Consider the following 72,089-nt stretch of genomic DNA (forward strand, 5'->3'; position numbering starts at 1 on the left):
GAAGACAGATCCCAAAAAGAAATTCAAAAGTGTCATTAATGTCATAGCAGATGGACCAGTGTATCAGCCACCCGTGGAAAAAGCAAAAATATCCGTTCTGGATAAAACATCCCTCAATTGCCCCTTTTGCAGAAACAGGTCCAGGAATCTCTCCACATACAAATGCGTTGACAATTAAAGGATGGGAGATGAAATGAAGCGAGTAATGGTAGACATGGGCAGTTCTTGCAATGTCATCACCATAGGTGCATTCGCCAAACTAAAGGTTGATCCGATCCAAATAGAAACAACCATTGTTGACATCATGGGAGTGACAGGTCACACTATTCGGACCAAGGACCAGGTAACTTTGGAATGCAAGCTGGCGGATGATGATCAAGCGTGGATTGGTGATCTGGAGTTCTCTATTATGAATGGACAATCAGCTTATAACATCATTCTTGGGCGGCCGTTCATCTCAAAGGTTGCAGCCCTAATTTCCATCCGTCGTATGGCAATGTACATTTCCACCAGCAAAGGAGGAATAATGATTAGCGGGAACCAAAAGGCGGTTCAAGAGACCTACTCGGCGTCGCTATCGATCCGCCCAAATTCAAAGATGACGAAGGTGAGGAAGATGAACTTGTCACTACAGCTTTGGGCGACACAGAAACGCTCCTTATTGCTGATGGAAAGCGGGTGCGGATCGCCAAAGGATTAAAACCTGAGATCAAGGAGGATGTTACGAAAGTTCTCATTGAGTCTGAAAGCCTATTTGCATAGGAGAATGAGATCCCCACAGGAGTAAGCCCAAATGTGATTACTCATAAAGTTAAACATCATTGAGGATGCGGTTCTAGTTGCTCAGAAAAGACGGAACCATAGGCCTAAAAATCAGTATTTTTACGTATTCTTATATGTGCATTAAACTGTTATAATATCCTATATTTTATAATTTATTCTTTCTCGCCATACTTCTTATATTCATTTGCCTAGCTTTTATTCCTGATATACGCCCAGTGGCTGGCGAATGAAAAGTTCCACTGACGGATCAATTACCTCAAAGATAGGACAATTGATCCCCATCATGGGCGGATCCCCTTTCCACAAAGATAAGAAGCACAGACCCTCAGGAGCTTTCAAATGAGCTCAACTCTCTCCTCAAAGACAGGAAACAATTGATCGTCGTCAGAGACAGAGTTAAAACATTTCTCAGACGTGAGAACTTTACACTCTCAAATACTCTTCCCAAAGAAGAGTCTCAAGACCTGGCGGCGGATCGATTCACCTCAAAGATAGGAAGCAAATCGATCGCCTAAGGCAGCTTAACTTCCTCACCAGGAATAAAAGCTTTTAACCTTCACAAGGGTTCACACATTGGGGTACGGCTGGCCACCTACCCTAAACAATCGGAGAAATCCTAAACCAGATTCTAAAAAGTTACTTGCTAAAAGATATAATGCATTAGTAAAAATAGTTCTGGAAAGAAAAGGGTTCATCTCTAAATAATGAAGCCTCGTCTTCATCCAAGATAATGAAGCCTCGTCTTCATCCAAATAATGAAGCCTCGTCTTCATCCAAGTAATGAAGCCTCATCTTCATCTCCAAATAATGAAGCCTCGTCTTCATCCAAGTAATGAAGCCTCATCTTCATCTCCAAGTAATGAAGCCTCGTCTTCATCTCCAAACAATGAAGCCTCGTCTTCATCAAAGTAATGAATTCACGTCTTCATCATAGAAATAACGAAGTCTCACCTTCACAAATGCAAAGTAAAAACACTTTGGAAAATGAGTAAAGGCTAAAAAGGCAAGTGCCTAGAGTGCCAAAACCCTCCACAAAATGCACAAAAGTCCATAAATGGCTGATCATTCTTACTGATCCCTAAGGTCGGGTCATTCTCCTCAATATAGCAGAACTGAAGAAAAAAAAGTCCCTAAGGCGAATCATAATCCTATGCGGTAGGAACAAATGGTCCCATAAAGGGCGGGTTATTCCATTTCTAAAAGAAATATAACTCTCAAAAAGCCCCTAGAGGCTAACAATGGATACAGCTGACCACCTATTCACGAAGAAGAAAAAACCCCTAAAAGTGCATCATATCCATATATGATCCCATCTAGGGCGGGTCCACTTTCCTCCAAGATGGAAAAATAAAACACCATTTAGACAGCCCTAAAGAGCTTTTTATACCTTTAGGGAGGGCTTCTGATAACAACCCAAATTATTCTTGAATAAGGAATAAGGGAAAATTAATAGAAATAATGGTAAACCATTATTCCTTCTAAAAGAGATATTTATGCATGATTAATGTGGAATTAATGATAATTAATGCAGGGGCGAATATGCAAATAATGAGGAAAAGGAAGGAGTCTCTAGCATTATGTCACGCCACGTGGATCATGGCGAGATACGCCATAACAAGATATGCCCGATGAGAGCGAGTAGCGAAGACCCGCCATAGCTCTCAAGGAGAGCGTACATACGCCTTGACGGATCAAAGAATACGAAAAGGCGCCTTTATTACCATCCATGAATGGGAATAAATACAATTAAATGGCAATTAATAGCCATTAAAGGGGAATAAAGACTTGACTGTTCGAATACCTCAACTCTGAGGGTTTCAATGCTAAATACTGGGATTAATGGAGAATTGATAGCAATTAAAGACGAGTAATGACACGACTCTTCACCTGCTTCCCCATTAATGCTGAAGGTTACAAAAACCTATATAAATACCCCAGCTTCTTAGGATCAAAGGTACACTTACTGATTCTCTACTTTTGTGCTTACAGTTTATTCTCAGAAATATTACTGACTTTGGCATCGGAGTGTCCCCGACCGATCCCAACGGCGCCTCACATGGAAGTGCTCCGATCAAGGATTTTTCCACAAGTTATCACTTACCCTTCTTGTTGTCTCCAAAACTTACACTTCCTCCTCGTTTACGCACAAACGTGATGAACTGAGTTTCATCACCAGTCATATGCCTCGAGCATGCGCTATCAATGTACCACATCTTTGACTTCTCAGCACACCTCAGGCTCACCTGCAATATAGCTAGTTGCTTTTAGGTACCCAATTCTTTTTGGGTCCTTTCTTGTTAGGTTCAACAGGTAAAGCATCATATTTCATTTTATGATGACACACTTGGACAGTGTGTCCATTCTTTCCACAGAAGTCACAGCTGACCTTCCGTTTAGGATGTCTCACTGACTGGTCAGCACCCCAGTGCTGAGCGTGCCAACACACCTTTGTGGTGTGTCCTTTCTTCCCACAGAAGTCACATTGGACATTCCGCTGAGGATTCCATCTCTGCTGACTAGTACTTTGGTACTCAGTGTTCAGAGGATTATTTCTTTTATTCGGAACCTTAAGTTGGTTCTGAATTGATGTGACGTCCTTCCTCAGTTTCTTAGAAACTGATTGGACCTCAGTGACAAACTTTTGCATAATTTCTACATTACTATGCAAAATTGAAGTGTCCTGGAGAATATATCGAAGGTCACTCAGTTTGACCTCCTCAACCTCGTCACATCGCCTGCTGAGTGCTCTAACCTTTTTATTACACTTTTTGACAAGTGTATAAAGGTCACTCAGGGCATTAACCATTTCATTTCTGAGCAAGGGTAGTGATATTACCTCAGTTGAGTGTTCCTCATCGTCAGATGCAATGGAGGGTTCAGCATGCTCAGAAACACAAGGCTCAGCAAGCTCATCTGCCATGAAGCAGATCTTTGCTGACTCAGTGGCATCAGCTTCAGATGACGATGAATCATCACTATCACTCCAGGTTGCCGCCATTGCCTTCTTTACGTTCTTCCTTTCTTTCCTCAGCGTGGGACAGCTTGACTTGATATGGCCAGTTTGATGACATTCAAAGCATGTAATGGGCTTTGAGCTGTCCTTCTTGTACTTGCTGTCGCTGGAGTCAGCTTTGTACTTATCAAACTTCTTGTAAGGCTTCTTAGAATATTTGTCATTCTTTTTGAACAGCCTTTTCATCTTTCTAGTGAACATAGCCATTTCTTCATCGGCTGTTGAGCTCCCATCAGTGGAGTCAGCTTTCATGATAAGAGACTTTTGCTTCTTGTCTTCAGACTTTTCCTTCACCTCGAAATTCTTCATTGAGATCTCATGGGTCAGCAGTGAGCCAATGAGTTCATCATACTTGTAGGTGGTTAAGTCTTGAGCTTCCTCAACAGCAGTTTTCTTTGCTTGCCAGCTTTTAGGAAGACTCCTAAGAATCTTCTTGACTTGCTCTTCCTCAGTGAAGATCTTTCCAAGTCTCTTGAGCTCGTTGATGATGTTTGTGAACCTTGCGTTCATGTCAGAGATTCCTTCATCATCATTCATTTCGAACAGCTCGTACAACCTCATGTGCTGGTTGACTTTGGATTCCTTCACCTTGTTGGTTCCTTCATAGGTAACCTCGAGCTTCTTCCAGATCTCCTGCGCTGACTCACAACCTGAAATCTTGTTGTATTCTGCAGCATCTAACGCACAGTGAAGCATGTTTATAGCCGAAGCATGATTTTGTAGCTTCTTGAGATCATCCTCTGTCCATCTAGTCTCAGATTTGACAACCGTTTGGCCATCAATAGTTTCAACAGGAACAAATGGGCCTTGGACTATAGATAGCCATGCGCTCATGTTTGTTGCCTGAATGAAATTTTTCATTCTATTCTTCCAAAAGGTATAGTTAGACCCGAAGAATAGAGGAGGCCGAGTTATGGACAGAACCTCAGGCAGAATCTGAGTTGTCAGATTTCCTGGGAGAAACCGAGTGCTGTTCTCAGCCATAGTGGGGATCAGCTCAAGGTAGTTAAACCTTGCACAGTGAGCTTTTAAGCTCTGATACCACTTGTTGGTCCCTTATAACGTGACAAGTTAGTTCGAAAGGGGGGGGGATAGGAACTATTTAAAAAATTGTCCGTTAAGCTGACTTCTTTTTCTATGAAAAGGATTACACAGCGTCACTAAGTAGATTCAAGACACAAGCTTAGTCAACTTGTGACTAAGTCTGCTTCTTTACTTGAGTCAGAAAATAGCACTTAGAGTCTATTCCTGAACTCAGCTTCTTAGTAAACTTAACTCAGCGTGAGTTCTTTACTTAGTCAGTTTTCACAACAAGCAATATATATTAAAGGAGTTTAAGGGTTAGAAAGATATTACTCAGCAGACTTATCCTGGTTCGGCCTTTCCGCCTACGTCCAGTCCCCGGAACTCGTTCCGAGCTTTTTGAATTCTCTACTGAGCTCTTTAAAGGTAGAGCACGGAACCTTTTACAAATAGAAGCTGAGTATAACAAGAGTACCTTCCTCTATACCTCTACTCACTCATATATCTACGCTGAGTACTATAACCGAGTACTCAGCCTCTCCTTTCTATTCTTCTAGAAATGATAAATTGTTTGTCCTAAACAACGATTGCTAAGACACTTTAGATGATTAGAAATCACTCTAGACTTTTACACAATAATATGGAAATTGGTGTAAGGTATTTGCTTTGCTTTTCTCACAGAATCTTCGAGTATGAATTTGGTCAGCGTTTCGACAACTTAAAGTTCTGTATAGATTGAAGCAAATGGATGGCCTTTATATAGTGACACTTGAGGCACCTGGTCATTTTGAATTTCGAAATAACCGTTGGAGGGACACGGCTTCCTGTCGTTGTCACTCTGGGCGTGCTCAGCGTCGTTGGCTAATAGGATTCTTGCATCTTCTGTCTTCGTCAGTCTTCGGCAGAATGTTTCGTCATTTAAGGAAAAGTCCACGAGACAGCTTTATGCGCCTTCTGAACTTTTCCCAAAGTAGAAATACTTTGTCTAGAAGTTGAACATTGCCTGCCGTTGTCCAGACTGCTTTGTCGTCCAACTCAGCAGCTTCTTCTTGAAGCTTTTGCCACGAAGGCTTCTCGATCCTTCTCTTGCTGAGTTATCGTTTTAGTTGATACGGCTTCGTTTTGAACTCTTTGGCCGAATGGTATTGATGTGTTGACTTGGGCTTGACTTCCACTTTATGGGCCTTTGGGCTTTTTAATCTCAATGTCTTATACATAATTAAACTCAACATTGAACAAACACATTAGTGTAATAAATCAAAGCTTTTTAAATTTAATGTGATAGAATATTTTTTATCATTACTTAAATAATTTTGTCAAATCAACATCATGTGGAAAGGTGTTTCAATAGAGAATGCCCTCGGTTCAAGGGTAGTAAACCCCGCCCCCACCCCCAAAATAATTTAGTGATTCTCCACCTCCGTTGGTTTGGGTCTCCGTGGATTTCGTGGAGTCTCTGACCTGTTGCCACCCCTTATCATAATATGGTGATGATACTATATATCACTAGCATGATAGAGAGTGTCGACTGGTGGTCACAGATTGACCCAAAGTGCGATTTCACCCTTTTTTCAATGTTCAACACCTAAACAATATTTGATTCATATTGGAAACAAAAGTTAAGTAATCCATTTATAACAATGTAGAATCAATTAAACACATAATTTATCTTCCAATGCATTTCAAACATTGATTCGTCAATCTTCCAAAAACCTCAATTCACATGTAACTTAGCTGAAACCTTAACATGTATATGGATTGAGGTACTTATTAAATTAAGGGCTATCATAATCAAGTTGAATTAAGTGAACTAATTTAAGTTATGGTCTTAAGACATATTAATAGGGTACATGCTTAACTATGTGTAGATATTTAATTTCAATATTTTAATTACATGATGGACAAATTAGTAATTCCAACAAATAAGTTTACCTATTAATATAGTTATGGTCCCTATGACAATGAACAAATGCTATTTTATGTCCAGTCTCTTTATCAAATGTATGAGGTATAAGTTGCTTTTTACTACATGTTTGCACCAAAAATAAAGTTTTCTTGATGTACTCTTGGTTTACACTTTTGATGGGAGAAACATTTTTCGGGGGAACGTTTTAGAAAACATTTTTCTAATAAAGACTTTTTAGGAAACTTTTTTTATGTTCTCTCAGTGCACCATCTTTACTTCTTGATGAACTTCACTTCCACTAGTTTATCTTCCCTAGTGCATCGTTCACTTAGTTCCTAGAGTGAACCTTAGTTTCCCTAAGTGAAACATTTTTCTAAGGAAGACTTTTTTACGAAACTTATTCTTAGAAGAACTTTATAGGAATTTTTTATGTTATCCTAATGCACCATCTTTCCTTATCAATTCACTTCATTTCCACCGGTTTATCTTCCATGGTGCACCATTCTCTTAGACTTTCTTGGACTGCGCCTTAGGGGGGATTTTTTTTCTTTTTGAGGAAGATTTCTTAGGAAACTTTTACTCATAAGAAATTTTAGAGAATTTTTTTTTGATGTTTTCATGGTAAAACATATTTCCTTCTCAATGCACTCCACTTCCACTGATTTATCTTCCATGGTCCATAATTCAACTTGCCTTTCTTGGAGTGAACCTCAATTTCCTAAAAGGAAACCATAGGAAGACTTGAGGAAAACCATGGGAAGATCTAAGGGAGACCTAAGGGAAACCACGAGCATGGATTTTTCTGACCTCGATGATGTATGAATTGTTAATCTTGAGTTATAGGTTGATCCGGTGAAAGCCCATCTAAAAGCGATGAGTTAAAGTTCCAAGGAAATGAACGATAAAGGAACCTAGAGAAATTATTTGGAACGCCGATCGCCCTTAAGCTAAGGTCGATCAACCTTATGATAAGGTACGCCACCCATCCACTAAAATATCAAACTTTTGACCATTGACCTGATGAAAAAGAGACATGTCATTACCTACTAAGTTCGACTGACCTTAATTTGCATCATATAAAAGGTTGATCGACCTTTAACCCTAGAAATTAGGGTTGAGCCATACTCAACTGGAGCTTGTCAACCGACCATGGTGTTCATGAATCCCAAGCCAACATCAAATTCAACGCATCGGTGAGATAGCTAATTGCGGCTCCGAGTTTGTCATTGAATTTAATTTTATTGTTATTACATTTCAATTAATATGTATTGATGTGTTTTTCTCAATTCAATTGATTTAACTATATGTTAATATAAGATTAATTCAATTTGTAATCAATTTCTTTATTTACTTTGAACATATGTACTTAAACTCACATTTATATCAATAAATACTCATTTTTACCAAATCTCGTGTCAATTTCGTATTTGTAATTTCCTTTATTTACATGTCTTTTACTTATTTGCACTAGTTTAAACAGAATTAAATTATCTAGCAAAATTTTTATAACGCCGGTAGAGACCCAAGAGTGAATTTTTCAATTTGCGTCCCTCACCAATTGCTTCATTCAGATTTCAAGTTTTGGCACGCAAATTCACAAACTTAACCTATTTTTGAGAAGTATCTTATCTGGCACGCCTCCACCCTAACCATACATGACAAGGTTGAAAATTATCATTATTTGAAGAATATCACTAACAATTAGATAATAAGGCGGTTAATTTATAAAATAAATAAATATAAGAAAAAAAATAACTCTTTGCCCTTTGACTTTGACTGCCATGTGACTTTTTTTAACACCGTTAGTCAGTTTGGACTGTGTTTGCTAACAGAATCAACCATAAGGTACATGTATTTTATTTGAAAACCACATAGTCAGTTTAAACCACATAGTTTATATTTGAAAATGGCCCAAACCACATACTTTATTTTTGTACTTTGCTTTTTTTTTTTTTTTGTAGAGAAACGATGATCATCCTCTTTGCACAATTGACGAATGGTTATTTGGAAGCACAATTGATTATTGATTGAAAAGAAGATGTGATGAATTATAATTGTAATAAGTACTTTTGATGTTAAAAAAGAAGAAGCGATGCTCTCATCTAGCGACTAGGTCGCGATTCCACCGATCTACTGCCTGGGTTCATTTCCGCTGCCTGGATGTTTTAATCTGTTTTAATTTGCCGCCGTTATTCTGATTCTTCTGATCTGCTTGTTTTAATTTGCCACCGTTGGGTCTCTCCTATTGGAGTGTTTTAGGTCTTCTCCCTTGAGAAGTCGTTCACCTTATATCCCTGCTAATTTCCACCGGAATCGCTGTTACACTCCGTCAATTCCTCAACATCTCATCTATTCCCAAATCTACCACCCTACTCAATCCATAAATCATAATCATCCCCTAATCTTGACCTTTCACGAATTGTAAATCCAGAAAATCCCTAATCGATGTTCTTCCCAAATCACAATTTCAGAATTCCAAAAAGCCATCACTCGAAATCATAATCATCCCCTAATCACGACCTTTCACGATTTGTAAATTCAGGATATCTCTAATCACTACTCTCCCCAAATCACAATCCCAGAATTCAAAAAAAAAAAAATAAATAAAAACGAGCGTTCGACGCCGATATCAAATACCAGATCACAGACCATTTGAATTCGTTCTCAAATAACTAATCAGAGGTTATTGATTAATTTAGGGTTCTTCGCAATGGACAAAGGGAAGGGGATCCTAGATGCATATGCCCGACTTCGATTGAATGACGATGACGATCAGGGCCTTATATTATCAGTAAAAGATGCACTAGTGGACCTCTCAAAGCCATCCTTATTTGTGATCGGTCAGTTCTTGACAGCAAAATCTACTCACTTTGATAGTATGAAGTGTACCCTAGCCGCTATTTGGCATCCAGTTAAAGAGGTAACTATTACTGAAACCGACAGGGAAGGACGGTATCTATTCCAGTTCTATCATGAATTGGATATCTCTCGGGTATTGAACGATGGCCCATGGACATTCAATCAGAATGTTCTGATCATCAAAAGGCTGGAGATAATAGAACATGCTCTTCAGGTAGACCTCTCCAACTTACTTATATGGGTTCAAATTTCAGATCTTCCAGTAGGGTTCCAAACAGAAAATGTTTGCAAACTTTTGGGGAACTACATAGTTCAGTTTGTGGAAACTGATACCAAAAATTTCTCCGGACTTCGTCGTAACTATCTCCGAGTTAAAGTGGCCATTGATGTAAGGAAACCTATCAAGAGAGGACAGAAGCTAAAAAGAAGTGGAGGAGAGTGGTTTTGGGTCAATTTCAGATACGAACGGTTACCTAGTTTCTACTTTTACTACGGTATTATCGGACACTCTGATAAATTTTGTGTGCTTTTATTCGATGATCCAAATCCCTCTACAGAAAGACAATATGGTAGTTTTTTAAGGGCAGCTCTTCGACGAAACACTTACCAACCAGAGAGAGAATGGCTAAGGGATAATTCTGAGGAGGAGGGAGGGGTGCGTAATGTAGATGAGCAAGGGACTGATTCTTTAATTATGACAGGGTCGGCGACTCAAAAATTGACAGGGAACAGTTCAGGTTTCACTCATGACCCAAAAAGGCCAAGAATAGAGGAAGGGGAAATGGAGGTGGACAACTCAGAACTTTCAAAAAACGATATTGGGGTGAGACCTGGGGCTCAGGTCCACCCACAACAATGAGTATCCTTAGCTGGAATTGTCGTGGGTTGGGCAACTGATGCGTGCGGTCTAGTGTAGTGGTTTCCTAAGGACGAAATGTATATATTGTGAGTGCGGATTCTAAATCTATGGATGTGATCTTTATAAATTACTCTTAACTCTACTAGACGCTACGACTACTTAGGGGCAAGTGTACCCCGTCGTATCAAGTAATAATCCGGTTAAGACCGGGTATCGAATCCACGGGATTTATAACTGCAAGTATTAGACGACTCGGTTTTATACGTTATCTAAGCGGTGAATACTTTGAGTTGGTGTGTGACACAACTACACACTACTCCTAACCTATTGGTGACACAGGTTTATGTAATGGAAAACTCCACGGAGTGATATGGGCGACGATAAGTTATAAATATAAAAGGCAATGACTCCGAATATATTCGATCGACAATTTACTCTTGCAAAGACGACTACGTGTAGTTCGACCAACCCGTGAAGTACTTAGACTACGTGGTTCCTAGTCAAGGCGTGTCTAATGCTGGAGATCAGAAACTAGGGCCCGTAAGTTCCGTGGTGTGTCAATTCCTACGGTTTACGGAGCGTCGCTTCCGGTAGGGCAACACCTATATGAATCCCTAAAGATAGCCCGAATGGCGTCGGAAATCGCGTTCCCCTACACAATAGTCAATTACGAGTATCAAAACAAGTAATAAACATCAACACGTATATAGAAACGGAAATTGCAAATCATATATTATAAATGTGGAAAGCATAAATGAAGAATACAACCAAGCCTAGTACATAGGAAGAGTGCAAGCTAATTAGCAAGCGAAGAGGGAAGAATCGGCCCTCGGAACTAGCCAACCGGACTCAAGGCCGTCTCTTAGGACTTGGAGGTGGAACTCTCGAGCTTGGTGATGAATGATGGAGCGGAACGTTGATGGAACGTCGGAATAACCGAACAAGCTCTCGAGGTGGGAGAGTTTTATTGCTTGAATTGGAGCTTTTACGTCGTGCGTAGTTGAAGTACGCCCCGCGTAAAAGAGTTGACTCAAGGAGACAGTGCAGTCTGACTTTCAGGATTAGCCCAATTATTGCCGACATGTGTCATACGCCCCGCATAGGGTGGCATACGCCCCGCGTATGCTGAGTCAATTCCACATGGCTCCTTTCGGATAAGGCAATTATTGCTGACACATGTTTCACGCCCCGCGTAAAGGATTATACGCCCCGCGTATTTGAGTAGATTTTTGCTCATTGCTCGTACCTGAAATACAAATCTTGCGAGCCGAGTTAGCTTGACGTTTTTTATTTCCTAAACTAATCAAAAGCATGGAAAATTAACTAAAAGTACAAGATTTATTTTTATTTCTTTATTTTATCAAAACACTTTATTTTTGTAATTAAACTTATTTATTTTATCCAAAATCAACCCGTAAATCACGCTAAAAGATAGGGGTAAAATACCCCTATCAAACCTCCTCGGACTTTAAAGTTTTACTTGTCCTCAAGTAAAAGAAATCGAAAGACAAGGGATTGAGAAATTTAAGAAACAAACCGAAGGTTGGTTTTGCCAAGTGCGTGATTTCAAAGTTATGGTTTTGTGCAAAGGTTTCGGTAAGTACCTACGCAAACAATTGAGTACGAAACTTGTTTGAAACCTCTATGATCAAGATTTAATAGGCAATATTAACGGGGGTTGATTATCTTTTGAGAACCCGATAGTACCTCACCAAGGGATTTCGCTCTTACGCTCAATTTTAGGTGGGTCGGTGTTTTAGCACTCTTCTTTGCACTTACTCGAGATCATGTTGAATTTGCATTTTCATCCGGGTTTTTCCTCCTAAAATATGGTTAAGCAACATTAAAAATGAACCCGGAGGGGGGTTGTAATGTGGGTGGCTTCTTTAGTGGTTAGTTTAAAGAAACTCGAGTTCAAAAATACCGTTTTGTGATTGCACCGTTTCATTGTTTAGTTCGGCCTTGGCGAATTTTACAAAATATACTTCAAAATTGCTCGGGTGGAGCTTGAGAATGCCTTTTTATTTTTATTGTATCCTTTGTTTTGATAGAGGCACAAAAACAATATTTTGAGAACTTATGGTGCTCATTTGCTAAGGCCGTGACTTATTTCGGGTAATTTGGGTGCAACTTGATTATGTCGGTAATTGAACAAGAGGAAAAAGGGTTAAATGTTAAAAGGGTATATAAAAAAAGAGTTGGTTAATAGGCTCGAAGGGGTTTCCTAATGTTCAATGAAAACGAGAAAAATAAATTAAGGAAAATTAGCCTACGTGGGTTCGGTTTATCATCTATTGCCTTTTTACCAAAAATAAGTGTACTTAACCCGGTATTGGATGCAAATTATATGAGTCAAGTGAAGTCAAAGCTCTCAAAAAATTGTGACAGAATTAGAGTTCTCGTACGAACTCTTTTAGGCTCAAAAATACCTCACAAAGATTTGGGTTTAAATTGTGTACTATCAAGTCTTCGCTAAATTCTCAACTATCCCGTTTCTATTGCCTTTTTAAAGTTTATTATGGAGATAACATTTGGGTTAAGCCTCAATGCCTTAGTTTAGTACTAACCTAAGCTTTGCACAAATTCCCTAATTTCAAAACCAAGACTAAAAATTCCTTAATTAGGTCATCCCCTTGTGTCGACGTCTCTTATTTTTGATGGTAAATAACAGAACTTTAATTAATTTCCGAAGGAGGGATAGCGTGTTGGGAAAAATTTGAAAGATTCAACAAAGTAGTTTAATTATTTTTGTATTTATTTTATTTTTATTTTTGTTTTTGTTAGTGCAAACCAAACTAAGAGTGCAGGGTTGCACGTCCCTCCGCGTTATTAAAATGACGCCTATTCCAAGGGCGTCTCAAAAAGAAAACAAAACAAAAACAAAAATAAAGAGTGAGCTTGAAAAAGGGACCCTTAAGGTCAGATCCTACGCGAGGCGTATCCCTGGGGGCGTCCCGCGTAGAAGAGGCTTTTTAAGTGCACCGGGGCCAGAGACTCAGATACGCGGGGCGCACGTAAAGGGACGCCCTGCGTGTTTGAGTTTATGAACTTGTTTAAGCATAAAAATGAGGGGTGCGCGGGGCGTGCCATAGGGTACGCCCTGCGTGGTGTTATTCTAAACGATAAAACGAAAACAACGAAAGCACAAAACATAAACGGAACTTAACAATTTCAATTAAAAAGAACATCCTACATTAAAAACATAAAAACAACATAGGAAATAATAAAAACAACATCAAAAAGAAAAATAAAGAAAACATGAAAAGAAAAGAAAGGGAAACTATGGTTGTGGTGGAGGCGGATTGTCACGGATGTTGAAGTGGGTGTAGAAGGCGTTGGTGAAGGCATCAAAGTTAGCCCTATCCTCTAGCCGTTGAGCCTCCAGGGTATCAAAGCAGGAGTCGAAATGAACCCGGTCCCGGCGTTGGTTATCCTCTAAGATATCCAACCGAGCATAGATGGCATTGAAGTTATGGTTAGGCGGAGGACTGAAATTGAGGCCCATATCCGAATCCGAACCTTCCTCCTCGTGAGAGTGAGCCGCCCTCGAGGTTTCACCCGGGCCCGAGGTGGAGCGCTTAAGGGATTTGAAGGAATTTTTCTCCACGGGCCGAGGTAAAAGGCTTGGGAGGCGAGCAAGGGTAGCCTCGCCAAGAGCGGAAGTGGCGAAAAGAGTGACCAGATGGCCCAACCCGATCTTGCCCCGCTTTCGGGTGGAGATGTGGTGGAGTTGGACGGCCACAAGATAGGAGAGGTCATAGGCACGGTTGTTGACACAACAATAGAGTGCCAAAAGTTCGTCCTTGTTGACCTTGGTGGATTCCGACTTCCCCAAAAAGTAGACGGAGATGAAGCGGTGGAGAAGTTGGAGGATTGGATCACGAATGAGAGAGGGGCGGAGGTTGGAGACATCATAATCCTCGGACTTGGTGATGGAGGTCCAAAAATCATGAGCGGAAACATCCTCGGGCCAATGGGAGATACCATCTTCCGCTTGTTTGGTGAAGTGATTGCGGAGCCATTGGGTATCAATGGTGAAAGGGTGGTTGTGAAGGCGGAAACTGAAGAGGGCGGCACCGGGGACGTTGTTAGAGGTGATGGTGGTGTAGAACTCCAAAACTAAGGAGGGGTAAACGTGGTGCCGTGCAAGAAAGTGATCGTACCAAGTGAGGGCACGGAGGCGCTCCACGAAAGCCCCGCCAAGGCCGAAGCGGTCAAGAGTGTTCCGCTCAATGTATGGGAGCTCCATTAGGTGGGCGGCGGAAAGTGTTTGGTAGTGCTCGGCCTCCCCCTCGGTTAGGAGATGAAAAGGAGCCCGGTGTAGGCGGGTAAGTGGTGGCGTCCCCTCCCGCTCGGGTGATGGTGGTGGTTGTTGATTTTGTGCGGAACGGGAAGAATGGGCCCTAGTGGACCGTGGGGGACGCATGTCGGCGGTATGTTTTCGCTTAACCATGGTGGGAAAGATAGGGGAGGAGTGGATGAGGGGTAGAGAGTGTAGGTAGGTTGGGTGAGTGAGAAAGAGAGGGAGAAGAGGGGTTTAAATATGGGAAAAGTGGAAAATCCAAGCAAAGCTCAGATTCCCAGAGGGGTACGCGAGGCGTGAAGGGGCCACGCCCCGCGTATCCCTCCCCCTGAGCTTATTTTTCGCAAGAATTGGTGCGGTACGCGGGACGTGAAAGAGGGCACGCCTCGCGTATCGCACCTCCTGCCCCTTTTTGGTGGAAAAACGGGCTAGGACGCGGGACGTATATGGAGATACGTCCCGCGTAAGAGGGGGAGGTGGAAAGATTTTTTCGATTTTTGATCAGTTTTCTGATTTTTAATTTTAAGTTTTATGAGCTTTTAATGAGTTTTTATGATTTTTATGTTTAATTATTAATTGCTTAATATTTTTATTTATTATTTAAATATAATTAAGGAGGTAGTTAAAATTTATTGTGGAGGGAGGTTGAGGATTTGAATTTGAAAGGGTGGAAGTTGATTGGATGGAAGAAGATGTGGAGTGGAGAAATGGGAAAGATTTTTTGGGGAAGAGTGATGAGAAGTTATGACAAAAGAAAGGCTGCCATGTGGAGTTGTGATTCACAACTCCCCGAGGATACGCGCGGCGTACCCTAGGGTACGCCCCGCGTGTCCTCTACGTGGCATTTATTAGGATAGGTTTTACTCACGATGGGTACGCGGGGCGCGACAGAGGATACGTCCCGCGTAGTGTGTCTTTTATTGAGTAAAATAGGCAGACACACAACTACGCGGGGCGCATGGGGTTGTACGTCCCGCGTAGCTCAAAAAAAATGTTTTGGATTAATATGGGATTTGTTTTTCTTATTTTTATTTATGCAAGAGGATACAAAAGAAAATAAAATGAGGGTAAAAATAAAATGATAGCTGAAAGGGAAGATGATGAGATGGCGGAAACTAACAATGGCATACGTAAAAATACTAGAAGTAGAGACAAACAAAAATAAAAATAAGTTGAAAAACGTTTATAATATATATAAACAAGTGGTTCGAGAAACTCAAACCGGTGCTACGTTTTGAGTCGAAGTAGCTCGACTTTGAACTTCCTCCTAGGTGTATGCTTCCATTCGCGTTAGGAATTCAAATTCTTGAATAAACAACCCGTACCTGCAAAACGGATTGTTCGCTTCAAAAGAATTTGACAAAAACCAAAAACTATATGTACAGAAATTATCGAAGAGTTTAGTTTGCTCCCTATTTGACTCCTTTGGTAGTTCAAAAGGAGCGAAATGTTCCGAGGTAGAAGGAACCTCCGACTCTTCTAGCTTTAGATTTATTTCCATGGGTCCGCACACAACCGGCTCATCGATGTTCGTTTCCTCACAACTGAGACGACTTTTATTCTTTGGGGAATCCTTTTGAGAAACCCCGATTAACTCGAGCTTCCCATTTTGACAAACCGAATTGGACTCTCGACTTGATTCGTCCGCGGCGGAATCACGAGGAGACTTCAATCTGGCCCATAGATTTCCTATTTCCCTGAAATATGTCTCAGTGTTAGATAATCCTTCATGAATATCTTTAAGCAAAGAGTTTACCACATCGAATTACGAGGTTGAGTGTGGGCATTCGTCATCCATGCGGTCGTCCCACCGATGACGACTATGAAGCATCATACCCTGAAACAAATCATTAGTAACAACATAGAACGAAATAAATTATTCACAAAAAGAGAAAATAATATTTACAAATGCTTAAACTAACAATAAAACGTTTTTATCTAATATTGCAAGATATTATAAATCCCCGGCAACGGCGCCAAAAACTTGATGCGTGCGGTCTAGTGTAGTGGTTTCCTAAGGACGAAATGTATATATTGTGAGTGCGGATTCTAAATCTATGGATGTGATCTTTATAAATTACTCTTAACTCTACTAGACGCTACGACTACTTAGGGGCAAGTGTGCCCCGTCGTATCAAGTAATAATCCGGTTAAGACCGAGTATCGAATCCACGGGATTTATAACTGCAAGTATTAGACGACTCGGTTTTGTACGTTATCTAAGCGGTGAATACTTTGAGTTGGTGTGTGACACAACTACACAGTACTCCTAACCTATTGGTGACACAGGTTTATATAATGGAAAACTCCACGGAGTGATATGGGCGACGATAAGTTATAAATATAAAAGGCAATGACTCCGAATATATTCGATCGACAATTTACTCTTGCAAAGACGACTACGTGTAGTTCGATCGACCCGTGAAGTACTTAGACTATGTGGTTCCTAGTCAAGGCGTGTCTAATGCTGGAGATCAGAAACTAGGGCCCGTAAGTTCCGTGGTGTGTCAATTCCTATGGTTTCCGGAGCGTCGCTTCCGGTAGGGCAACACCTATATGAATCCCTAAAGATAGCCCGAATGGCGTCGGAAATCGCGTTCCCCTACACAATAGTCAATTACGAGTATCAAAACAAGTAATAAACATCAACACGTATATAGAAACGGAAATTGCAAATCATATATTATAAATGTGGAAAGCATAAATGAAGAATACAACCAAGCCTAGTACATAGGAAGAGTGCAAGCTAATTAGCAAGCGAAGAGGGAAGAATCGGCCCTCGGAACTAGCCAACCGGACTCAAGGCCGTCTCTTAGGACTTGGAGGTGGAACTCTCGAGCTTGGTGATGAATGATGGAGCGGAACGTTGATGGAACGCCGGAATAACCAAACAAGCTCTCGAGGTGGGAGAGTTTTATTACATAAACTGATTCTAAAACCAAAACTATACAACAACTATATAGAAGAAGCAAAATGTAGCTATGTTCAAGGTAAGGTAAGGTGATGTAGAGGTAGAAGGTATCTAAATGAGTGCTAGTCACTCTTATTTATACATCAAGCTAGGGGTAGAATTGTAACTTCACAAGGTACAAGTATGGAGCAACATTATTTGGTGCAGAAATCCCATGATACGCCCCGCGTAAGGTGAGGCACGCCCCGCGTATATGCCCATTCCGTCAGAAATCTCCTGTATGTGGACCAATTCCGTGTCTTGTTGTCTCAAACACGCCCTGTGTAGCTAAGGTACGCCCCGCGTGTTTGAGTCTCTGAAGTTTTATTGCTTGAATTGGAGCTTTTACGCCGTGCGTAGTTGAAGTACGCCCCGCGTAAAAGAGTTGACTCAAGGAGACAGTGCAGTCTGACTTTCAGGATTAGGCCAATTATTGCCGACATGTGTCATACGCCTCGCGTAGGGTGGCATACGCCCCGCGTATGTTGAGTCAATTCCACATGGCTCCTGCGGATAAGGCAATTATTGCTGACACATGTTTCACGCCCCACGTAAAGGATTATACGCCCCGCGTATTTGAGTAGATTTTTGCTCCTTGCTCGTACCTGAAATACAAATCTTGCGAGCCGAGTTAGCTTGACGTTTTTTATTTCCTAAACTAATCAAAAGCATGGAAAATTAACTGAAAGTACGAGATTTATTTTTATTTCTTTATTTTATCAAAACACTTTATTTTTATAATTAAACTTATTTATTTTATCCAAAATCAACCCGTAAATCACGCTAAAAGATAGGGGTAAAATACCCCTATCAGCAACCCACGTATAGTGAATGTCCTCCTGGACTTAATCAGGATTCATAAGCCCGTGGTACTTTTTCTTATGGAAACAATGATAAAAAAAAAGAGAAAGTAGTTGGTGTTAGTAGGAAGTTGGGTTTTGTAGGTAATTTTGTGGTCACGGGCATGGTCATGGGGGAGGCATTGCACTATTTTGGAAAGAGTCTATCAGCGTAGACATCATCTCCTCATCCCAAAATTTCATTGATTCTTTAATTCTTTTTCCTAATATTATAAAATGTAGGGTTACTGGCTTTTATGGTTATCTCGAGAGAAGTAGACGCTGCGCATCTTGGGACTTTCTGCGATCCCTCAAGGAGCAAGATGGGCATGCTTGGTGTTGCATTGGGGATTTCAATGATATCCTCAACATTTAAGAGAAAGTTGGTGGTAGAAGACAACCGGATTGGTTGCTTGATGGGTTTAAATCAGCGGTAGAGGATAGTGAGCTTTATACAGTTGATATGAATGGGCATCCGTTTACCTGGTGTAGACACCGAGTCGGAGGACCTGTGACGAAAACCCGTAACAAGATGGTTGGAGGGGTTGATTCCGGAAGTTTTAAAGCAAAAATATATAATAATAAAAAGACGTGAGATTAGTAGGAGTTGCGGTCGTCGAATGGACGGCTCGCGAGTGCTCAGCGACGTGGTGCGAGCGCCTAGCGATAATCGGCGTGCGCCCGATGACAGTTGAACGCGCGTCCGACAGCGCGGGGCACACGCCCGACGTCCGCTGGGCGCGCACCCGACAGCGCGGGGCACACGCCCGACGTCCGCTAGGCGCGCACGCCCGATGTCCGCTGGGCGCACGCGCCCGACGGCCGTTGGGCGAATGCCCAACGCCTGTTGGGCGCGCGCCCAACGTTAGTTGGGCGTCCGCCCAACCTGCTTTGGGCGACACCCAATTTTAATCGAGCGTCGCCCAAAGTTTCCGGGGATCCATGCCTATATAAGGCACGTATCCCCATGCATTTAAGGGGAGGATTTTGGGAGAGCTTTCTCACTCTAGACATTTTTAGAGAGAGAAAGTGAATTTTTTTGAGAAAAATATTTTTTTTTTCTCAAAAAGTCCGAATTTCCTAAAAGTTAAATTTTTACTAAAAACCCGAAAAATACAAAAAAGGCAACTCGTGGAATCAACCGACTTCAACTGTCGATACCGAACTTGAGGTATTATCCGAGGACTAGACTCGTGTTATTTATTTTAATTGTTTTATTTTATTTTTATTTTTTAGTCTTTATTTTTATTTATTTATTTATCACGTCTTATTTAATTTCCCGTATTTATTTATTTTTATCTCGTATTAAATAAGCGTTCGTTTTTATTTTGAAATAAAAAACCTCGTTTTAATATCCCAATACGAACCGTGATCCGATTAGAAGGTAGTTCGGGATTAAAAAACGTTGTAATTATAAGTTTTTAAAAATATTTCTAAATAACGTTTTGAAATAAAACATCGTTTTAGGAATCTCCGTTATAGACTATGATCCAATTTTGGTAGTTCGGGGACCCAAAACGATAGAATAGATTTAATCTAAAGCTTTTGAATAAATCTGGAAACTGTTGGACTAGTTCTGTAATTTTCCGTTTTCTGTCACTAAAGGCTGTTTACCGACGGATTTTCTGTCGGTAAAGCTGCTGAAAGGTAAAAAATGCTGTTTTGGTCCTTCTTTCTCAACTTTTAGAATTTAGGTCCTTTATATATATATGTATAATTATGTAACATATACTTTCAAGCTATTTTTAAATATTTTGTATATATATTTATTTAATGTGTTTAGATATTATTTTTCATTAATTTGGTTTAATAAAAGTATATGTATATGTACATATTTTTCTATTCTTTTAAACTACGCACATTTTGACATTTTGGGGGTTATTAGAATGTTATTTTCTATATATACTTATCATAATAGTTTTGGGATTAAAAAGCTAATTTCTTATTATTTGTGAATATAATTATCATTTCTATCCATTGATTATGGTATTTATTATTTACCCTTTCTTTTAAGTATATATGTATAGTATTATTTCTATCAAAAATATGTATACATATACTTTTCTTCTTTTCTTCTCAAATTTCTTATATGTATATATTATTTGGGAAAATGTTTTGATTGGGTGAATTTGGATTCAATTCATTATTTGTTGTCATTATGTACAAGTGAAGGTTAATTGAGTGAAAAAGGGAAAACAAAAGATAAAAAAAAGATTTCAAGTTGTTTGTTTAAATTAGATTTTTTTTCTAGATATTCTTCAAGTGTAAATAAAAGATTTTTGTCATTTTAAACCGTTTTCTAAAACATCACGTTTTAAAACCTTAATTTGTTCCAACGACGGATTAAGCGAACATTGTAATTAAAATTGTTTTATTTGTAAATAATAGATCTTTGAATTGTTTTCTTGTTTAAATGATTTTGTACAAAAATAAATGAACTTGTATGCTTAATCACGTTTTTTGTTAAAACTTCTTATCTCACGTTTTCAAACACTCGAATCGTTCCAACGGCGATTCGAGTCGATATCATGTTAATCAACGGGGTTTTGAAACGTACCTAAATCGTTCCAACGGCGATTAAGGTACGAACCATGTAAATAAACTCGTTTTGGGGAATGAGATTAGCTTAGAATTAGTGTACAGACTAAGGCATAAAATCACACCGTGAATAAATCAATTCTTTCTTCTTCCCCTCTCTCTCCTATGTATCTTAAATTTATGCAAAATGGGTGATTCTTTACTAAAGTGGCTTTCAATGACATGCTCAAAACGGTTTTCAAAGCGAGAAAGAAAAGGTTTCAAATGAATTTTAAACTTAAAGAAATATGCGATTAGTCCGTTATCGCCTAACACGCTGAGTAGGAGGCCGGTGGTTCATAACCGGGCGATGTCGGGGTGCCTAGTAGCCTTTCTCCGGAAAGGAGCTAGCCTTCTCGGCTCGTACCTAAGTTTCTTGAACCCTCACCGGTCTCCCGCAAGGGATCGGTGTTCATTTTCCCATTCGTGGGTGGCGACTCTTCCATACTCCGAGCTCCGGTCCTGCCGAGCAGCTTGATTCCACGATTGGTTGCTTTCGGCGCCAATCACCGCTTACGTCGCCATGAGGTGTCCACCCCCCGGTCCGCCCGGGCGAGGCCGTTCGGCACCTTGTCTAACACCTGGGAAGTAGGAAGGGGAACTGATCACTGGATTGAGGAAAGGCTTGATAGAGCAATGGTAAATTCAGCATGGAAAGCCTCATTTGCCAACACAAATCTTCAGAACATCACAACTATAGCGTTAGATCATTCGGCCTTACTTCTTGTGATGCAATCATGGATTCGCAAGCCTTCAAGACGGCGGTTCAGGTTTGAAAATGCTTGGATGAGAGGAGAGCACTGTGCAACAGTAATTGCCGATTCCTGAGCTTCATCAGTTGGCTGTCCTATCACTGAAAGAATATCAAGATGTTCAATGGCTTTACAGACATGGAGCTTAAATCTGGAATCTAATTTCAAAAAAACTCTTGGAGTCACGAGATCATTAATGGAAAAATTCAGAGGACGGAAAGATGACTATGGTATTGAGCAGTTCTTTAATGCCTCCTCACTGTATTCTAAAACTTTGAAACAACAGGAAGACTTCTGGAAGCAAAGAGCTAAACTCTTCTGGCTCAAAGATGGGGACTCAAACTCAAAATATTTCCATTCTTATGCTTCCGCGAGGAAACATAAAAATAGTTTCTCCTCTTTACTGGATGGATCTGGCAGGGCAATTACATGGGGCAACAGACTTGAGGAGGTTCTCCAAAGTCATTTTGAGGGCATTTTCACTAGCTCAAGGGTGGATGATTCAGAGGTATTAGCTCATGTCCACACAAAAATTTCAGCAACTCACTCAGATCTTTTATTAAAGCCATTTATAGTAGATGATGTGAAACATGCATGTTTCTCTATACACCCCGATAAAAGCCCAGGGCCAGATGGTCTTAATCCAACATTCTATCAGCAATATTGGGATATTGTGGGCCCTGAGGTAAGCAACACGTGTCTTTCTATTCTCAGTAACGAATCACTTCCTCCTCATCTCAATGAAACTCTTATTGTCCTGGTCCCAAAGAAGAAAATGGTGGAAACAGTGTCATATAAAATCACTCAGGATAATAGGGAGATATGGCATATTATTCCTCAAAGGGGTCTGCGTCAATGTGATCCACTCTCTCCATTCCTATTTCTTATTTGCGCAGAGGGTTTATCAGCTCTATTATCTTCCAGGGAGAGAAGAGGTTCAATTCACGGATTCAAGGTGACTAGAAGTGCACCGGCTGTTTTTCATTTATTTTTTTTGCAGACGACAGCCTACTCTTCTTCAAAGCAAGCAAAGCGGAAGCACAGTGTATACGGGAGTGTTTGGCAATCTATGAAAAAGCTTCTGGACAGAGTATTAATTATCAGAATTCAACCGTTTTTTTCAGCTCAAACACCTCAAATTCGATAAAGGCAGAGATTGCGGATGAGATTCGAGTAATCGAGGTGTCAGCCCTCGACAACTACCTTGGTGCACCAATTGATATAGGCAGAAATAAATCTCAAGTATTTGGTTTCTTAAAAGATAAAATTTGGAATAGAGTGAATAACTGGAAGGAGAAATTTCTATCAAGGGCGGGTAAGGAAGTGTTAATCAAATCCGTCTTACAATCGATTCCAACATATTTGATGAGCATCTTTCTTATGCCTAATGAACTGTGCGATGACATTCACAAAATCCTAAATAGATTTTGGTGGAAATCAGCGGGTACTAATCCTTCAGACATTCACTGAAAAAAATGGGAGAGTATGTGTAGGCCTAAAAATAAAGGAGGAATAGGTTTTAGAAATATTCATATGTTCAATTTAGCATTGTTAGCTAAACAAAGCTGGAGGATAATTCAAGAACCGCACTCACTGATGGCTACAATACTAAAGGCGCGCTACTTTCCGAATGAAGAATTTCTCCAAGCGAATATAGGTCACAATCCATCATATATTTGGAGAAGTTTACTAGCTGGCAGATCTATATTACGGGACGGATTGTGATGTAAGGTCGGGATGGGTCGAACTATACACATTTGGGAAAGCCCTTGGCTCCCAGACAATTCGAACCCGCGGACTGCCAAACTGATCGAGTAAGCGACCTAAAAAAAGAGAATGGCAACTGGAATACGGGGTTAATACGTAATATATTTAATGATAGGGACAACCAATTGATATTATCTATCCCTAACAGATTTCATGTGGGCATTGACACCTGGTACTGGCAGTTCACCCCGAATAAACAATACTCAGTAAAGAGCGGATACTGGAAGGCGGTCGAAAACGAAACCGAGAATTCGCAGATCTTAGATCGGGTTAATTGGAATTTGCTATGGAAACTTCATGTTGCTCCTAAGGTGAAAAACTATATTTGGAGAATGCTATCGCATTGCCTTCCAACAATGGCAAACTTGGCTAAATGACGCAGTTCACTTCCGAACATATGCCCGATTTTGATTTGGTAAACGAAAATGAAACTCATACTTTTACATCCTGTGTGTTTGCTAGACAGGTTTGGGCGTTGTTCTACTCAGACAGCCGTATGGAGCAAGTTCATGATGTATGCGAATGGTTCTTGGGATTACTAGCGTCGTCTCTGTCTGCTGCAGAATCGGCTGTTGTCGTTCTGTGGCATTTGTGGAAATACCAAAATAAGGTTGTGTGGGAGAAAAACTTCATCTTGACGAGTTCAGTCCTTGCAGTTGCTTTAACAGAACACCAAGACTGGAAACATGCTCAAAATAGACTCAAAAGTTCTTCCCCCGCAAGACAGGAAACGGAGGCAAAATGGCGTAAACCAACTCTTGGTTTTCTGATCTGTAACGTTGATGCTGGCATTAACAATGAGGGTACATATTGTGCATATGGTATGTTAATTCGTGATAATAATGGAGATTGTGTACAAGCTAGAAACGGGGGGGATGGTGGATTTGAACGATCCCTCTCTCGCGGAAGCAATGGCAATAAGAGAGGCTTTCAGTTGGATTAAGACACTGAATTTATCCCAAGTGATAATTCAATCTGATTGTCAAAGCGTGGTACAAGCTATTCATTCAAAGGTGTCTAACCTCTCTTATTTTTCTGATGTTATTCAAGATTGTTTGTCTATTCTTCAAAATCTGAACTCAGTTTCGATCTCTTTTATTAAGCGATCAGCGAATCTCGCAGCTCATTATTTAGCAAAAGTTGTTAGATCTAGGTCTGATTGGGCATGTCCACCACCTTTTCTTATCGATGTTCTAGGCTCTGATTTAAGTTAATAATATGCTTTATTTCTTAAAAAAAAAGTACTTTTGATGTTTTGGGATTGTTAATGGTTTGAATATTTGAATTTGTTTGATGGATTGTTTAATTAATTAGATTATGTTTGAATTGTGAACTTTAATCATGCTATATGAATTTATTTTGTTTGGATATTTAAAACAAGCTTGATGAATATTTACACCTTTAAACTTTGGCTAGTTTTTCCTGCAGACATCTTGAACTTTTAAAAAGACCTATCACACATCTATAGTTGACTTTAAAAACCTATCACATATTTATAGTTGGCTTTAAAAATCTATCATATATTTATAGTTGACTTTAAAAACTTATCACATACCTATAGTTAGGTCATTTGGACCTCATGTACACAAAATCATTAATCTGTCATGTTTGATAGATGAGGTGGCATGTGCATGTTTTAGAAAAAAGAAAAGTGTGTGAGTTCGTTCGATATGTCACCTATCTGTCAAAGATGACAGACCAACGATTCTGTGTGTAGAATGTCCGAATGAGCCAACTATAAGTGTGTGATAGGTTTTTAAAGCCAACTATAGGTATGCGATCGGTTTTTAAAGTCAACTATAAGTATCCAAATATGGTAATAAAATTACTATACAATTATATTATATTACACATTTAATTACATTATAACTTTGATTATATCATATTGCATTACATATATTATATTGCATTACGTCGTACCAAACGGATCCGTAATGTATAATTAAATGTATATATTAATTCATAGAAAATGACCTTCAAATTCATTATTTAGGGGAAAAAGGAGAGGTCGTATGGATGGATATGAAATACACGTGCGACACAAGGCGCCAAAGCCAGGAACACCATCCTAATTTTTATCCTCCTCGCTTCTTCTCACCAAAACAACTCCCCCTTTCTTTCTTCTTCTTCTTCTTCTTCTTCTTCTTCTACTTTCTATCCAATCCACACTCAATACTCAACGCCGTTTGTCATTCCCTTTTCAGTTCCCAAACCAACCATTCGGTAAGCTCTCAGCTTTACTTCTCTGCAGATACTTAAATGACTCAATTGCCATTATTTTCGTTCCTGAATGTTCCTTTCTCTTCTCTCTCCCATGCCTTCTCTTCTTCACAGTCCCCACCCTACTGACCTCTATCCCTCTACGAATTTCATGGAGCTCTTTGAGGCTTGGCCTAGGCCCCACTTCCACTTCCATCTCCTAACTCCGCGCATTCCCTCCTGCCTTCCTTGCCCTGAGAGGTTCTTGTCACCGTAAGTTATGTTTACGCTTTCTCTTGTATGTCTTAATCGCCACTCTGCTTTTCTTGTTCCTTCTACTCTTAATGACTATAACTGGAACTAGGTTATTTACTTTTATTTTTTTCAATTCATTGAATTTTGATGGTTGTTGGTTCTCTAGGATGGACTGAAGTTTCACACATTATATGGAATCTTGTGTATGAATATAGCTTTCTACATGTTACTTGTCATCTGCATTCCAATGATGAAATGTTATAGAATGCTATAATCAGTAAATTTTGGTCATCTTCATTTGCAATTTTGGGGTTTCAAAATAGTTTAGCAATTCAAACGGGGGATTAAGGATTGTGTGTGTGGGAGTGATGTAATGTAATTAAACAGAATTAACTCCTTAAGTTTTATCCTTAGAACTCGTTGAAGTTATTTCCTTAATTGTGCTTGTATTGGTGGAAGTTGTAGCTTGTGCGCGTGTTTATGTCTGAATGATGGAATAATTGGTTGAGAGTGAAAGGAAGTGAAAATGTTGCTCATGCGTGATATTTTGAGGTAGTTTAAGAACAGGTCCTTTGTAATGTCAAACACTATTTGTTGCAAGTAAAAATTTGCATTTCGAACTGCAGCACCACATAGGAAAGATAGAGACTTTCTTATGACAGATTTACTTACTTCTCTTAGTTACTGCTGAGCTCTTTGTGTTCCTGAAAACCTTCACATGTCTATTTTGGGAACAGGTACATCTGCCGAAATATGCATCTTCGGAATGTGATTAGATATGCACTTTCTGTTGGGACATACAACTCTATGATGAGTCCTATAATGTGTGTGAAGAAAGGTGATTTCCTAAAATGCCCATTTTTTTTTTATCTTGAATGCCTATGCCATGTTTAGTTGATAGATACATTATTAATTGCTGTGTACACATCAAACTGCCTATTTATTTCTTGGATGCTTCTGTTTTTATTTATTTATTTATTTCCTATTGGGAAGGGTGGAATTTTTATACTATTAGCTTATTTAGAATGTGCTTATCTTTTTAGATTCCATTACAATATTATTTCCTATTGGGAAGGGTGGAATTTTTATACTATTAGCTTATTTAGAATGTGCTTATCTTTTTAGATTCCATTACAATATTTTACTTAGATGAATTTACCTTATGCCGCTCTTCTAGAGTTCCTATTCGGTTTCTATTCTACTCATTATTTTTCTTTGTTGCCTTTTATTTTTCTTAAGAATGGAAATTTCTTGAAGAAGAAACTTGTAATTTGTAAATGATATTGTTTCTATTTTCTACTTAAACAGCCATCTTTTCTTACAGTGAATATTATTTTCAGGAAAACTATGTAGACAACCTGAAAAAGGAAAATTCAGTTTAGATTTGCACTAGGGGGATTCTCAATAGCTAATGACTTCTCATTTACTTTAGGACTAAGGCTCCACTAATTCAGAGATAATCATTTTATAGCATTTACTTGCATGCATGTATAACAAAGCGAAAATATTTTGCTGATATATTACTTTTACCTTTTCTAATGAACGGGCATAATTTTCCATATAGGTATTGTTGTTTGGCATAATCCATTCAGGAAGTACTTTCCTATAGTTTAGGATGGCTGATGGATCTAGCACATTCTAATTTCTCAGGCCATTCAAACACTATTTCTGGAGGACTGTGTGAGGTAGTTTGGACAGTGGAAGCCGATTTGGAAGCAGGCCAGCTTCTCTACATTACTGGTGATCCTATTTCATTAGGCGGTTGGCAGCCCGAAATAGCTCTCCAAATGTATCCTACTGAACACAGGAACTTGTGGAAAACTGAAGCCAAGGTAAATATGGCTAGCTGTGATGATATATGTTGGAAGTTTAGACATGATAATTTGAAAAACATTTATTATATTTTGGGGGTGAAGTTTTTTTGTTGAGAAAAAGATGTTCCATGAATTGTTGCATATATGCAATTTCTTGAGCATCTGATACAGGTAGGATACTGATACATCATCAAAGTGTAATGTGTCCTTGGTGCTAAGTAGATTGTAAAACGTAAGGACACTTCTGGTACAGTTAACTTTCTGTTTGGTGCCATGTTGTTTTATCCCCTTCCTCCTGCTTTCCTGACCAACAACCTAAATATATCATTGTTATGCTCTTTCAATGATGTGGATCTTCCTTTCTTTCCTTCTCATTTTTCACGTATGACATGGATACAGTCTCTGGCTCTCTCACACACACAATGTGCACATGCACAAAGCCTCAAAATTTTGAGAATGGATATTGGTTTGTCTTGTGGTTGTTCCTCTCGTTGGGAAAATTTAGTTATATTATATACTATTGGTTTACTACAAGGGACTTAATTTGATTTAACTGAGCATGATGGTTCTTGGTCTCTTTGTGCAAGTATTGCTGGTTTCATCAACTATGAAGCTTTTCTCTCATTTGGATTAAAACATTGATATCCATCAGTATTTCTATTTTGTTCTTAGAGGTAATTGGTGAACCTAGGAGGCCTGACTTCTGATTGGTTTAGAATAGGGAACCGTTTTGAAACTGCACCGGAACTTTGCTGAAGCCAGTGGCTGGTTTGACAGTTTCAAATCAGAACCATATCGGCTTCTGATGGTTCAGGTACAAGTTCCCCCTGGTGGTTCCACAGGTTCTGAACTGGAACCACATGGGCTACTGAAGGTTATTGTGCTTCCAAAGGATGAAACTGGAACTTTCTTTTTTTACATTAGATAGTGGGGAAGGTGGGATTTTTTGCAAGTCATGGGGAATTAGCCCATGACCCTACCTTCACTAGTGGAAGGTAGTAACCTTAGACCAAAAGCTAGTGGATGACTAAAATGAAACTAGACCTGGGTTTTATAACATGTTAGAAAAAACAAGTGCAAATGAAAAAGTATCTAGAGTACATGGTTTCAAACCTGGGCTGTGACCAAAAACTGCTGGTTCTTGGAATTGGAACTGAACCAACCACCTACATTAGGTGGTTAAGATTCCTCCTTGGAGGAACAGGGACTGCTTGTCTGGCTCAGGTTTTGAACCAGGGTCACCTCTACCTAGACCTTCTCTTCTCTGTTGAAATAGGTATCTGGGAATTATTACTACCTTTTTCATGTGCTTTTGACCTTAATTTCTTATTTGAAAATCACCTGAATTACTTCTTTTGCTTTGCAGATACCTTTAGGTGTCAACTTCAAGTACAATTATTTCATCAAAGAAGAATCATGGCCTTCATGTGACATCATTTGGAGACCTGGGCCTCAGTTTTCTTTGTCAGTACCTTTGACTATCAAACAGGATAGAAATTTTTTGGTGAAGGATTCGTGGTTGAAGTGCGACACTGAAAGATTTCCAACTCCTGGATGGGGCTCATGGATAGGAGAGATGCGTTTACCTGTGGAACCTATAACTTCTGCTCAAGCCAGAGGTAATATCCCTGTCTTGCTAGCCTTGCATATGGAGTTTGTCCCTTAAATTGTTTCTGAACACTCAAATCTTCCAGTGCTTTGACAGATAAAAATAAAACTGTGAATCATATGGAAATTGATTTGGAAGAGTCAAAGACATTTGTGAGTGATTTCAAAGCTGAGGAAAAATTAGGTGCCAATGATCATCATGCAAATGCAGCCGGACATGATGCCTCAAACGTGGTTTTCTCTGAAAGAGACCAACCTCTAGAGGAACCTTGGTTACTTCAGCCATCAATTATCTTTCTTGTTGCTGAGGATAAGATTATGCCTGTTATGTCCATGAATACTGACACTGTTGAAGATGGTGGAATAAAGTTGGGGGTTAGTAATGAGTATGTTGAAGATATAGAGAAGTTGCCTGCAGATGGGAATAATTTGAAGGATGATTCAGTTTCAACTATTATACTAATTAATTCTTCGATATGTACCATGCAAAGGATTGCTGTTTTAGAAGATGACAAATTGGTTGAGCTACTGCTCGAACCGGTCAAAACCAATGTGCAATGTGACAGCATATATCTGGGTGTAGTCACCAAATTCGTTCCCCATATGGGTGGTGCGTTTGTAAACATTGGGCATTCAAGACCATCTCTTATGGACATAAAGCAAAGCAGGGAACCATTCATCTTCCCTCCATTTCGTCAACAGAACAAGAAGGGAAAAGTGATTGATTATGGGCTTGGAGCTGTTGAAGAGAATCCAGTTGCTGGGGAAAATGAAAATGCATCATCACATGATGCTGAAGGCATTGATGATGACGAATTCATATCCCAGGAAGATTTACTTCCTTTTACACTTCATGAACCAGAGGAGCATGAAGCTGATGAAGATTTTGATATTTCGGACGTGAAAGAAAATGTTAATGGCAGCATAGTTGATTATGCTGAAGTGGGTACTTTTTCTGGGCGTTTTTTGGATCGAAGAGAGCAACATGTAGAAGGTGAAATTACAAGCAAGTTCCTGTCAATTGAAACAGAAGGATCTAATGGAACTCTGATATCTCATACACAGGATATGAAGGATTCTGAACATTTATTGGCTAATGAAAACAAGTGGGCCCAAGTTCAGAAGGGAACCAAGATTATTGTACAAGTTGTCAAAGAGGGGTTGGGCACAAAAGGTCCTACTCTTACTGCTTTTCCTAAATTGAGAAGTAGATTCTGGGTATGTCAGCCAAGTGCAATTCACCCCTCTATGATATATATATATATATATATATATTTATTTCACACTTTTCAGTTCTTACTCCTTAGCTCTTTTGTGTGTTAAATCCATTATAGTGTTTGTCTGAAGTATTAACTCTGCCTTGTAGGTATTGAGCACTCGTTGCAATAGAATTGGAGTCTCAAAAAAAATTTCTGGAGTTGAGCGTACACGCCTGAAAGTTATAGCCAAAACTTTGCAGCCTCCTGGTTTTGGTCTCACCGTAAGGACCGTTGCCGCTGGCCGTTCTTTGGAGGAACTGCAGAAGGACTTGGAAGGTGTACTTTCAACTTGGAAAAATATAACAGAACATGCAAAATCGGCTGCTCTTGCTGCTGATGAAGGTGTAGAAGGTGCCATTCCTGTTATACTGCACAGGGCAATGGTTCAAACACTCTCAGTTGTTCAGGATTATTTTAGTGAGAAGGTAAGTTTTATTATTTATTTTACTTTCCACCCTTCCTTGCATGTATCCTTTGTTTGTTGTTCAAGATTGTGCTCAAAATGTGTCATAAGAATTCCAGCACTTCTACCTCCTGATTTTGTTTAAATTGTTACCAGGTTAAGGAAATGGTGGTTGACTCCCGAAGGACATATCATGAGGTATTCTATCACCTGTATATCAACCATGATTTGATCACTAGCTAGGAGTCTAATAATGTGAATCTTTTTGTGTGCTTAAGGTTTATGTGGTTCTTTTTTCCAAATGAGCATGAATAAAGGAGAGTGGGTAAATTATTCAAAACTGCAGATGGTCATGTGTGTACAAAAAGAATTCAGTATGAAGTTTTGTTAGAGCATATTCAATGGAGAATGATCCCGTATAATGTCAACTGTAGAAAAGAAACATTCATTGTTGCTAAAATTTTAACCACATTCCTTGTATATCTTCATCTCAAATGCTATCCCTGCCAACTGCTGTTAATGAAACTTAAAATATGATGCAGGATGTGCCTAAATAATTTTAATTGTTAAAATCCTTTTACATTTGTGGTTAAATACTTTTTTAATCAGTTCGCTTGATTCTGAGTGGAATTACATCAACAATGTACATCGTTCTTTATCATGTTAATTTCTTGGGATGATAAAATGTTTATTTTCTGAAATTTGAAATAATATTCATCTTATTTCCTTCATTGTAAAGCAATAGGTTAAAATAATAAAAATCACTCTTGATTCTCCTTGTCTCCTTGGCAGGTCACGAACTACCTTCAGGAAATTGCCCCCCATCTTTGTGATCGAGTTGAGTTGTATGATAAAAGAACTCCTCTTTTTGATGACTTCAAAATTGAAGAAGAGATCAATAGTATCATTAGCAAAAGGCAAGAACCCATTGGTATCACTTATGTTACCCTTGTCAATTAAATGATAGGCACATTTCACGTCACTTATGACATTTTGTATGTAGTTTTCCTATGTTTCATAAATCTGTTGATGATTCAATAATTTTCTAGACGGAGTTCCAAATGAACAAAAATATATGACATCAGCACTCTGGCTATACTTTCTTGGAAAGAAAAAAAATATATAGTGTCGGGTTAAAAGGAGGCTATCTTATCTTTCATATTTTTCCGCAAATGAAAGCCACTTGCGATTTGATTTACTATATCCGAACTATATGATACCTTTTTTTTTTACTTTAGATGTTTGTGTTCTTGCTTAGACACCTGTACATGACTAGGTACTCCCTTGAAGTTGAAAACCGGTTCAAAAGCTATATCTATGCGCTTCCCAGAATTTGAAAATTCAGAGTTGTCATGTTAACAGTCATTTAATATAACATGTTATCCTCAAGAATTCTAAACATTAATGTTGAATTCTGTGGTTGAACATATTCTTAAGACATGGTTGACTACTTTGTTCAGCTTAGTAATATCCTTTTGGACAATGTTAAATTTTTTGTCTTGCCATACAGGCAGTCTTCAAGAACAAGGCCACCTGTACCGCTTAGGCTCTCAAAATTGTGAATCCGTTCTGATTTTTCGGATTAGTCCCTGTGGATATTTGTTTGGCCCCCCTAGGCGATTTTTAACCGCCTAGGCCGCCTGAACGTCGCCTAGGCGCTGCCTAAGTGACGATGAACAAAAACGTTTTTTATTTTAATTTTTTTACTTTATTATAATTTACTTTTGAAATTTGTTGCATGATTATTCGTGAATTGTGTTTATTATTTTCAGATATTTTGATTTAATTGCATTCTCTTTCATGATATGGTTTAAGACTTTAAGGACATTGTTACATAGCTTTTGGTGAATTATATTACTTATGAACATTATTTTTTATTTGTTTGAGTTGTTTAAATGATATTGTTGTTGAAATGTTGATGTTTACATATTTTTAAAGATATATGTTGCAAATATAAGTGTTTTTCTATATTAAATCATTTTATATTACTATTTTACGATAGTATAATACATATTTTAAATGAATTTATATAACAATTTCTTTACTAACAAATAAAAAATACAAATCCAATTATTCCCCGACTAATCCTGATTAATGCACGAGGGCCCTATCCGCCCGACTAGCACCTAATGTTTTTACAACCTTGCCTACAGGGTTTTACTACCTGAGGGAGGATCTCTGGTGATTGAGCAGACAGAGGCATTGGTCTCCATTGATGTCAATGGTGGACATGTAATGTTTGGTCAGGGAACTTCACAAGAAAATGCTATTCTGGATGTAAATCTTGCAGCTGCAAAACAAGTACGTTGAGTACATGAGTTTGGTTATCTCTTTATATGAATAGGCTCATCTACTTAATGGATGTTTTCTTCAATTGTTGTACTTGTGCTAGAAAATCTAAGTCATGGAAATTGAAGTTTGAAATTTTAGTGTAATAATCAGATTTTAAATTGAAGGTGGCAAGAATACGATCTTTTTTTTCTTTTTGAAAATAATTAGATTTTGTTACCAAGTGTTGCTATGGAGATGGTTCCCATCTACAGTTTCCTAACACTGGTTGATTACCATGATGAGGAGAATTTACAGGTGTGCAAATCAAATTTATAATCGAATATCAAACCAAACAACTGTGAAATCTAATAACTTGGGTAAAAGGAACTTTACATTCAGGGAGTTCATCTTGAGGAGTTTTAAGTAAAAGGCCACATTTTTGCATGCATATATGTTGAAGGATGCTTGTATATTCAGATGATGCTTTGGCACCTTAGTGGGAATTGTTTTGCAACATAATGCCTAGGCATATACCAACAAATGGTGGTTACCTTACGATAAAATGCTATTGGCTAGACAATCTCATTATTCTTTTTGATCCACTATATTTCTTATACAAATTCTTTTGTTTCAGATTGCTAGGGAGTTGCGGCTGAGAGACATTGGTGGTATTATAGTTGTGGACTTCATCGACATGGCAGACGAGTGTAAGCAAAGACTATATCTATCTTGTGTATGTATTTTTGTATGTTGATTCATGCACTCACAAGTTTATGTGTGGGTATGTGTTTACTTGCATATTACTACGAAATAATGGAGGACCGTTTATTCTGTATGAGTTCTAGACCAGTGTTTTTTGTGTAATAAAATTTGCTTCAGGTTTTTGCTCTGGCCTTTTTCAAATGCTTCCTTCCTAATTCTAGGGACAACTTGGTTGAATATTTTGAGTTTTCAGTATTGTTTGGACAGATAGCTGTGTCTGTAAAGCATTTTGCTTGCTCTGTCTGATCATTGTTTGAAAAGGATTATTGGATATAATGAAGTAGGCCCTGGGGCAGGGACACTGAGTTGCTGCGGTACAGCTTTAGGAGTGACATGCTTTGTTGCTTACTGAATTAGATAATCACTTTTCTTTTGGGAAATGAGTAGTTCAGGACATGTGTCTTGAAATTCTCAAAATTGTGTATCTCCTTGCTCATTATTTTTGCTGCAATGTTTTCAGCAAATAAGAGGTTAGTTTATGAAGAAATGAAGAAAGCTGTTGAAAGAGACCGATCAACAGTGAAGGTTTCTGAATTGTCAAAGCATGGACTTATGGAAATAACTAGAAAGAGGGTATGTTTCCCTGTTGTGTTAATAATGTCTTTGTATAAAGTATTTCTTAATTTTTCCGAGACATGATAACAATAATGGAAGATGCTCAACTGAGCCGAAATTATAAATTTTTTATAATCTAACAGCCACAGTTATGACATCACACCTCAGGGCATGTGCCTTATCTCAGGCACAAGGCACTGGCTACATGCCTTATTAATGTGTCCTTGTATTTCATTATCATTTTGAAATATATAATCTTTCAAGTAACATATACTACTGATTTGAACAAATGAAAGCAGCAGCAAGGCAAAAGGGATCAAGTGGTGAGATTAATTTACATGGCATAAGATGGGTTCGCTAGAGCTAGTAGAGTTTATGAGGATGTCTATCATACTCGATATATTAAAGGGAATTTAATGTCATGTGTGCTCTTAGTATTTGAAAAAGCCATCTTTTCATTTGAGGGCTAGTTTTCCTTTGGTATTTTTAGATGAAGAAAATATTGATTTTAAAGGTGGGTCTGTAATAGTGCAGAAGTTGAAATGATAATGACGATGAAGGTTAATTTGTGTTTGATAACGGGTAAATCTTGTCGTTACTTCAGAGATATTGCTAGTTATAGGATTAGGTTGTTGTCTTAAATCTCTTAAGCATCTTCAATTGATATTAGTAATTTTTATCATATAAGCTTATAGTTGTCTTTGATAATGAAACATGCATTTTGTCCTTTTGCACCTCACGCCCCTTACGTCTGCCTTTTGCAACTTGCTGCTTGCTCCTTTAATGACTGTGAGGACAATGTTCAGCTGATAGCAAATTATTCTATCTAATGATGGTTTCGCATTGGACAGGTTCGACCCAGTGTGACTTTTAAGATTAGTGAACCTTGTACTTGCTGTCATGCTACTGGAAGAGTTGAAGCTTTAGAGACCTCATTTTCAAAGATTGAACAAGAGATATGCCGATTGCTTGTAAGTAGACCTTCTAGTTTCAGTTCATACTTCTCTTGTTTAAACCCATAGGTTAAGTTGGTCTGAGACCAACCGACCTAAAGCTAGCCATGGTTTAAGTTAAGACCCATGAAACCATTGCCAACAAATCAACTCCATGGTCTACAGTTGGGGCCTTCTCCAGCTTTGAAGCTGGGCCAGTGTCAGGGGGTTTGGGCATGGGATGAATTACCAGCAAATGTTCTTGATTTGCGAAGAAAATGGAAATTACTGAAGAATGCCAAATCAAAACTTGCAAAGAGTTGTATAATAATCTTATGAACATAACAATATAATGATCAATTATCCTTATCCTTTTGAAGGCAATGATGGAGCAGAAGGCAGAACCTGACAACCCTAAGTCCTGGCCAAAATTTGTATTGAGAGTTGATCATCACATGTGCAATTATTTGACTTCTGGTAAAAGGACTAGACTTGCAATCCTGAGTAGTTCTCTCAAAGTCTGGCTTCTTTTGAAGGTATGCAATATCATGGAGTATCTACATTCATATATTGAAAAATTCATGCAAGTCTGGTGCTAGACTGCTAGTAGCTGATATTTGGCCCCCTCTGCCTTGTTAAGATGATAGGGAAAGAGAGTCATTTCTCTATCTAAAATCTTACTTGTCAGCTACCATTTATCTGTGGATATCTGTTGCTTGAAGCTAAAACCATTATTTGGATGGACTTGTTTCCTTTGTCAAATTGTTTTTGCTTTTAATGCAATGGTAAGTGCTGATTGGTTGAGCTTTGACTCAGGTGGCAAGAGGATTTGTGAGGGGAGCATTTGAAGTAAAGCCGTTAAAGGGTGAGCAGGCAAATGATAACAAGCCTCAGGTTGCAATTTCGGTGCTAAGACAAGCAGAGAGAAGAAGTATGAATTCTGGGAAAAAAGTGACTCTTGTTCCTGTCAAAAAGGGCAAGTCTGGTGGGAATTGAAGTTGTTATCTCAATTTTCAATTTTGTACAAGTAATGTGTTTAATCTCTTTCACTTAACATATTTATATATATATATATTGGAGAACTTATTGTCGAATGATGGTGGTCTATAATTTTAGTTAACATCAACAGTTTTTGAGGCCACGAGTTTCGCCAGATTATGAACTAATGGCAAATCCCAAAGATATGCAATGTCATCTAACTTTAACTTAAATTATATAGTCAAATGATAAGAAAATGGAGAAATTCCAACAGAAAATTAAATTAGGATCTCAAACATGTTCAATTTCCTCTCCTGTTTTAAGTCAAAAGTCATTTGATTTCATGTATTCTATTTATCTGTTCCTCATCATATGGTCAATGGCTGAAGATATGCCTCAAGTTGTGATATGCTTTCTCAGCAAGCCGCTATTACAAGAGATCTCAGTATTAAACTATGTTTTACACAACAAATCCAACAGAAACAAGCAACACAAAAATTACTATTTGATCCTTTAACTCATTTTTTTTGTTAAAATTATATTAAATCGGTGCATGCAAGCATAAAAATTGACACGTATCTCACTACAACTATTAAGTTTTGAACCAAAGTTGAAAACCAGATTTACGAGAATTTTATTATAGTCTTGGGGTAATATATCTGACCAACCAAAAGAGAGATACATACCGTTACATGTGATATGATGATTGGTGGTGTAAAGAAATAAATGGGTGCACATAGCATCAATTGATAGTTTGGGTTGTGTGTATTAGTCCAGAAGTATTATACAATTTCTCTAAATTTACCCTTTTTATCTCAAAAATCATCCTGGATGGAGAGCAGAAGCCAAACAAGTACACCGTGGGAATAGAAAGTCCATCATACTTGGTAAGGTAACCTCTTTGGGATAATGTGCACTCAAGAGTATGCATTTAGCAAATAGGTAAATGGTGTTCAGAAAAGATGAAAAGAGACGAAGTTGATTTAACTTTGAAAAGGTATCAATCATAAGATTACATAGAATCAAACAATGCGACAACCAAAGTAGTTTGATGTTTTGTTCTACAAGTACAAAATTCAGGATATGGATATGGATATGCTACCAAATCTAACAAATACTTCCTCAAAGAAACTAAGACAAAGGGCTAATAGTACAAGTTCACATATTCCACTACATCAAACTCTCATGTGTATTTATCAACTTGCGGCGGTGTTGCAGGTGTTGATTCCATCTTTGCAATCATTTGTCAGATCATTGAAAGTTTCAATCTGCTTCTTCCCTCTCAAGAACACTTCTGTGTCAACAGAGACTCTCATATAACCGTCGAACTCAACTGGAACGCCTTTGTTAAGCTTCGTTGTTTCCGAGTACCACTCGCTGTTCTCATCCCAAAGACCCTTGTACTCGTCCAGAAAATGGGTCGTGTACTTGTCCTTTAATGGGTCGAAAAAGGACGTGTCTGGTTCATTAGTTGCAATATAGACCTGCCTTCCATCTTCGATCTTGTCACCCAAGGTTGAGAGCAATGCACTAGGAGAAGTATCTGCTGCAAGATTAGGCCAGAGCTCTTTGTTTCTTGCTTTCTCCCCTCTTTCGATATGAATTGAATCATAATCCCAGTTCAATTTTGCAGCAATTGCTGATACAATATCCATCAATCTTCTTGATTTCCATATCAAATGCCATGGTCGTTGAACTACAGACTCTGTCTCACCTTCACACACTCGATACCAGTAATTATCTGGTTCCACAGATCCAAACTTTCTCATAATCAAGGTGTCTTTCACATCTGCAAGCTTCATTGGTGTGACCTTAATATCTTCCACAAGATGAAGACTTAACCCATCTTTCTTCTGCCATTTGCCCCAATCATCCCAAAACTGAGCCTGATCCAACACTGAAGCTGCCTCCTTCAAATGCTCAAAATCAAAGTAAAACCTGAAGTCCTTCCCTTCCTCATCCTGATTCGATGAACTATACATTGAATTTAAACAAATAGTCAAATCCATAACCAATGTTCGTTTTAGATACTGCGCTTCACCTAATGCACACAGGAAACTCCACAAGTAGTGATTCATACTCTTGCATCTATCACCACCCCCATTGTAAATCAAATACCTGCCACGTCTAAATGCATTTTCCGACTCAACCACTGGAAGTGAATCATTCACAGTTTCCCCAACAACAGGGAACAAAGGTGCCCCTTCTTGTATACCAGGCGTCTTTTCAAACCCGGGTTTCTGATTCTTCTTCTTCTTCCTTGCATTTACACCCGTATGGTAATCCCCAATCCCCATGACACTAAGTGTGCAATTCTCCGACTTAGCTATCACGAATCGTCTGTAATCCTTATAAAAAGCTGCAGCCTTCCCTTCCTTAGGTCTAAAACGCCATGCCATGTCACAAGTGCTCTCATTATCACCAGGTACCGCTTTCCCAAACCGATAAAAATGTATATCCTTGAAGTGCTCAATTGCTTTTCTCATCATCAGATGAAACACTTCTGGATCCCTACAATCTAAAGGACCAGAACAGTTTTCCGCAGCCGATTCGGGGTTAGAATCAGCATCAGTACCACCAGCATTTGAGGTGTCAACATCAGTAATGTTAATAAAAGTGGCAAAAGCAGTCTGGTTTGAGGCCATGAAATCCTCCCCAGTTTTCACCACAGTGTTATCTGATTTAAAAGTGGCATTCGAGGTTGATGTCAAGAATGTGGTAATTTTTGTCGATGGATGAAAAAGTGGGTCCTCAGGCTCATATGTAGCAGCAATAATGGTGAAAATAAGAACTCCAATTACAAAAAATGTGAAACATAGATTTCCTATCAGGGCCAATGCATTTTGCCCTAGGTTTTCTGGCCTGAAATTTCTAGTTCTTGATAAGCTAGAGCGACCCCACATATTTCCCCCTCTGCTCTTGGTCTTCAACAGCAATCTTGTAAAATTAACTAAAATCTACAACAGACTGCAAAAATTCGAACAAACCCAGATGACTAAAGCGCTTAAAGATCAAAATAGAAAAATAAAGCGCAAAAAGAAAGAAAGAAAGAACTGAGAAAGATTACTGGGTTTTTTAGATCTAACAAAGGATGATTTTGTGGATCTCAAAAAACACTTAAACTGTGAGTTAATTTGACCAAAAAAAAAATTCAGAGCAGCAACAAAAGAATGCAAGATCTAATAATAAATAAACTTACAATGAAGTTGAGGAATTCATGAATGAAGATCAAGAAATACGCGGATTCATATGTTTCTCTATTTGTTTCTGAACTCGAGAACTCCCTCCCTGTGCGTGTGTGTGTTCACTGAGGTGAGCTGGCGGAGTGTAAGTCAATATCCTCAGATTTGAAACCAAAAATCATAATCAAATTAAATTCAGTATAACGAAAATAGAAAATTTCTTTTTAAAATCTGTAATACAATAAATGGAATCTACGGTTGCTATTATGCCACATGGCAATTAGCCGACGTGATTGCTGATGTAATTCTTGTTTACATATTACTACTTAATAAAATATAAAAACACCGACAATGGCAAATGTGCAAATTCACTCTTGGATCTGAAAATTTAATAACAATAAAACATATTCTATATTTTTATAATATTATTTGTAGGAAATTTAATGAAATACTTAAAAGTTTTTTTTTGTTTTCATAAAAAAAATAAAGAAAAATAATATTTCCTGAGCAAATACCCTAGTAGAAAAAAAACTCTCAAGTTTTTTATTTAGGTTTTGAGTTTTTCTTCCGGTTTTAGTCGGAAGATAAACTCATTCTTTAATTTGTTTTAATTTTTTCTTTATTAAATAATTTTTTAATAGATTTACGGTTATGAAATAATTACCGGAGAAAAAAGAATATGAAATCGATTCTGGATGAAGTGTGTGTCCCACTGTTGTGCCAAAAATAGTTCAACCACTGTCTACTCCATATACCAAAATGAAGTTTGGACTTTGGTTGATCCACCTGAGGGAAGTAAATCTATAGGGTGCATATGGATCTTCAAGAAGAAGACCGATATGGAAGGGAAAGTCTGTGTCTATAAGGCACGACTAGTAGCTCATTAGAAGCAATAGATTGATTATGACGAAACCTTTTCTCATGTAGTCATGCTGAAGTCCGCTAGAATAATGCTTGCTAATCTGGAAATGCGGAATAGTGATCCAGATCTTCGTCGGGAAGGTTTGGATTCTTCTGGGATCGGCTCTGCGCGGGGAACGGTCCCTGCGGACACTCCGAAGATTAAGACAATTAGTGGTTCAAGAGAGTATGGTAATCAAATGTGAGTGAGGTAGGAAATTAGTTACCCGATCCCTTCTTCTTCCTTCATTGTCATATTTATAGCAGATTGACTTGGGCCTGTGGGCCTCCTGTTGTCCTGGCCCATTCGCTGGTCGGACCTTGTTGGGCCTCTTGGGCCTAAGTGATATTCCAAATCAAGTAGTCCCTCCCCCCGGCGAGGTTAGCCGAGTATTGCATGCGAGGAGACGCAGATTTAATAGGATTATTCCCTTCTTAACGAGTGGTGGATAGCTGGATGAAAGGTGCTCGATTTCCTCATAGAGACCTTTCAGATTGATGCATGCGCTTGTGGGTTTTAGTGCGCAATTTATTGCCCCTTCATTAAATGCTCCTGCACGCGCCGTAAAAAAGACTTTGAATGTCGGGCCTTGCCGGTGCCTCCACTTTTGGTTAGGTATAAAATGCAGGGGGGAGGCTCTATTGCTGTCTTATTTCGTCAAATTCTCCTCCCATTACGATTTGGCCGTTTCGCTTTTCTTTTGGTGCCGCTGTTTTTTTGTCGACCGTTTCGTCGGTGCTCCGTCGTTTGTTCGCGCTGGGCATACTGATTTGACGGCGTTCTTCTGAAGATTCTCCACGACGCTTGTCGTAACTCTTTTCGAGGTCAGTCGAAACGCTTATCTCTCCTGTTTTTAGTTCTTTTGTCTAGTTTGTTTTCTTTCTGGGGAGGGGGAGTATGTCAGAGGGTTCTTCGCGGGGAGCCCTAAAGCGACTGCCGCCAGTGACACCAGGCGACTTTACACTCCGTGACGTTTCCCAAAAACGATCTGTAAAGCGAAAAAGGCGAGTAGGGACGGCGGAGGAGGGCGGTGCTGCTGCTGGAAAGAAAAGGAAAACCGTCGTTGTACGCGCGTCGCCCAGCGTTGAGCGTCCGCCCGGAGGGCCTGCCGCTGGTGTCCTTGAAGTAGTTGTGGTTGTACCAGAGGGAGTGATTATCGAAGAGCGACCTTTGGCTTCTATTTACGAACAAATGCGGGAAAAGGTATGGACAAGGTCGGCAGGTGTGACGAGTGTGGACGGTAAACGCTTTGAGGGGAGGCACCGTCCGAAGAGGCCGGAATCCTTTGCGGTGGACGATGCCTATAGTATTATTGTGTCCGCAGACTTGGCCGCTATTTCTACTGTGTATCGACTAGGGCAGCCTTATGAGTTGGTGGCGCTGGAGGAAAATGATCGTGCTCATCACGTGGGCGGGGCAAACGAGCTGGTTGTCTATGAGGAGCAGTTGGAGTCGGGGATGCGGCTACCTCTGCTTCCCTTCTTTGTTGAGGTATTAAAAGAGTATGACTTGTGTCCTGGCCAAATTCATCCGAACGGGTGGAGGATGATGGTGGCGTTTTATTCTTTGTGTCGGTCGGCCGGATACCGAGCTACTGGGCTGGTGTTTCGCGAGTTCTTTCGGCCGAATAAAGGACCCCGCTCTCAACACGTGACCTTCTCTCACCAGAAGTTCAAGGTACTCGGTGGCTTGAAGGATAAGATCCCCGAGTTTAGGCATCAGTACTTTCTAGTGCGGAAACTGGATGGCGACTTTTTGTTCCGCGTGACATGGAATGACAATCCCATGGATTCGGGTAGGTGGCTAAAAATGCGACAAATGTTACCATCGGAGGAGCATCTTATAAAGTACTTAAAGGGGTTGTCGATGGACGAAGAAAGTAAGAAAGATGTCGATGAGCTCGTGGGACATTTTCTGGCCGCTGGATATTATATCTGGAAACAATGGCGAATGGCCCAGCTAGCTGGCTGGTCGCAAGCGGATTTCGAAAAATGGAAACGCGGGTATAATTTTTCGGACGGAGAGCTAGCGGAGTTGGAGGCGATAACCGTAAATGTTGCCATCGTAGGTGAGGGGTCCGGGTTGTAAGTTTCATTCCGTAGTTCTAACGTGCTTTTCTACTTTGAAATATGTATTTACCATGATGTTATCGATGCAGGTCCAGGTAATCCTCGTGTTAGCATGGATTTTGATCCGAACGAGTTTGGTGTTGGCCTTGAGACTGCGGAGGAAGCCTTCGCTATTCCATCCGGATCCTTGGCCTCGTTCTCTTCGCTTGAAGATGCGAACCAGGTGGTGCAGAGTATGGGGGGCGTGCTGGCCGTGCATGCTGACACTGATGTTACTGGCGACATACCGCAAGGGATGCCTGTTGAAGGGGGTGAGGCCGAAGAAAATGCGGAGGTGACTGCTGCGGAGAAGGAGCAAAGCGAGCAGCAAATGCAAGGACCCGTTACCCGGAAACGGAAGAAACATAAAGGTAAGGCTATTGTTGGGATTGAGAATGAAAAGGTGTGTGCTGGAGAGGATGCCGTTGGAGGACACGAAGGCTCCAAGCGAGCGTGTACTGATGGTGGAAACGAACTAGAGGCGGAGATGATGGATCGGTTGGGTGATCACCCGGAGATGATGAAAAGAATGGATGCCAAAATTGCTAAGTTCTGGGAATATGTGATGGGCTTGTCGGTGCACTCCAATATGGTGACGTCCGACCTTGCGAGGGCAATGGCTCGCGTCGCAAAGGTGCCCGGAGAAGTGATGCGGATGGACGGTGTGTCCAAGATGAACCTTGGTGTGGAGACTCTGTCGGCGCTAGGTGTGGTAAGTTTTTCTGACCTTCTCGCCTAGATTTATTTCTAACAGCTGTGTTCTGAACTGCCCAAATTTTGTGTAGGCCGTTAAAAATGCTAACAAGGTATTTGACATGTGAGTGAACGATGAAAACCTCTTCCGCGACATGGAGGAAGGTCTGCGTAACGCGGTGAAGGATCTGGAGACGGCGAATGGAAAAGTAGTCGCTGCTGGGGAGCTGTTGGCATGTCGAGAGGGCGAGATTGCTATGCTGACCGAGAAGCTAAAAGTGGAGATGGGGTGCCGACTGGAGCAGTCGAGAAAGTTGGCACGCGCAGTCGAGGAACTTCGCTTCTACAAAGTTTTGTTTAGGGTGGCCACACTATGGATTCGCCGAGTGAAGGAGCAGGTGGATGAGAGGGCGAGGCGAGCAACTGTGTTATCTGCTGAGAATGAAAAGCTTAGGCAGGATCTTGAGGCAGCTCGGAAGGAGGCTAGGGAGTTGCGGGCCCTCGCGGGAGATCGCGAGGAGAAATTGATCAAGATAGACCGGATGATGATTATCACTGCTCCCTATGCTGCTGGGCATGAAATTCCTCCGGAGGTCATCTTCTCTCCGAATGTCTATGACAAGGCTGCCCAGGCGAAGGCCGTAGAGTTCTGTGGTTGCTTTAAAAAGAAGTAGTTGGAGATGGAGGCATCTTCCTCCACATGACGCCTTGTTTTTCAAATATGTAATAATGTTATCGTACGGTTTATATCTTGAAGGATCTTTTGGCAGTTTTATTTTGATCATTATCTTGCACTTTTGATTTGATTTGAGTCTTCATGATGTGTTTGTCAAGTCTTTTCCATTCTCACTATAAATAGGAGTCGGTTTTTTGCTTATGCTTCTCGTTCAAAACTCCGTTCTTGCTTTTAGTAATCGTATCCTCCGCTATTTGCTTGCACCTGTCTTTGTGATGTCGCTTCGGGATGTGGTGGACTATGCCAAGGTGCTTGAAGTGCAAAAAGCCATCTCGGCGATGCCTCATCCCTACGTGAACTGTCCCTCAATGGATGATCATGAGTTGGATAGGAAAGTGCGGTACGCCTCCCCGGTGTGGATGAATCGGGGTTTCTCGCGGAGAAGCCGAAATGGGGAGAGTGAGAGTTCCGCGCCCTATACTGGATCTGCGACGGACTCCTGTGACGTGGTTATCAGTGCCTTTTCTTCTACTGAGAAGAAAGCATGGTCGCAGGATGGGATTGGGTACCTGAATCCCGACGAGTCAGTGGTTCCCGTGACGAATCCGCATCCTGCTTGGGTAAGGAGACTTCTTGCCGAGGAACTAGACAGGGTTATGAACCTTCCTCCTGTGTTGGAGAATCGCCGTTCTGGGCGCCATGCTTCGCCGAGCCGTCCCCATGGGGTGACGTTTGTCGATCCGCTGAAACCTCGTAGTGTGGTTTTCCTTGAATTTTCGAGACAAGGGTTTCTGGGGCCTATTCCGACCGATCTGGCACATCGAGTGACGCATGTCGGGAAAGCATGCCTGTACTATAGGCAGAATGGGCATAACACCGACGAATGTATTGATTGGCAAGCAGCGCACCAGGCCCTCATGGATGCGGAGGCTATCCCGAACCCCGACAGTGTCTGTGCTTCTCTTAAGTGATTGTGATGTGTTTTATCTGTAGTGATTTATGTTTTAGACGTGATTGTGGCTCTTTTTCTGTAATGAATTTTGGTACGCTTATTGTTATAATATTTATGCGCTTATGCAGCTTTGCTATTTAGCCTTTTTTGCTCTGAATTGCGTGGAAAAGTCCTTCTTCAGTGAACGTTTTAAGTGCTCGTGTAGTGTTGCTTAGCGGAGAATGAATCGAAGTATTTGCCCATGAACAATTGATGATAATACGAGATTGTTTAGGTGACTATGAAGTCACTGGAGGTGTTCGATTAGCCTCTGGATAGTATTTTGATGCTTTTGTAGAGGAGAACGCATTGTGGTGTCCGCTTGTAAACAATCGATAACAATATGAGATTGCTAGGCGATTACGAAGGCAGTCGAGATGCTCGATAAGCCTTTGGATAGCACATTGATGCTTTTGTAGTGGAGAACGCATTTGTGGTACCCGCTTGTAAACAATCGATAACAATATGGGATTTCTAGGCGATTACGAAGGCAGTCAAGATGCTCGATAAGCCTTTGGATAGCACATGGATGCTTTTGTAGCGGAGAACCCATTTGTGGTACCCGCTTGTAAACAATCGATAACAATATGGGATTGCTAGGCGATTACGAAGGCAGTCGAGATGCTCGATAAGCCTTTGGATAGCACATGGATGCTTTTGTAGCGGAGAACACATTTGTGGTGCCCGCTTGTAAACAATCGATAACAATATGGGATTGTTAGGCGATTACGGAGGCGTTTTGTGATGAACGAGAAACCTTGGGGAAAAACGCATGGAGTAATGCACTGTGAGGACCGGATCGGGTAGCTCGCTTCTTGTTTAATTGCCAACAACATAGGGTTATTCGACAAAAGAAAAAAAGAACGAAACCCTTTATTCATGATTTTCCTTACAAGAAGCTATTGATAATACTTTTTCAACGTCTGGACGTTCCAGCTATTGTCATAGACCAAGCCATCTAAAGAGGCGATTTTGTAAGCTCCATTGTGGAGGACAGTGTCGATCTTGTATGGTCCCTCCCATGATTGGCCGAGCTTGCCTTGAGCTAACGGGGACTGTGCAGCTACGGCGTCTCTGAGCACAAGGTCTCCGACTTGAAAAGTGCGGGGATGAACCCTCCTATCGTGGTAACGCGCTATGTTCTGTTTATGGGCTGTGATGTGTAATAAAGCATTAAGGCGCTCTTCTTCAAGCCGTTCACTAGCTTCCGCAAGTTCCGCGTTGTTGTCGGTCTCTTCGAAAGTGGTCTGTCGAGGGGTACGAAGGATGACCTCAGATGGTGCCATTGCTTCTGCCCCGTAAGTAAGGAAAAAAGGAGTGCGCCCTGTACCCGAATGAGGGGTGGTGCGGTATGACCATAATATTGCCGCGATGTGGTCAGGCTATGCTCGGCCTTGGTCAGATATGCACGTTTTAATTCCTCGCAGGAGTGTTCGGTTGCTTACCTCAGTGAGGCCGTTGCTCTGAGGGTGTGCTACCGAGGTGCATCGCCCCTTGATACCCCATTCTGCGCAAAACTCGTGGAATTGACTGTAGTCGAACTGCCTCCCATTATCTGTGATGAAGGAGTGAGGGACCCCGAATCGGTATATGATTGTTCGCTTGAGGAAACCGATTACGTTATCGGAGGTTATCTTGGCGATTGCCTCAGCCTCGATCCATTTGGTAAAGTGATCGACTGCTACTACTACAAAGCGCTTTTGTGCTAAAGCCATCGGAAAAGGGCCGAGCAAGTCGATGCCCCATACTGTAAATGGCCAAGGTGTGATAATGCCTTTGAACGGAGCCGCCGGGGCGTGATGAGTATTGGCGTGTAGCTGACATGCCTGACAACTGCGAACTAGGCGCATCGCATCGGAATCCATGGTCTGCCAATAAAGCCCCTGAAGCTGGGCTTTCTTCGCAATTGTCCAGGCGCCCTGATGCGAGCTGCAGACGCCCTGGTGTATCTCCTTCAGACAGTGATCCCCTTCCTCTTCAGATATACAGCGCAACCAGGGATGCGTGGCGGACTTCCGATAGAGTAAGCCATCATGCATTGCATAACGCCAGGAACGCCAAACCACGAGGGATGCCTGCGTCCGATCTGTGGGCAGTGTTCCATCCTGAAGATATCTGATTATCGGACTTCTCCACCCGCTAGTCGCAGTGTCCGCCGAGTCGATCTGTAGCGAGCTCTCTATTCCGAATGGCCGGGGCCACATCGAACTCGATTAGGGTATGCGGGTCACTGGATTGTTCGCCTGCTGCGAGAGCTGCAATAGCGTCCGCCTCCTCGTTCTCCTCACGTGGCACCAGTATGAGGTCAAGTGTTATTCCTTTTGCTTTGAGGTCATTGAGCAAGGAGGTGGCGAGGGCCAGATATTGGCACATCGTCGGATCTTTTGCCTTGTAGGTACCGCTGACGTGGCTAACGATGAGCTTTGAGTCCGAGTATATCGTCAGATGTCCGTTCACTATTGTTTTCGATAATCGAAGAGCTACGATCAAGGCCTCATACTCTGCCTGATTATTTATGGTCGGGAAATCGAGCCGGACGGCATACCGTATGCGGAGATTATCGGGTCCCTGAATGGCTACGCCTGCGCCTGCCCGCCCTAGAGCGCATGACCTATCAATACTCATGGTCCAGACGTCGCTGTTGCGAGCTTTTGTTATCGTGGGGTTGGCAGTAGACAATCTGGTGAATTCTACGATGAAGTCGGACAGTACCTGAGCCTTGATCGTCGTGCGAGGCTCAAATCGTACGTCAAACTGGGACAATCGAATGAACCAGTTGGTGATTCGACCGGAGACCTCTGGTTTCTGGACGGCCTTTTTCAAAGGGTAATTGGTCCTGACCACAACCGTATGCGCTTGGAAGTACGGTCTTAGACGCTCGGATGCTTGAGTTATGGCGAACAGAGCCTTCTCAACCTCAGAGTATCGGATTTCGGCTCCCTTCATAACTTTGCTCAGAAAGTAGATTGGGTAAAGCTCCGTCCCCTCTTCTTGAGTTAAAACGACTCCTACCGTTTCATCAGCGATGGTGAAGTACAAGTGAATTTCTCATCCTGGCCTTGGCACCGACAGCAGTGGGGGTGTGGCGAGGAAGATTTTGATGGCGTTGAACGCGGCCTGACAGTCCGTAGACCACTTAAAGGGATGCCCCTTCTTGATTGCTTTGTAAAAAGGCAAACACCGCTATGCCGAGCAAGAAATAAAACGTTCCAAGGCAATGATCCTTCCGTTGAGCCTTTGAACCCCCTGCAAGTCGCGCGGTGGGTCCACTGCCAAGATTGCCTCGATCTTCGTAGGGTTGGGTTCGATGCCTTTCTCTGATACCACGCATCCCAGGAATTTGCCACTGCGAATTCCGAAGAAACATTTCTCCGGATTCAGCTTAAGGTTGTAGGTTCTGAAAATCTTAAACACCTCCGCCAAGTCTCGCGGGTGGTTGCCCTCTTCATCGTTTAGGACCAACATATCGTCGACGTATACCTGTACTGTCTTGCCGATGAGATGGGCGAACATCTTATCTACTAATCGCTGATATGTGGCCCCCGCATTCTTTAATCCGAAAGTCATGACATTGTAGCAGTAAGTGCCTTCATGCGTAATGAAAGAGGTTTTTTCTGCGTCGGCTGGGTCCAGAGGGATTTGCTAAAACCCAGCGATGGCATCAAACTGAGACAGGATTTTGAGACCAGCAGTTTGGTCGAGGAGCTGATCTATATTAGGCAGCGAGTAAGAATCCTTGGGGCAAGCTTTATTAACATTTGTAAAATCTACACACATGCGGTACTTTCCGCTGGCTTTCTTTACAAGTACAACGTTAGAAAGCCAGTCCGGATAGTGGACCTCGCGAATAAATTTTACAGCTAGGAGTTGTCAACCTCTGCCTTCACTGCGGCTTGCTTGTCCTTCGCCTGTACTCGCATCTTCTGCTTCAAGGGCTCCATGGAGGGGTCGATGCTCAATTTGTGCACTGCTTGATCAGGTGAGACCCCCGTGATGTCTTTGGTGCACTAAGCGAACACATCCGAATGCTCTGATAGGACAGCCTTGATTTCGTCGACCAAAGAGGACGCGAGCCTGGTCCCAATTTTCACTGTCTTGGTGTCCCCGAGAACACAGTCGCTGACCGGCTCGATTGGTACGGGATTGTAACCCGTCATATCCATCAGGCCATCCTCCAGGTAAAGCGCTGTCCGAGGCTGAGTCGCCTCCCACTGCAATCTTTTGGCCAGCATGCGATCTCCTTGGATGGTGATCCTTCCGTGTTGAAGCGGCAAGGTCAAGCATAATCCGGAGATATCAACTGTGGCCTTCAAGGTAGCCAGCAGAGGCCTTACGATGATGGCATTGTAGGCCAGGGGGATATCGACCACCACCTATTCTGTGGTATCCTCGATCTTCTCGACACCTTCGGCGAAGATAGTCGATAGTGCGATGACTCCCTTCATTGGGACTTCAATTTCTGACAGGCCAACCAGGGGGAAAGTCCCGGCTCGGAGGGCAGTGTGAGTATTCTTCATTGCGCGGAGTGCCGTCCAGGTGAGCAAGTTCACTGAACTTCTTGTGTCTACCAGCACTCGGTGCATTTTAAAGCCGGCGATGTTGATGGTGACAACAAGAGCCTCCGAATGGCTGGTCCAGAGCGGTGGTTGCACCATCAGGGTCTGTCCGATTGCCTTCCTTTTACGGGAGCTCTCCGGAGGCGCGCAGAGTTCTGGTGCCCCCTCCCTTATGACGTGGATTTCCCCGTGGTACCTTGGCCGTTTTGGCTCATCTACTCGGCCTGCTTCCCGCTGCTTCGGGCTCTGCTCCCTCTGCCTGATCACCTTTGGTGGCGCGCCCTGCTCCGTGATCCGCTCAATTTCCTTCTGCAGCTGATAGCAGTTCTCCGTGGAGTGTCCGGAGGATTTGTGATATTTGCAGTATTCTTTCTCGGCACGGGTCTTGCTCTTATCGGCAGATAGGATCTGATGCGTGAATCGGTGAGGCTGGCTCTGAGTAGCGTAATGCACTTCCTTCCCGCGGGATTGATCTCCCCTACGCTCCAGGTTTGCTCGCTCGGCCCGAGCCAGAAAAGCCATTGGGGCCTCCTTGCGAGCTCGGCCCTCCTCACGTGCTTCTGCGATCGGTCTGCCTTTTTCCTGCTTGTGCGTATCTCCTCTGGCCTTGTCCCTGTCTGACTCCTCGTATCCTGCGGGCCGGTCACAGTCATCGTATCTGACGAAGGTTTGTGCTATGGTCATGAGCTCCTCGAAAGATCTTGGCATCTTTTAGAAACATTTCTGCTTTAGAGGCTCGCATGAGGTTCCTTTAGCCAGAGCGTCATGAGCCACCTCTAGGTTGAGGCCTTTAACTTGTGAGGCCATATGGTGAAACCTAGAAAGAAAGTTGCACAGCGGTTCAGTTGCTCGCTGCTTGAGCCCGTTGAGGTCCGAGCTGATCTTTCTTACTTTTGCTTCTGCGGCAAAACGGGAGAGGAAAAGATCCTTTAGGAGATCAAATGAGTCGATTGACTCTGGAGCGAGTCCTCGATACCACTCTTGCGCACTAGACGAGAGTGTGGTTGGAAAAACCTTGCACATGATGTCCTCGTCTTTCGAGTATAAGTTGATGGTGCTCATGAACGATGCCACATGGTCGTTCGGGTCCTCAGTCCCTGAATACTGGGATAGTCGAGGAGCTTTCCAGTCCCGTGGGAACCTCGTCTCGATGATCCTTTGTACTAGTGGCGTTTTACTGGAGGTGATGCTTCCTCCCATGACGCCCCCGAGGGCCCTCTTGTCAAGAAAATGCTGGATCTTATGTTCCAACAAGTCTTCGCTATTCGCGGCCGCTGCCTCCTCGCGCCGCGCACCGCCCTCACCGGCCGAGGCGGCCCCGGACCCTCTTCCTACGAGGACCCCGGGTCCCGCGGGCTCTCCTAGCAACGCCCCCTCTCTTTGCGTTTCTGCTGCTTCTTTAAGGTATTGCCAGATTTTGGCTTTCTCCTCCTGTAGGCTCCTTTGTTGGTCTATGATCTTCATCTGAGCCGCCGTATGAATAGCCTGGGTTGTTTGAAAACCTTGTATTGCACTAAGGATTTGTGTGGTATTGTAAGTCTCTTCTTCTTCAGGGCTCACCTCCTCCATCAGTGGCCCCAGGTTTCTGGGGGAGATTGGAATGTTCGGAGTGGAACGCTCGATGTTAGTCATGGAGCTAGTTGCTCCTACTTCTGGTACTATCGTTGGGACAGAGTCAGTCGGGGTCTGCATTTCGCTTGAAGCTCCGAGGTCACTTGTATTCCACATTCATCGCACCAAATAATCTGGGAATACGGAATAGTGATCCGGATCTTCGTCGGGAAGGTCTGGATTCTTCTGGGATCGGCTCTGCGCGGGGAACGGTCCCTGCGGACACTCTGAAGATTAAGACAATTAGTGGTTCAAGAGAGTATGGTAATCAAATGTGAGTGAGGTAGGAAATTAGTTACCCGATCCCTTCTTCTTCCTTCATTGTCATATTTATAGCGGATTGACTTGGGCCTGTGGGCCTCCTGTTGTCCTGGCCCATTCACTGGTCGGACCTTGTTGGGCCTCTTGGGCCTAAGTGATATTCCGAATCACTTGCTATTATCACTCATTATGATTATGAGATCTGACAAATGGCTATGAAATTCCCTAATGGAAATATGCTTGAGGATATACATGTGATGCAACCTAAAGGTTTCACATCAAAGGATGCAAACAAGTTTTGCAAATTTGAGAGGCCCATTTATGGACTCAAGCAAGCATTAAAAAGCTGGAATAAGCATTTTGATAAAACTGTTAAATATTATGGTTTGGAGCAAAACACCGATGAACCTTGTGCGTACAAGAAGGTCAGTGGGAGTACAATCATTTTCCTAGTGTTATATGTCGATGACATCTTGCTTATAGGAAATGATGTCGCAGTTTTACAGTTAGTGAAAATTTGGTTGTCCAATAGTTCTCTATGAAAGACTTAGGTGAGGCAGCCTTATAGATCGAACATGCTATTGGGACTCATCCATACATTGACAAAGTTATTAGACGTTTTTAACATACAAGAATCGAAAAGAGATAACTTGCCTATGTGTCATGGGATTAAGTTATCCATTGATCAATCCTAAAGATAGATTGGGAGAGGAATCACATGACTAATATCCCATATGACAGCACGATTAGTTCGATTATGTATGTTATGCTTTTGCACTGAGTGTAACAAGTCGATACCAGGCCAATCAAGGTTAAGCACATTGGATTGTTGTCAAAGACATTATTAAGTACTTAAGAAGGATTAAAGAAATGTTCTTAGTATATGGAGGTGAAAATTTGAGAGTTGAATGTTACTGATATGCCATTTTTCATACAGATCGTGATGATAGTAAATCCCAATCAGGATACATGTTTATCCCCAATGGGGCACGATTAGCTAATTCCAAGCAGGCCATCATAGTAGACTTTATGACCGAAGTTGAGTACATTGTGACTTTAGATGCGTCTAAGGAAGCAGTATGGATGAAAAAGTTCATTGCTGAACTTGGAGTGGTCCCTAACATTGTTAATTTCATTACTGTATTTTGTGATAACAATGGAGCCATTGCACAAGAAAAGGAACCATGGTCTCATCATCATTCCGAAAATAATACTCACATGTTGCCATCTCATCGGGGAGATCATAGCTATGGGAGATACTATGATAGAGAGAGTACCCACAAAGGATAACATTATGGATCCGTTAATGAAGCTGGTGGTCCAACGAGTACATATTAGTCATGCCAACTCTTATAGCATAAGGTTTAAGAACAATTGGCTTTAGTCCACATGGGAGTATGTTAGTGTTATGTCCCCAAGACAATTATTTTAGGATATTTTATGATTTATGAAATGTTTATTTACTTATATTTGATTTATTATATAGTTGTAATTCACTATTAATAGACATTTCATCTTTTATCATATAACTAATAGATAGAAGAAATTCTAAGTTTATGTTCAATCATAAAGTGTTCATATAAGATGAAGTGATGCTAAATTTTATGATTGAAACTAATCGATCTTAAACTTAAACCAGCCAAGTGATGGATTATGTTAAAGGATTGACATAATGTTGTTGAGACTTTCATATAACAATGTTTCTTATTCTTGAATGGGTAGTTGATCACACAAGTTGTAGATATGAGGATATCTAGGTAGTTACATGGATGTATATGAAAGAGTTCTTATACATTAACATCTGATATGAGATACCAGGATGGATACATCTTTTTTATGTTAACTTGATTATCTCATAAGTGATAGCAATTATAAATAATCCTCAGGCTTAAATAATCATCATGGTAATTCTGAATTATAGAGTGTGATGCTTTGACGCTGTTATCTAACACGATCCAACTACTCAATGTGTGCCTCATACAAGTTTTTGGGTGTCACATAAAGTAATTGCAAGGTAATTGAATGATATATTAAGCATTTATCACTCTCGATAGATGTGAGATATATCACCAGCCTCTTGTGGAAGAAATTTTCTAAATCCTTGCAAGGTGATATGTCATAGGCTGAAATTGAGATTTCACATAATGTATCTAGTTTGAACAATTCGATCTGGACAAGGAAACAAACGTCTCATGTATATGTGACTTGATATTTTGTCACAATTCGTTTGGATATGTTATGAAGGATAGAAGTGTACGCCAACTGTGCAAAGTTAAAAGGTCAAATATCAACTTCTTATGACTTTAGAGGAATAAGACAGTTCTTTCTTAAGTCGATGCACTCATTCCGTTATACATTTGATTAGATTAATTTGATATAAATTAATAGATGGAAAATAAAAAGTTATTTTACTATCAATTTAATTGAATTGCAATAAACATGTATGACTAGCAATGGTAAGAATTTGATGGATCATACACTTAGAATTAAGAGCGAAGGGTAAAAACGATAATTTGAAAATTGGTCCAAATATTACATTGTGAATGAGTGAGAGTTTTGAGAATTTTGAATTTAATATATATATATATATATAATTTAAATTAATAAATTATATAAATAATTATAATTATCTAGATTAATATTAAACCCATTGTTTTAGGAAATTAAATGATTTAATTTTTAAGGAAAAAATAATAAGATTATTTAATTCTTTAAAGTTAATTAATAAATTTTATTTTATTATTATATATAAGATATAAGATAATATAAATACTTATTTAATTAATTTTAAATCAAACCATATCTCCTAATTAAATAATATCTACTAATTAATAGTTTGATTTTAATTAACGTTTGGAAGAGAATAAAATTAACCGATTCGATTCTATAGGGACGACACACTTAGTAAAGGAGGTTAGAGTTTTTAGTTGTTTTAATCAGACAAAATAATTCTGTAACATGAGCCTCTAGATTCAGTGAAAACCTAAAATCAATATTCTCAATCTTTCTCAATTGTTCTTCAATCTAGCTCATGTGGATCAACATCAAAGATAATCTACACTTGATTGTTTTGCAATAGCTGATATGAGGATCTTTACTTCAATGGTGGAACACTCCGACAGATCACTCCATTAATAGTAGAACGCTTCAAGAGGTATTTTGTGAAATTGTTCTTGATTATTAACTATTCTTGATATCAAATAACGAACATAATAGAAAATTTTTGTTTTCCACTTTGCCTTCGCATGCCTCTATTTCCTTACATATCCAACTTTTGTGTCACATCTTCGTATATCTCAAGCAAATCTAACATTTTCTCTCAAGTTATCATCAGTGTCAATTCCTAATCAGTTTCAGAAATGCTTAATAAACCCAAAATGTAAGGCAACAATGGAAGAAAAATGACAGCTCTTCAGAAAAATGCTACTTGGGAGATGACTAATATGCCGCAAGGAAAACATACAATGGGATGTAAATGAGTATTTACAGTGAAATACAAGTTAGATGGAACAATAGAATGGCACAAGGCCAAATTAGTTACAAAAGGTTATACACATTTCTATGGCATCGATTGTCAGGATACATTTTCTCTAGTAGATAAAACGAATACTGATAGAGTTGTACTCTCACTGGCAATCAATTTAGATTGGTCACTAAGGCAATTTGATATAAAAATGCATTTCTCCATGGTGACTTGGCTTAGGAAGTGTGTTTAGATCCTCCTCTAGAATTTGATTTAGAAGAAGGCAAGATGTGTTGGCTAAGGAAGTCATTGTATGGGCTAAAACCCTAGTGCATGGTTTGGGAGTATGGTTTCAAACAAGCTCATAAGGATCATACTTTGTTTTACAAAAGAAACCATTGGAATATAACCTTACTTTTTGTCTATGTTGATGACATGATTGTTACAGGTAAGGAAAATGAAATTGAAAAGCTTCGGAACTACATGGCTAAGGAGTTTGATACGAGAGATATAGGACCTCTAAAATACTTCTTCGATAAAGAAGTATCTCGGTCAAAGCAAGGACTTTTCCTTTCTAAACGAAGGTATCCACTGAATCTTTTGGATGAAACTAGATATTCTATGTGCAATACAATAGAAACTTCTATCGAAGTAAATCATATATGGGTTGTCTACCTATCCAGATCAAGTTCTTACCAACAAAGAAAAATATTAGAGAATTGTGGGAAATTTAATTTATTTGACTTACACTAGACCTGATTTGACATATGTAGTTGGTGTTGTAACTCAGATTATGCATAATCCGAGTGATTGTCAAATGAATATAGTTAAATCACATTTTAGCTTATCCCAAGTTTAAAAAATGTATCATGTTCACTAAGAATGGGCATTATGACATTGTGAGATATGCATATTCTAATTTTACAAGGGATAAGATAGATAGAAAATCTACTTCTAACTACTTATAATTTGTGGGAGGTAACTTGGTAATTTAGAGAAGCTGAGTATCGTGCAATGAATTATGGGATAATCAAGCTCACTTGGTTGAAAATTCGCTAAAAATAACTTGGGTATGGTTAGAAGAAGCTTATGGTTTTGTACTGCGAATCAGCCATTGAAATTGCAAATAATCCAATTCAACATAACAGAACTAAGCATGTAGAACTTGATAAGAACTACATTAAAGACATTTTGGATTCTGACGCAATTTAAATTCCGTACAAAAAGAGTTTAGATGGCTCACCCGTCTCAAGTAGTCAGTTCTATGAATCATTATCCAAGTTGGGCATATGTAATATCTATGCACCAATTTGAGAGGGAGTGTTGACAATATATGAATATGAGCTGTAAATAAGCTGTAATTATTCATTGATTAGGTCTTTGCCTATTTGGTTTTCATGTATAGTTGTCTTACCTTGTATAGTTGTCCTACATTATATAGGATTCAATAATTGTATAAATATGCTTGAAAGGTTAATGGAAAATTCATCCCGCCTAATTATTTTCTATTTATATTAGAAATTATGTAATTCTTTTAAGGGATAAAGTACAAAAATAACCTTAACATTGGAAACCAAGAGCAATTTTATCCACATCGATCAAAATGGTGCAATTTCACTCCTACTATTTGCAAGTTGAGATTTTATTCTCAGGTCTTATTTGGTAAGATGTAATGACCTTTGTAATGGAATGACTATTATATTGAAGGCTCGTTACCATGTTTGGTTGCATATTACAATTTTGTTTTAATAGAATGAGAAAACCATGAGCTAAATTTTGTTCAATTCTTGTAATCCCCGTTACATAGAAAAATGACTTGAATTTCCATTACATCTAAAGCATATATAATCTCAAATCCTACTTTCAAAGTTTCATCTAACTTCTCATTTGTCAAATCACATCCTTGTCAAAAATGCAAAAAGTAGAAAAACATAAAAAAAAATTGAAAATGAGAAGAAGAAAAAAATGAAAAACGCGAAAACTGAAAAAAAGGAAACCGGAAAAAAAATAGAAAATAGAAAAACGCTGAAAAATGTTGAAAATGGAAACTAAAAGAAATGAGAAAAATGTAAAATAAAATATGAAAAAGCGAAAAACTATGCACTAATTTATTGGTTTTAGTTAATATAATTTTGTATTTGATTTCGATTCAATTATTTGCATTTTCCTTGTTTTCGTTTTTCATGTTTTCTTATTTTTCACATTTTTCGTTGATTTTAATTATGTAAATAAAATTTTACGATTACATTTAATTAGGAAAACATAAGTATTGTAAGGATAATTACATTCCATCATTTTCTTTTTATTTGTCAACCAAACATGACAATAAAATCACCATTCCATTACATTACATTACAATTACAAGTTTGATTACATTACAACTTTGATTATATTATATTGTATTACGAGATTACCAAACAAACCCTTAATATTTAAAAGTTGAACCAAGTTTCAGTAATTATTAACGGAACATTTTATGCAGTTATGAATCTCGTTATCTCCACTCTTCATGTTTATTGTGTTATCACTCATAAGCATGGTTGTCAAAATCGGACAGGTCAAAGAACCAGAAGACACAGAGGATCAAGAGTTAGAGGTTCATCCGAGGTTTAACCGAGGAGTTAAAGTTAGTAGTAAGGATGAAGATATGGATAATCATTGTTGGTCCCTTACGAACAATGGTGCTTATTCTTGCAAATCTGCTTTCGAGGCTTTGAATTCCATCGCTTGGAAGAATATTTGGGCCTTGAAAGTTCCTTATCGCATTAGGAGTTTCATGTGGCTTGGTGCAAAGATAGGTTGCTTACAAATGTTGAAAGGAAAAGACGCCATCTAGTGGAGTCTGATACTTGTTGTAGATGCAGAGCTCAGGCGGAAACCATCTGCCATGTTCTTAGAGATTGTGCTAAGAGTAAAAATGTGTGGAGGAAAGTTCTTCCGGCCCATTTGCTTTCTGATTTTTTTGCCCATTCTGACCGTGATTGGTTTATAGATGGGGTTAGTGGTTTGTTATTTCTTGAGCTGGAGCATGGTGTTATCCTCTTTGCCGTTGTCTGTCACCAGTTTTGGCAGTAAAGGAATGCTGATATCTTTGGAGATGGAGCTATTGTTATTCCTAATTTACTTGTTTTCTTCTCTAAAAAAATCAATACTATTATTAATAGCTTCAATGAGGCTAATTTATCTAGTACCATCCAGAGAACTATTGTTCATCTCTTTGGATGGAGTAGACCTGGTGAAGGGATAGTTAAGTTAAATACTGATGGCTCTTGTCTTGTAGACGACAGAATTGCGGCTGGAGGTGTTTTGAGAGATGCGGGTGGTACTTGGGTGTCTGGCTTTGCTCAGAACCTGAGGTTGGGCTCTTCCTTTACTGCTGAGCTCTGGGGGATCTTCTCTGGGCTTAGGCTCGCCAAAAATCTGGGTTTGAAAAGACTACTCGTGGAATCGGACAACCTCGAAGCGGTCAAAATGATCTCTGATAATAAGGCTATGAGTCTAGGTTGCCAAAATTTAGTTAAAGGAATCAGAAGATTGTGTGCTTCCTTTGATACCATCAACTTTGGCCATGTCTACAGGGAGCAGAACCGGGTGGCAGACCGCCTTGCTGCTGAGGGCCATGTGAGGTTATTGGGAGTCTCAACTTTCTCTTCTCCTCCGGATTTCCTTTTTTTTTGTTACTTTCGGATGATCAGGTTAGTTTTTCTAGGCTAATATTGGGTTAATTGGTGGGGTTTTTGTTTGTTTTTTCTTTCCTTCTCCTACCAAAATAAATAAATAATATTTTACTTATTTAACTTATAACATCACTATATATTTTTAAATAGTTAATAATAATGACCCAGTGATAGACATATTTGTTTACAATCTAAATATTTAATGTTTGAATCCCACCTTTATCAAATTTTTATTTATTTTTTAAGTAAAGGTGTCTGAAATCTGACCGGACCAAACCGTTCAACCGGTTTACGGCTCAATCGACCAGTTTAGACGGTTCTCATGATTTTCAAGTATTAAAAAATCAAACCACCTCTGGTCCGAAATCATAACCGGTTCGGATCAAATCGGATTGAACCAACCGATCCGGTTCGGTTCATAAAACCATGCTCATAAGTACCAAAACGAAAACATGTGCCTGATATTTATTTGGAAGTTCTATATTTTATTTTATCTCCTATTCTGCATCAGATCAAAGACGTGTAAACACATATTTTTTAGACTTCTTTATTTTATTTCACATGTACACATATTTGATGATAACATAAGATATAAGTGAAGTGAAGTTAACAAAATTCGTGACTGTATAGAATGTCATTATAGTTAAAATTGGTCCAACTTTCAACCGTTTGAAATATAATCACACTAGTTATAACAACAACAACAACAAATCCTTAGCCCGAAATGATTCGGGATCGGCTAATATGAACCATCATATAAAACCGTGAAATCAAGTCGTATCGGCGACATAAATTCTCTCCCTCCACTCCTTTCTATCCACTACCATATTTTTCTCAATCCCCTCATATCACTCTCGATCACCCTCTTCCAAGTTTGCTTAGATCGTCCCCTATCCCTCACAATTACATCTTTTTGCCACTCTTCAGTCCTCCTAACCGGCGCATCAAGTGTTCTTCGTCTTACATGGCCAAACCACCTTAATCGGGTTTCCCACATTTTATTCTCAATAGATGTAACTCCTACTTTTGTCCTAATTATTTCATTACTTACTCGATCCTTTCTCGTATGACCACACATCCATCTCAACATACGAATCTCCGCCACCGACATCTTATGAATGTGACAGTGTTTCCCTTCAATTTATTAGGCATGCCAAGGTCACAAAGAAACTCATAGCACTCTTCCACTTCGTCCAACCAGATTTAATCCTATGAGCAACATCTCCATCTACTTCTCTATCCGTTTGGATAATAAACCCTAAATACCAGAATCACACTAGTTATAACGTTGGGTAAAATACTCTTAACTACCAATATTATGGATATTTTTGCATTTTATTAATTTCAAAAACTCTCACTAATTGGATTGGGAACGAGATCCAGATTTCGAGAGTAAAAAGTTTCCATCTCTTTTCCGTGAATATTTTTTTTCTTGGATTCCTTATCCTTGTTGGGGGCAAATTCCCAATTCTTGCTCCATTGATAGCTCTACAGCTTAACAAGGCTTGAATACCTTTAATGAGAAAGGAAAATCTTCATCGTTCACCCTCTATGTTCAGCTCGATCTGAATTAGTCGGTGCTCTTAAGACTCCAAATACCAAAAGAAAAGAATAAGTTTGAATTATTCAGATATTAAAATCTAGTATAAACCCACTTCTTAAACATAATGTTTCACCTACAAAGGTGGAGCTGAGCCTTGGGAATTATATTATAATCCTACTGTACAACTGTAAACTTTAATCTTACACTAGTATCCAAAAGCTCTAGTAAGATTGAAACCAAATGTACATGTACTGTACTGTTTGAGTAAAGAGACTTAAACTTCTCATATATACATCATCAAGCTGCTGAGGCCATAATATTATCTCAACAAAGTGGAATCTAACTATATTAGTTTTTTTGTTTCATTCATATTTGTAAGATCATTGGTGCCAGAGTATGGGAAAGGGGGTTAACTCACCAAACAATAACAAAGCTTCGAATTATAACTCTAACCCGGGTTACTTGTAAATGTTCCTCCTGAGGTAGTAGGACTCTTAGATGAAACCTCAGAACGTGCACACACTGCAGCACTGTGCTTGATACGGTCCATGCTAAGCTCCATGCTTCTTTGTACCATATCTTGTAGCAACTTCTTTGCAGTTTCTGCAGCTTTATCTGACCCATCAACTCGTGTCGCAATGTCATACACAATTCTCTCCAATACTGAACATGTCAACTTCTTTTCCTTGGGAGTATCCCTTAGCAAGTCTAAGAGTGTCCGAGCTCTTTCTTGAGCTACAGAAGTCCCCTCCACAGTTAGTTGCAGAAGCCCCGGTATGGCTCCTTCTTTCAGGATGAGCTCCCTATACTTATCTCGGCTGCTCTTGCACAAAGACAGCAAAACACCAACTGCATGTTCCGTGCTAACACGTGATCCGTCTTCAACTGTCTCTACTAGAGTTAGAATCCCACCATCCGAATCTGTGATTGCAATTCGCCCTTCTTCAGAGTTGGAAATGATTTCAAGAAGACAAGTTGCTTTCTCAGAAAACTTTGAATATTTTTTACATTCCTTGAGGAGTTTAATGAGTGGGGAAACTGCTTTAGCATCCACAATCGGATGGGGATTCTTAGTGCAGGTTGAAAGATTGTGTAGTGCTGTGACAGCATCAACTTTCCCTTGAACGCTCCCAGAATGCAAAATCTGTACCAATAGAGGAGCTGCTCCTGAGGCTGCAATGGTTGCTTTATTAGGTTCAGCAGCAGAGAGTGTTAAAATTGCAGCAGCAGCTAATTCCCTTAAACTGCAATTTTGGAACTTGAGAAGCTCTACAAGTGGGGGGATGGCACCAGCTGTCACTATTTCTTCTTTGTTTCTGATAAACAAGAAAGCAAAGAGGACTTGATCAGATCAAGTGACCAAATATTTTGTAGAGTGCTAAAGAATAATTTAAAACACAAATGAAAGGCAAGAAGGTTAATCAAAATGAAGAAAATAGTACTGAAGTTGAATGTGAAATTGAAGCAAGAATAAACAAACAAAGAGCAACACAAAAGAATTAGCATAACAATATTAAGATTTGCAATTCTTTTGACCACATGAAGAAAAGAATGACTGCTCACGTAAAAAAACACCCAACATATGAGGAACAAGTTTAAATTCCCCAAGACATACCTCCTCTAATGCGCACCTTTAATTACTTATAGGAAGTACCCTGATATATTATCAAATTTCAACCTGTCACTAGAGCCAAAAAGTTTAAGCTTATAGCTTATTGGTGAGCTCACTTAATAACTCTAACACCTTTGAATGAGGAAAAGAGGGAACCCAATATTGTCAGTTGCAGCTAAGAAGCAAATATACCTTAAGGTAGAACTATTCAACATACAAGTGAAACTAATCCGTTGTCTGAGCTTAAAAAAAACAGTTGAATATCAATGAAAGAGAGAAATATCTGCCTGCAAAAAAAACCCATGAAGCTACGAAATCCACCCAACGGCCAATCTCTCTCTCTCCCAAAAGATATAAGCATACTTTTGCAGCAACTGATCCCTAGCATACAGATTCTGCCATTTTCCGAAAAATTCAATGGTAAAAGAAATCCAAAGAAATAAGACAAAATTTAGCAGCCATCACCTGTATCCATCCCAGCATTTCCTAGCATGAGGATATGTTCTTCCGTAAAACACCAATTAGTGTATTATGATAAATTGAAAAATACAAGGTACTTCATTATTAAATCATACAAGTTTCTATCTGTCCGAGTATCCAAAAAATCTATATAAGAGTGATAACTAACTTGAATTCCAAATCAAGAGAAGCTAATGAAACTAATAAAATCAACAAATCTATATAAGAACTTTCAAGATTCAAAACGAAAAGCAGGTAACCAGGTATCGACCCTTCAATTGTAGATTAATTTATTGCCCATTTCTTCTTGTAACACTATCTACAAATTATATAAATCAACCCCCTAATATATTTTAGAACTGGCTCTAATTACATCCAATCCCAAATTGATCTGGCCAACATCATAAAACCCAGAATGAAAAGAAAAAGTACAAACAGAAATACGGAAGAGTACGCATATAAAACTTGAGCTGTATACTCAAAAGAACGCAATTAAAAGCAGAGAGAGAGAGAGAGAGAGACCTTTCATTTCTGACGGCGAGATTGAGAAGGGCAAGAAGAGAGGCTTGGCGGGCATCGAGGTTGGAAGAGAGAAGCATCAAAACGAGGGGCTGGATTACACCTGCGGCGGCGAATTTAGAGCGAGTTTTAGAGGAAGATTTGCGGACGAGCTTTCTAATATCTCTAGCAGCTTGAATTTGAGTAGAAAGATCTCCATGAATGAGCCTGTCTGATAGTTGAAAGATTAGGGTTTGCTTGTTGAAATTCCAAGCTTCTTCTTCGTCTTCAACAGTGGATGATGCTGTTGAACTGTCCTTCTCCGCCTCCTCCAGCCCCATCTTTTTGTTTCCCCCTTTCTCTCTCTCTCTCTCTGCTGCTTATAATTGAGGTTTTCTCTTCACAAAAACCAGCCTCTCTTCTGTTCTGTTCACCACATCACCAATTACCAATCTCATTATTCATTCCATTCCATTCTTGTTAAAATTAACTATAATTATTAAATTCTAATTCTATTTTTTAATCATTAATTTTTATTATAAACAAATATTCGAATTTAATTCTAATCATTTGTCTGAGAATCTCAATAAATTTTAGTATTTTTTTATGGTCACTTGAATTTCACACTTTTTTTTTTTTTAATTTGACATTGAGAATTAAAAAATGGAATAAGGTATAGAAAGTATCATATTAATATCAATCCAAGAATAATTTTATTTGTACCAATTAAATTGGTTTCTGTGGTTAAAGATCCAAAGTCAAATTAGGTTTTGAATTTGAGTTCAACTATATGTACTGGTTAAGCTTCTAACTTGTTTAAAATAGATAACTTTATTAATAATATTTGAAATTTATTTTGATTAAATTCTTTATTGTTATTTATAATATTAAGGATAAACTTGCTTTTTTTCTTACAAAAAAATAAAATAAAATAAATTTACTTTTCACTAGTATGAAATCCTATTTGCTTTGTTATTTTTATTTTTTTTTAAAGAAGAAGACTCCACAAGAATATATTTATTCCATTTTTTTCCAAGTAAAATTGGTTCACTTTATTTAATATGAAAAGTGTACAGCATCATTTAATGTAGAGAATCATCTTTCAGTGTCAATATTAATCTTTCTCAAACTTGTCTACATATTTCATCTACTAAACATATTGTGCGATTTTCTCAAAAAAAAAAAAAAAAACATAGTGTGATTTTTGACATTCATCTTTTTTTTTTTTTTAATACTCATATCTTATTATTTATTTCCTCTCCTTCACTACTAGTAACTTTTTGTAACAAATTTTTTTAATTATTTCAATAAAAAAATAATCCTTTTATTTTTTATTTCTTTTTATATGTGATTTATTTTTTTCATTAAAATTGACACAATACTAATTGAACTGTTAAAAAATATTCATTTATTTTTAATACTTATCTTCTAAATCTATAAAAACAATATTTCTTCCCAATTTTGATGGTTTAACTAACATTATTTGGAAGCTAGCAGCAACGCCATATTGAGAGACGTTCGTGAAGCGGAAAGGGACGGATTCCCACCTAGCGGGCCTGAAGGAAGAGAGGATGCGGAGGTGCAGGAAAATCAAATCAATCAACGCCACATTGATGCCAGGAACAATTCTGGGCAAATCGACGGGACACACCAGGTAATTCGCTGGTCGTTACCGTCGAGTGGATTCGTAAAGTGCAATGTGGACGCGACTGCACGGGTACTTTCGTTCAGAGATATAGTACGCACATGGTCTCGGTTAAAATGGCAGAGGCAATCGTCTTGAAGGAGAGCATTGGTTGGGTACAATCTTTAGGTTACAACTCTGTAGTATTTGAGATGGATGCTAAAATCGTAACTGACTCGGTACTGGCACAACGAAGAGACCTTACGGAATTTGGTCAAGTAATTAGCGATGTGAGAGAGTTACTTCATAATCACCCTAGGTTTACGGTGAAGTTTATTTCAAGGTTAGCAAACGGTGCAGCTCATTCTCTGGTACAAATGCACGTTCCTATACTAATTCTTTTATTCATTATTCTAGTCATGTATTTGTTAAAGGCATTCTGATTCGGGATGCTTCTACTATTCTTTAAAAAAGTGATTAATTTGTTAAAAAAAATAACATTATTTGTATTACTATTAAACTTTTTTCTTACCATAAATAAGGGTAAATGTAAGAAAATATTGTTAAAAGTGTTTAATAATACAAAACAACAACAATAAATTAAAAAACCTAAAATCACATATAATAAAATCTAAGGGAGTATTCTTCAAAAAAAAAAAAAACAAAAAACAACAAACAAACAAGGAAGTATGAAAGCAATGTTATTAGTTACCTTTCTTTATTAATGGCTTCCCATCTTATAAACTTTTATTTAAGAAAAATGTATATTAAAATCTCAAAAATACTTGTTTCTGATGATATCTGAAATTGGCCCATCATTTATAACATTGAGAGTAAACTTGCTCTTAATTATCAATATTGGATATTTATGTACTTTATTCCTCAATTATTTTTAAAATTAAGCTCATGATCTTATAAATGGGAGAATTAATTGTGTTTTAATAATTAGGCCCCTCTTAGATGGTCTAGTTATGTTTAGATTCAAACTCAATTTAGTACGGTGAAAATGGTAGCATCTCATTGTACGCTTGGAGTTGTCAACATGTCATTGTTCAACATACCACCTGATGACGATGGATGTGAATATTTGAGATTCGGCTTAGATTGAGTCAAATTGGATCTCTTTCATTAAACCAATTTGGTACACTAAGGTGCATTGGTCTTAGTTACACGATACACTTTTCGAACATCAATATAATCATCACTGGTAGTAATGAGTGTGAGATTACATTGATGAAGGAGTATTTGAATTCATTATTTACCATACAATATCTAGGAAAATGTGAAGGATTTCCTTGGAATTGAGCTGGACATATCTACATCTAGGAGAAATTTTACAGCATTCCGGGAGTAATACTCTCAACCAATGAAAATCATTTTGAATATCAATATTTAGACACCCAACCCACTCTCCTAATTAATTATTAATAATCTCACGAATCTCACTAACCACTAACTAATAATGCGAAACATGTACAATTTTCTTAGGAATAATGCAAACTAGTCAAAACAACTTTAAATCGCATCTCAACCGTAGTAGTAAAAAAAAAAAAAAAAAATTTACTCCATATATTTATGGACCTAAATTTTTTTTGGATCCTCTACAGCCCTAGGCTTTAACCGGCGCATTGCTGACCTAAGCTCAGAACGCTTAACCCAAAGAAGACCTTAACCGCAAACTGCACAAACAATTGCAAGTTTTAAAACAGCAGCTCTGTGTTTACAAACATGATTTTTAAGAATTGAGGTCCCAAAATAATTGAAATGTATTTTAAATGGAGGCCTTCTCCCTAAAGGCAACACTGTATTATGCAGCTAGCAGATTTAAGGTGGCTTCACTTATCAAAATGGGTTGTTGAAACAACTTGAAGACAGATAATATAACTTAAAATGCTGCCTAATAATCATTCCAGGAAGCATGCACTTGGTATAAGAAGCAGTAAAACATTCTTCCATAACATATAGATTTTTTGGAATAAATCTACAGATATTTAATTATTTCAAACATATACGAATAGTGAAGAAGACAAATAGCAATAATTAAATGAATGTTATATGAAATGAATTGAATTATTCAGTAACCGAGGTAAGAGAAGGGTGCCATTGCCCATCTTTGACATTATCAAAATCCTTTTGCTTCACATGCTTTTTAATATCATCCCCATTTGATATGAATGAATTTTCAGTAGGTCTACTTTTCATCTTCCTACGGAGCTTCCTCACTGTATGAAGCGGAACTAGTAGGAATTTCTGACCGGGACTCAGGATTTTCTCAGGTCGGACCACTGAGTCCCACGGTCTCCTAAACACCTCCGGCTTCGCAAGCACGTAACACGGGTATTTCTCCAATATCCTAACAGCAGGAATTGCCATATAGTAACATTCCACCATTCCACCTGCGTGGATAATTCTCAACACCGATGACAATTTCTCTGGATATTGAGGCTTCTGCTCATCGCACCGCGAGACATTCAGCAACTTGTTAAGCATCTTCGTTAGAAATGATTCACTTTGCTTTTTTATGCTGATAGATTCATGGCATTGGCATGCCATATACAACAGTTTGAGTTTAATAATAAAGATAACTTCAATGCTATGTAAAGTACGACGAAAGCAATAGATTTCTTCATCCGAATGTCAACCCATTAACCGTGTCTTCGTCTACTATGTATGTTGTTTTCCAATTATATCATCAATCAAACTCAACATATATCCCTTACTCTATAAAACAATAAAATTTTATCTTTAATGTTTCCAACTTAAACCAATTTTAGATTCTAATAACATAGCAATTTTAGAATCCATGAAATGAAACTCTTGTATGAACCAAAGGGCACACCATCAAGCATCAAAAACACAAGTGTTTAAAAAGCTTGTTTAAATCATACCACAATACGTAAATGGTTGTGCTGTGCTTTTTATTTTTTGGCAAAGGGGACAAATTAAAAATGAACCTTTTATTTGCAATCAAATGCTGACTTCACCGTCCTTTAGATTCAAAATTGCTTCAACAGTTTTACCATTCTTGGGATATATATAGATTTTAACCTTTGTATATAAATAGAGAATTAATACAACCGGATGTGGTTATAATTTAAGTAAACTAAAAATTAATAAATCTACCAAGTACAGAGACCAAATATGAACTACAATAAATAAATAAAATTATACCACCGTCTGCTTATATTGACCAATGCTGTAACATAGATCAACCTCTCTTGTAATGTAAAATTAAAAAGCAAAAAAAAAAAAAAACTACTACACTGTAAACTAATGCATAAAATCAGATGTCATTCCTCAGTGATTGGAAAATAATCTACCTAAAGCTTAACCTGCCCTTCCATGCAACAGAGAACTTTAAAAAGCTTGAAAGAAAAAAGGTAAAATGAATTTTTCTACAGGTAAAATACAATATTTCTGTTATCAGAATCACCTATTCTCCAACAAGGACTTTATGATGTATCCGTCAGCACAAACAATTGCATCGTTCACTTTTTGCTTATACCAATTACAACAGTTAGGTACATCCTTCTCTTCCTGTCAAAATTCACTTTACAGGTACCAAATAGAAAAATGAGTAAAAAAATAATAAAAGATTCCGGAAAATTATCCGCCAACCTACATCTTACCTTCCAGAAACCTATAAAACCTCAAAGTCAAAAAGAATGGGAAAGATTCTCACCACTCAACAATAAGAGAACCTAAGTGACTTTAAAGATAAAAAGAGAAAGAGGCCTGAGAAGGGAAAACTGTGACACTATATGGCAGCAACAAGAAAGAGAACTCTGCACATTCCGACCTCATCTAACTTAAAATCGGTCAATTATCAGTTACAAGTGAACTGCACTTTTTTATGCCATCAACCCAAGCAATTAGAAGGTACCATTGGCAAAAATTGTCCTCCAGTCCCCTCTACGTTTACACTCATATATCCAGCCAATGTTTGTATCTTCTTTCTTTCCAAATTTGTTGCAGCTCCCAAAATTTATCTCAAGAATAGACTTGTTTTCCTGGTGTACAAAGAAAAGAAAAAAAAATCATATCCACTTCTCAGTAGTTGCTAGGCCAGTTGATCTGCTGATGCTGTGACTGCTGATAAACACTGGCTGCAGGCCCCACCATATCTACAGCTCCAGCCATGGCCTGAGATTGTTGTAGAAGTGGGTGAACAGCAGCAGCCGTAACTGCTTGTGCGGGCTGATAGATACTGGCAAAGGTGCCATGGCCAGCCTGTGTCGGGGTGAAAGTCACATGCTGACCTTGAGGAGGAAGATTATAGAAGGAACTTGCTGGCAAGCTAGACATATCTCGACCAGGGGCCGCAATCCACACAGCAGAACCCTCACTCTGTAAAATACATCATCACCAAGAGAAATAAATGATAAAACAGTACATTAATTTGCAGGCTCTAGAATTGGGACAAGTAGCATGGATCTAACAGTACATGATAACGAAAATTCTAGCAGTATGTGCATGGATGAATCAGCAAAATATAGCACCATTGATTTCAAAACTACCATCATCCACAAACCAATTACTACGTCACTTCAATTAGCATGGCATCCAAATACATCTTGCTGTTAAAATCACTTCAAACAATCACCTTTTCTGATTTACCGTGCAGTGTGATCTACCAACTAATATGTGATCTATCAAAATGAATCAAAGAGTTGTTGTGAACACTAAGCATTTTTAAAAAATAAATCAAGTTAGTAAAATGTTTCTCCGAAAGGAGACCCACTGAAACAAAGAGAACAGGATCGAACTTAAAATGAAAGCAAAGAAATTACTATTGCCTTCACATTCAAATTTTTAAGAAGGAACATAAGCCTCTGCTTGAAGAGTCTTCTCAAATACATAGATTAATTAACCATACTGTTAAAGGCTCAACAGGAACTAGGTCTCACATACTTGCCATTTGTTGGCTACCTAACTGAGGGATGCACTTCATTTCTCAGGTTTCTTTTTCTTTTCATTGAGCAAAGGCAGAACAGAGGCGCAGGACTGTCATCATTAATTGGTTTTTTATTACCTTATTATGTGATCTAAACAATTGATACGATATGACGACGCTGGGTATTAGTTGACATTGTGCTGTAATTCACCAATTAATTGAAAGAAACTAAAGAAGAAAGGAGACTAGATTGGTGATGCTGCATATTCAAATGAATTTCTAGGAATGGGGAAAATTAGAAGAAAATCCTACCCCCAAGTAGAAATTCTGGAGTCTCCTCTTAACAATATGAAAAACACAAACGATAATTAAATCCTACCTGCTGGTTACTGATGTAGACATTACTTTCCTTGTACTGTGATGCACTGAGATCCTCATTTGAGGTAGAATTTCCTCCTGCTGCTGCAGAACTAGGATTATAACCCGCTGGAGAGGAACCATATGGCCCATAGCCACTAGCCATTCCAACATGAGCTGAATTTCCTGTATTAGCCCCAGGTTTGTATTGTGGAAGTGAATATTTGACCCCCATGGCAGCTGCAGCTGGGGGAGCTGGATATACATTACCAGGTTGATGTTGCTGGGGAAATGCACCATTACTTAGAAATTGATGGATGCCTGGAGGTGGGACATAGAACGGGGAGAAGTAATGACCATACGGTATGTAATTTGGGGGATAATGGGGTATGTGTTGTGGACGGAAGACAGGGAGTGTTTGCTGAGTCACGGCTAAGGAACTTTGCATGAGCCCAGCAGCTTGAGTCACCAATGGGGTTGGACCTGCTGTTGACATAACTAAAGAATTCCCACCCTGAAAAACATGTAGAAAAGTTAGAATTCAGAAATATATAAGTAGAAAAACAAGGCATGCTGTCATCAAAATCGAATAAAGAGGTTTATATCAAACTGCTAGCTAAGACTAGGAACTATATCACACAATAGTTGCGGACCATCACATGTAGAATTTAGCTTTTAATGTGTTCGAGGAGTTAACATAGAAGAAACACAATAATTGAGTTACATGGCGCTATAAAGTTCACAAACACTTTTAGGAGATGCTAACAAGAAGACCCAAAAATAGTTCTCGTTGTTCAAGACATGCTCATAAAAAAAAATAAAAAATAAAAAAATAAAAAAAAAACCTCACAAAAATCATATATGTAAAAGTTAAAATAATAAAGTTTACTTGTTGGACTTATTTTTTATACAATTTTTCCTCATCATAAGGAATCAAAAAGCTGGTCCATTGGAAAAACTAAAGAATAGAAGTGCACGGTATTCTAAAGGTGGCCAATGTATATGATACTCGAGTCAGAGGCCATATAAGTTCAATTTGAAGAAAACAAAAACGAAGAATTCCCAGGTGTAATTTCTCTAAGTACATATAAAATTCTTAAACGGGAAGGACATAAATCATGGTTTGAAAAATGACTTCCTCCATTTGAAGGCAGTTATTCAACTGTTGGGCTAGCAGAATAATAAAAACTTCCTTTTGCAGTGCTCCCTCTATCAAGATAATTAAAAAGCTAAATGGTTTGCACCCAATTTGCCATACTAATGAATGAGATAGAAATGAGATGCATATTAAGAGAGTAATAAGAACCAAAAGGTTTATTTTCATTGCCTTTGGGGATCTCCTCTGCCAGAGACCTCTTTGGCTATCACCAAAAAATCCAAAACAATATCATTTGAACGTTGAAATGCAATACTAATCACAGTGACCCATTATGATTTTTAACTAGCATATACAATAGTGCTCAGCATTGGAAAAGATAGAAGAAGCTAAAATTTTGGGTTAGCACATAAAAAAGGATCCTACCCGTTAGATAAACCTATATTTGCACTAATCAACCACTAAGGTTCCACCTCCAAGAGAAAAAGCTAATAGGCTGAAATCTGGGATGTAGACTACAAACAGCAATGGCCCAAATGTTGCAGCTCAATATACATTCAGGATATTCCCTTAGAAGCATACCCCATTGAAGATATGGTCAGCAGAAGTTGCAAGCATTTTGTATTAAACAAAGAGACACTTAAAATTCCAACTGCCTAACAATTGCATTGCATATTGATTGAAATGCAGGCAAGGAGAGGAGCATGATCAAGAAACAGTTAAACTTATGCTGAATTAATCAACAAACAAAAAGAGCTTCTTTGACTGATAGTTATTTCTTAATGAAGATATTACTGAGCAAAGAAAAAAGAAAAAAAAAATAGAGCTTCGCCCTAAATTGAAAAATTAAAAAGAAAAGCTTATATCGAAACCTCTTGAGGAGGCTGAGGAGCATGTGGAGGTAACACTGCAACATTTCCATTGTATTTAGCAGCAACTGCAGGCGAAGGAAAGGGAGAAACACGACCATCACTATCAACACCAGAACGGTAGAACTGGGCATAATAACTTGCAGGATCAAATGGTTGTTGAACCTAGAAAGAGAAACCATTGAATAGCGACAAGTAATTGGTTTTGGGACAGAAGTAAATAAATAAATAAGCAAAAAAACACATTTCTCATAGAAATTGTCCTGTGACATCAAGTTATGATGATCTCAAAGTTTGTGATCATCAAACAAACATTCTATCCACAAATATACACAACTTGAATTCAACAGT

At 39.2% G+C, this 72,089-nt stretch overlaps 4 protein-coding genes across 7 annotated transcripts in view; 1 reads left to right on the forward strand and 3 right to left on the reverse strand.

The window, feature by feature from the left end:
- Window positions 1–25,669: 25,669 nt before the first annotated feature.
- On the forward strand, window positions 25,670–36,783 carry LOC136229347 (ribonuclease E/G-like protein, chloroplastic). 3 transcript variants are annotated; one of them, XM_066018067.1, is made up of 15 exons: window positions 25,670–25,854; window positions 25,966–26,103; window positions 26,823–26,923; window positions 27,736–27,917; window positions 29,266–29,518; window positions 29,605–30,725; window positions 30,874–31,191; window positions 31,326–31,367; window positions 31,962–32,086; window positions 33,323–33,470; window positions 34,075–34,147; window positions 34,663–34,775; window positions 35,609–35,728; window positions 36,070–36,225; window positions 36,506–36,783. In XM_066018067.1, the coding sequence occupies exons 2-15, from the start codon at window positions 26,003–26,005 to the stop codon at window positions 36,683–36,685; spliced, it is 3,033 nt and encodes a 1,010-aa protein (XP_065874139.1). In that variant the 5' UTR covers window positions 25,670–25,854; window positions 25,966–26,002; the 3' UTR covers window positions 36,686–36,783. The 3 variants fall into 3 exon arrangements, with proteins under 3 accessions (XP_065874139.1, XP_065874138.1, XP_065874140.1); XM_066018066.1 differs by having other exon boundaries at window positions 25,670–26,103; XM_066018068.1 differs by lacking the exons at window positions 25,670–25,854; window positions 25,966–26,103 and having other exon boundaries at window positions 27,650–27,917.
- An 847-nt stretch (window positions 36,784–37,630) lies between these two features.
- Window positions 37,631–40,027, reverse strand: LOC136229467 (uncharacterized). Its single transcript, XM_066018291.1, has 2 exons — window positions 39,867–40,027; window positions 37,631–39,634 (listed from the first exon to the last, which is right to left on the reverse strand). Exon 2 carries the CDS (start codon window positions 39,568–39,570, stop codon window positions 37,864–37,866), a length of 1,707 nt encoding a protein of 568 aa, XP_065874363.1. The 5' UTR covers window positions 39,571–39,634; window positions 39,867–40,027; the 3' UTR covers window positions 37,631–37,863.
- A 20,508-nt stretch (window positions 40,028–60,535) lies between these two features.
- Window positions 60,536–63,344, reverse strand: LOC136230318 (U-box domain-containing protein 11). The gene is made up of 2 exons (XM_066019361.1): window positions 62,923–63,344; window positions 60,536–61,645 (listed from the first exon to the last, which is right to left on the reverse strand). The coding sequence occupies exons 1-2, from the start codon at window positions 63,237–63,239 to the stop codon at window positions 60,778–60,780; spliced, it is 1,185 nt and encodes a 394-aa protein (XP_065875433.1). The 5' UTR covers window positions 63,240–63,344; the 3' UTR covers window positions 60,536–60,777.
- Window positions 63,345–67,896: 4,552 nt separating this feature from the next.
- The window catches only part of LOC136229019 (GBF-interacting protein 1-like), a 9,349-nt gene continuing 5,156 nt past the window's right edge, over window positions 67,897–72,089 (reverse strand). For both annotated transcript variants that reach the window (XM_066017562.1, XM_066017561.1), the window contains exons 9-11: window positions 71,742–71,903; window positions 69,796–70,287; window positions 67,897–68,869 (exon numbers count right to left, since the gene is read on the reverse strand). In XM_066017562.1, coding sequence (XP_065873634.1) covers window positions 68,573–68,869; window positions 69,796–70,287; window positions 71,742–71,903 — 951 coding nt within the window. In that variant the 3' untranslated portion in view covers window positions 67,897–68,572. The remainder of the gene's footprint in view (window positions 68,870–69,795; window positions 70,288–71,741; window positions 71,904–72,089) is intronic.

Source organism: Euphorbia lathyris, chromosome 5, assembly GCF_963576675.1.
Source record: "Euphorbia lathyris chromosome 5, ddEupLath1.1, whole genome shotgun sequence".
NCBI classification, from domain to species: Eukaryota; Viridiplantae; Streptophyta; class Magnoliopsida; order Malpighiales; family Euphorbiaceae; genus Euphorbia; species Euphorbia lathyris.

Bases quoted from the DNA above. Each gene is read 5' to 3' on its own strand.
- LOC136229467 (XM_066018291.1), bottom strand. From the start codon at position 39,570: ATGTGGGGTCGCTCTAGCTTATCAAGAACTAGAAATTTCAGGCCAGAA.
- LOC136230318 (XM_066019361.1), bottom strand. From the start codon at position 63,239: ATGGGGCTGGAGGAGGCGGAGAAGGACAGTTCAACAGCATCATCCACT. The intron at 61,646-62,922 runs GTCTCTCTCTCT...CTTGTTTATCAG, and splicing joins CTCGCCGTCAGAAATGAAAG to AAACAAAGAAGAAATAGTGA.
- LOC136229347 (XM_066018066.1), top strand. From the start codon at position 25,922: ATGTTCCTTTCTCTTCTCTCTCCCATGCCTTCTCTTCTTCACAGTCCC. The intron at 34,776-35,608 runs GTATGTTTCCCT...CGCATTGGACAG, and splicing joins TGGAAATAACTAGAAAGAGG to GTTCGACCCAGTGTGACTTT. The intron at 36,226-36,505 runs GTATGCAATATC...GCTTTGACTCAG, and splicing joins AAGTCTGGCTTCTTTTGAAG to GTGGCAAGAGGATTTGTGAG.